The following is a 62,816-nucleotide window of genomic DNA, read 5'->3' as shown; positions in this document are numbered from 1 at the left end:
TTCTACCTACACCGCCACATCCACTGCCTCCTCAACCTCCTACTCCATATGGACCTCGTCCTCCTAGATCAAGAGTATTATTTTTTATTTTTACGTATTTTATGTTATTTAAAGTCATTTCCCTATCCACATTTGTTTGCAGAGCACTTGCCATGCTCTTAACCACATTTTGCTGCCATTTGCAGCCCTCTAGCCCTTCCCATGACATTTTTAGACCCATTTTAGCGCTCAAAAGTTCGGGTCCCCATTGACTTCAATTGGGTTCGGGTTCAGGGCCCGAACTCTAACTTTTTTGTGAAGTTCGGCCGAACCCGTCGAACCCGAACATCCGGGTTTCCGCTCAACTCTAATCAAGGTGTCAAACAGCCACTGCTGCTGACACATAAAAACCGGCTCTTACTCCACCGAAGCCAGGAACCTCGGTGACACGTACCCATCATCCACAATGATTATTTGTACCTTTTTACATACCTCCCCTCTTTGTTCAACCCTGAGGGGGTGAACACATGCCATACAGTATATTCGGTACAGAACATCCGCATTTCCCTGCAACCTGCCTGCCCTGTGTTCTACAGAGAACTTAAAGTTTTGTAAGGACAGGAACCACCTGGTGACTCGGGCATTTCTCTCTTTGGCCTGGCTCATCCACTTGAGCGGGGAGTGGTCAGTCACTAGGTGGATAGTTCTCCCCAACAAATAATAGCAGAGAGACTCGAGTGCCCACTTGATAGCCAGGCACTCTCTCTCCACTATACTGTACCTGGTCTCGGCTGGGGTGAGCTTGCGGCTTAGGAAGACAACGGGTTGCTCTTCCCCATTGACTTCCTGAGGCGGTACAGCACTGAGCCCTACTTCGGAGCCGTCTGTCTGTACTATGAATTCCCACTTGAAGTCGGCGTCACCAAAACCGGGTACCCACACAGGGCCGACTTCAAAGCGGAGAAAGCCTCTTCTGCCCGGTCATTCCAGTGAACCATCACTGACTTGCGTCCCTTCAATAACCCTGTCAATGGCGCGGCTACAGTAGCAAAGTGGGAAAAAAAAATCTCATGTAATAGCCTATCATTCCTAGGAATGAGTTTACTTGCTCAGCGGTGACAGGTCGGGGCCAATTTCTTATCGCCTCAATTTTGTTTACTTGGGGTTTGATCAGTCCGCGCCCAATGACATACCCCAGGTATTTTGTCTCCTCTAACCCTATCGTGCATTTTTTGGGGTTATCGGTTAGTCCAGCTTTTCGAAGGGAGTTTACTACAGCCTGCACTTTGGCCAGGTGACTTTCCCAGTCAAAACGCTGAAGCGTACCGACGATGTCGTCGCAGCACAATGTCCATTAGCCTTTGGAAAGTGGCGGGGGTGCCATGCAGACCAAAGGGTAACACCTTATACTGGTATAGCCCCTCCGGTGTAATGAAGGCCGTTTTCTCTTTGGCAGCATCCATTAAGGGTACCTGCCAGTACCCTTTAGTGAGGTCCAAAATACCGGGCTTGTCCTAACCTCTCAATCAGCTCGTCTACCCGGGGCATGGGATACGCATTGAACTTGGAGATTTTGTTTAGTTTCCGGAAATCGTTACAGAATTGTAACGACCCGTCCGGCTTTGGTATTAAGACAATCGGACTGGCCCACTCACTTTTGGACTCCTCAATGACGTCTAGTTGCAGCATTAGCTGCACTTCCTCCGAGATGGCTTGTCGCAGAGCCTCATGTACCAGGTATGGTTTCAACCAGATTTTGGCCTGAGGCTCAGTGACCATATCATGCTGGATTATGGAAGTGCATCCAGGGAGGTCTGAGAACACGTTCGTGTTCCTGCTGACGAACTCCCTGGCCTCCTGAGTCTGCTTAGAGGAGAGGCTGCCAGCAATCTTCACTGTGGCAACCGCTTCTCTTACATCAGACTCAGGGGCCGGAACCTCTCCTCCTAGAAAACTCGGCCGCGGGCTATCGTCAGTACTGGTTTCCCTATCTTTCCAAGGTTTGAGCAAATTCACATGGTACACCTGCTCCGGCTTCCGGCGCCCTGGCTGGTGTACCTTGTAGTTTACTTCTCCAACCTTTTCGAGTACCTCGTAGGGTCCCTGACACCTAGCCGGTAACCTACTGTCCATTGTCGGTACCAGAACCAAAACCCGATCTCCTGGATTAAAGATCCGGACCCGAGCCTGCCGATTATACACCCGACTTTGAGCTCGCTGAGCTACCTCCATATGTTCTTTTACCAGCGGCAACACTTTCCATACGTTCCTGCATCTGGGTAACATATTCAAAAACGCTTTTATATGGTGTGGGTTGTTGCTCCCACGCCTCTTTGGCTATATCCAACAGACCACTTGGATGTCTGCCATATAGAAGTTTGAAGGGCGAGAACCCGGTAGAGGCCTGGGGCACTTCTCACACTGCAAACATAACATAGGGCAGAAGGAGGTCCCAGTCCTTCTCATCTTTAGAGACTACCTTTTTCAACATATTTTTTATGTTTGGTTAAACTGTTCTACCAGACCGTCCGTTTGCGGATGGTAAACGGACGTCCGTAGTTGTTTTATGTGCAGCAACTTACAGAGTTCCCACATGACCTTGGACATAAAAGGGGTTCCCTGGTTAGTCAGAACCTCTTTAGGTAGCCCCATTCTGGAGAACATCTCCATTAACTCCTTTGCTATGAATTTGGCCGATGTATGTTGCAGTGGCACCGCCTCCGGGTACTGAGTGGCGTAGTCTAGGACTACCAAGATATGTTGGTGCCCTCTAGCTGACTTCGGTACTGGGCCTACAAGATCCATAGCGATTCTTTCAAATGGAGTCTTGATAATCGGGAGAGGCACTAAGGGACTGCAAAACAAATGCTGGGGGCTAGTTGTTTGGCAGGTCGGGCAAGACTTACAAAAGTCATCCACCTCTCTAAACACACTGGGCCATAAAACCGTTGTAGTATCCGGTCCTGTGTCTTCTGCAGTCCCAGATGACCCCCAAAAACATGTTGGTGGGCTAACTCTAACACGAGTTTTCAATAAGCCCGGGGCACCACCAACTGTTCAATAGGTTCACCCAGCAGCTGGTTTAACCGATATAGCATATTCTGGTTGACCACAAAATGGGGGAACATCGTCTCGGCCCCAGGTTGTTGGGGTAGCCCATCAACTATTACCACATTCTCCCAAGCCCGGGATAGGGTTGGGTCTCGGCTTTGGGCTGTACCGAAATTCTCCCCGGAGACGTTGAGGTCTGCCAACTCAGGTCCCGGTGGCAATTCCCCCATGTCTCCCACCATTACCCTATGCAGGATTGTCTCCCCCTCTTCCACCGAGGTGGCAGTCAACCTTACTACTTGCCCTTCGGCCTCAGGTTCCCAAGTTTCTGGCCGTCCTCCTGAACAAGGCCAATCTCCTGGGCTCACCCCTGACTCAGTGGTACCAGTCACTCCAACAACCGACCATAGGGCCGGGAAACCCGGAAAGTCTCTCCCTATTATGAGTTTGTAGTGCAAGTTTGCGGCGACTGACACTTCGTGGTCCACCTGCTGGCTACCGTGGTTAGTCACCAGCGCTGTTGGGTAGCCTTTTAAGTCTCCGTGAATGCACATCACCCCAGCTTTCCGGCCAGTTTACTCAGCGGACCGCACTAGGGTAGCCCTTACGAAGGGTCACCAAGCTCCCTGAGTCCAGCAGTGCCTCAGCTTGAGTGTCTCTCACTTCCACCTGGCACTAGTGGTCTAGAGCCTCCGGAGTACCTGTGTGCACACAGTTTCATAGCATACAGTGACTGACGGTAACCACAATTAGTGTCCATGGGCTCAACCCAATGGAGACACTCAGCCCTTATATGGCCGGGTTTCTGACACCGCCAGCAGATTAACTGGGTCCAGCCCATAGTGGGAACCGCACAGGTGGGTTTCACTGGCTCATACCGTTGGGCCTGGGGCGGGGAGTTCTGGGGTTTACCTGCCCCCCTCCCGAAAGAACACCCCTTAAGATTCTTAGTGGCCTCATAGCTTTCCACCAGGTCCACAATTTCCAGGGCATTTCCAGGAGACACCTGACCGATCCAGAGCTGAAGAGGGGGTGGCAGCGCCCTCCAGAACCTCCAGAATATGTCAGCCAATAGTCTATCCAGCATAGCCGTGGGACTCAGCACATCAGGCTGTAGCCACTTTTGTAAAAGGTGGAGTAAGTCATAATACTGGGGTCTCGCGGGCTCAGACAGCTTAAACCACCACTGATGTACCCGCTGGGCCCGGACCAACACATTTACCCCCAGTCTTGCCAAAATCTCACCCTTTACCTTTGGGTAGTTGGCCGCTTGATCGTCCTGGTGGCCACTTTATCGTACATCACCAGGTAGGTTTCGATGTCTTCTGCGGGTGCCATCTTAGGGATCGCTGCACGGACTGTTTTTCGGACATCGTGGACGCTTGGGGTTGCTCCTGCTGTCTGCAAAGCCATCACGTGTTGTAGCAGCAACTGGTTGGTCTCTTGATGTTGCTTATTAGCCTCCTGTTGGTGCAGGTTGGTCTCTCGCTGCTGTAGATTAGCTTCCACGAGGGCCTTCACAACAGCCTCCATTTTTTCATGGGGTACGGGTTGTAATACCGCTGGTTTGATGTACGACATACAACCGTGCCCAAAAATGCAAACCAACAAAATATATTGGCATTCACGCCAGCCTCAATGCACTTGCCCACATCCTCCACCAAATGTGGGGATTCGCTCTGGTAGTTAGGATTAGCGGGTGCCGCACAGAGGCAAAGTACAAGTTCTTGGTTCAAAACATCAGTGTTTATTCACACGTGAAAGCAAAACAAAAACGCAAGTTGGTGGTGATCATTCACACACATGAAAGGTTCATATACAAAACAGTCACCTTTTCTCCTGGGTGTTACTTCACACCCTGTTGGAAGTGCTACTTTGTCAAGTCCACAGGCAGGCATTAGGCGGCCTGTTCGCCCTCACAGGGGTCTAAGCCCTCCAGCCCGGCTCAAGCCGCGAATCCCAACACAGCCCTCAGATCACAGCACACAGACCTCCTGAGCTCCACTGTCAGACAGAAGTAATCCTCTCCACCTGGCAGTGCTAGCTGGTTTATATGCCTGGCAAAACCCTGCCTGGTACATGGGGAGTAGTCACCCACCCAGCACTTTGACTACTCCCATTAAGAGCCGTCCCGGATCAGCTATCACAGCCATACTAAGTATCAAGGTGTCAAACAGCCACTGCTGCTGACACATAAAAACCGGATCTTACTCCACCGAGGCCAGGAACCTTGGTGACACGTACCTATCATCCACGATGATTCCTTGTACCTTCTTACAGTAAGCTTTTCCCAAAGGCTGTGTATAGGGGGTGTTATGAGTCCTTTTCCTGATATACAATGCAATATTTTCAAATGGCCAAGGGGTGCAATAAATTCTGCAATGCCCAACTGCGGGGTTCAGTCCTTCAACGGATGGGCAGCTCGTTTCAGTAGTGTGTAGGGAGCCAGAAGCCACTGGCCCAATCCCTAGTGCAGTGAAGTCCACAGCCTAATGTGAGCATTACTTTCACTGTCTTGTTAGAATGGCCATCATCCTTAGGATGGCACTTAGTACAGGCACTTTTTTGGCTACTCTTGGTTCACAGGGATGGTGTTTCCCTGGCTATTGTACACACACAGGCCAACCGACTACTCACTACTAAACTCTTTTCAGAGGCTCCTAACTAAAGGACTGGAACCAGCCCACACCTGACACCTATCTCTGCAGCCAGCCAGTAGCGCAGGGGCAACACGTGAGGTGCACGGTGGACCGATGAGAGGCCAAAATATAACACACAATTCATCAGTTTACTCACGGTTAGCAGAAAGCCTCCCTGGGCTGGCAGCACAGTGTTGAGGTGGACAGCACGAAATCCTCCGGGGCACGCTCTGTGGTAGGGAAGCATCAGCCAAGATGGTGGTTGAGGTGCCCTTGATGTTAGGGGTGCTTGTTGTGGCTGAGTCCCTTGATGGTTTTTGTTGTGACGCCAGTACCGTTAATGGTGGTACAACCATTAGTAGTAATAATGAGGTAGACAGTGATAAGATGCAACTCACAACTTTTACTGTTGATGACTTTGGTTGCAGCAGTACAAAAATGCAGTCTCTTGATATTAACAGAGTAGGTCTGCAAATCCATTGTTTCTAGACTTTTCAGGAGCTGTGGGTAAGGTGTACCTTGTTCCTATTGATGTGCTGGGTCCTATTCCTTGTTCTTTCCCTACAAGCTGAACATTTGGACAGGAAAACTCATCTGTCTCTCAGAAGTATGGTGTGGCTGCCAGAAGCTATAAGTCCTCCACCATGCGCAAAGGTGTCTGTGGCCCTCAATAATGGCTCTTATCACCGATGATTCCTTAGGAGGCTTGTTTCTATTCCAGGGAGGCAAACTCTCTCCTACTGGTCAGGGATGCAAGTCTATAGTCCGGCCACAGAAGGAAAACACTCTTCTGCGCCTCACATCTTAGTACAACCTCATAGCGAAGTTGGCTCCACTCACTAATCTGTGTCATGGAGTCTTCACTCTACATTTTCTCACACTAATATAATCTGACTTCCTCAGATCTGCTCTCATCTCTGACTACATTTCTAATCAACTCTGATCTCATCTCTGGTCTGATCTCAACTGACTAACTAGGCCTGAACTAGGTACAGTACAGACCAAAAGTTTGGACACACCTTCTCATTCAAAGAGTTTTCTTTATTTTCATGACTATGAAGGCATCAAAACTATGAATTAACACATGTGGAATTATATACATAACAAACAAGTGTGAAACAACTGAAAATATGTCATATTCTAGGTTCTTCAAAGTAGCCACCTTTTGCTTTGATTACTGCTTTGCACACTCTTGGCATTCTCTTGATGAGCTTCAAGAGGTAGTCCCCTGAAATGGTCTTCCAACAGTCTTGAAGGAGTTCCCAGAGATGCTTAGCACTTGTTGGCCCTTTTGTCTTCACTCTGCGGTCCAGCTCACCCCAAACCATCTCAATTGGGTTCAGGTCCGGTGACTGTGGAGGCCAGGTCATCTGGCGCAGCACCCCATCACTCTCCTTCATGGTCAAATAGCCCTTACTTTCAAAGTTTTCCCAATTTTTCGGCTGACTGACTGACCTTTATTTCTTAAAGTAATGATAGCCACTCGTTTTTCTTTACTTAGCTGCTTTTTTCTTGCCATAATACAAATTCTAACAGTCTATTCAGTAGGACTATCAGCTGTGTATCCACCTGACTTCTCCTCAATGCAACTGATGGTCCCAACCCCATTTTTATAAGGCAAGAAATTCCACTTATTAAACCTGACAGGGCACACCTGTGAAGTGAAAACCATTTCAGGGGACTACCTCTTGAAGCTCATCAAGAGAATGGCAAGAGTGTGCAAAGCAGTAATCAAAGCAAAAGGTGGCTACTTTGAAGAACCTAGAATATGACATATTTTCAGTTGTTTCACACTTGTTTGTTATGTATATAATTCCACGTGTTAATTCATAGTTTTGATGCCTTCAGTGTCAATCTACAATTTTCATAGTCATGAAAATAAAGAAAACTCTTTGAATGAGAAGGTGTGTCCAAACTTTTGGTCTGTACTGTATATATAAGACCTGAACTTTATCCCCATCTAGTGGTGGGATGTATAAATTACACCTAATCTGCCTGGTAACAGGGATTTTGCAGATACCTTAATACAAAGTACCACAATACAACATAATGCAATTGACAAGGTAAAAAGTGCTTTTAAGCAGTGTCCACACACGCGTAGTGGGACGCTGCATCTCTAATACGCACAATTTAACTTTCCCCTCACATTGAGCCTTTCAGAATACCAAGTGCATAACAAAGCCACATTAAGCACTATTACCAATGGGAGTGCATAATCACCATACATTAACCCTTGTCTTACAGTAAACATTTTAGCAGTGAACCACCGGGTCCCTGCTTATACACGAGGAATAACATTTTCTGACCATTTTCTCAGTTATCATTGACCTAGTGGGTGGAGACGAGCTGTTATGATTGCCCCCATGAATGCACATGGAGAAAGTAGAAGAGATGCTGCTCCCTAAAGCCTGATTCACACGTCAGTGTTTCGTCCAGTGATTTCCATCAATGATTGTGAGCCAAAACCAGGTGCGGCTCTAAACACAGAACAGGAGCAGATCTTTCCCTTATACCTTATCTCTGTGGAGGCTCCAATCCTGGTTTTAGCTCAAAATCACTGGTGGAAATCACTGACCAAACACTGACGTGTGAATAAGGCTTAACTCTCTCACTCAAAAGCACCACACAGGACATAAAGAAGCAGTGAGCAGTAGTAATGTATATCAAGCACTTGTGAGATATAACACTTGCTATTTGTTGCCATAGCCTCTGTGTTTCTCACACTGCAGTTTATCCCACCCCACCCTCCCTTCTTTAGGAAGGGGGGAATAGATAAGTAGAGAAAGAGGTATTTTTATCTGATAAGATACATTACAAAATTTAATTAATCTGTCTGTACTATTGATTTATGCAAAGATGTGTGAAAAGTTAGGCTACTTTCACACTGGCGTTTCTGGGTCCGCTTGTGAGATCCGTTTCAGGGCTCTCACAAGCGGCCCAAAACAGATCAGTTTAGCCCCAATGCATTCTGAATAAATAAGGATCCGCTCAGAATGCATCAGTTTGCCTCCGTTCAGCTTCCATTCTGCTCTGGAGGCGGACACCAAAACGCTGCTTGCAGTGTTCTGATGTCCGCCTGACTATGCGGAGCCAAACGGATTCGTCCTGACTTACAATGTAAGTCAATGCGGGCGGATCCGTTTTCACTGACACTATATGGTGCAATTGAAAACGGATCCGCCTCCCATTGACTTTCAGGGTAAGTGAAAACGGATCCGTTTGCATTATCATGAACAAAAAATAAATAAATGCAAACGGATCCGTTCTGAACGGATACCAGCGTTTGCATTATAGGTGCGGATCCGTCTGTGCAGATACAAGACGGATCCGCACCAAACGCAGGTGTGAAAGTAGCCTTAGTAATCATTTAAATGTGAGCTGAGCGGCAACATCTGATACGGCCTATGGGCAAGCATGGCTCTGTCTCTGGAACAAAGCAGCCATGTTTATATAATCTCCATATAATCCTATTAATTTTGACCTGCTGATCAGAGAAGGCTTTTTCTGTGGGTGTTGCAAGCGTGCAAAGAGGTTCCTTCAAGACATGCCAACAATGGAAAGGTGATAACGGAGCAAATGGAATCCATTGATGGTGGCAAATTACTGTTACACTTCTACGTAAAAAGGATAAAGCATGTAAGCATTGCGCTGACATTGTCTATAAATGAATGCTTTCATATGCATATTAGTTACATATACTATAGTTTCTATGAGAAAACCAGAACCAGCCAAGAGCTGTTTTGATGATATTAGGGTGTTTTAAGCCTTTGCATTTTAAGCATTTGCACTTTTCTAAAAACTTTTTAAAACTATTGAGGTGCAAAAAATGTCTAAAACACATAATAAATCTGGTGTAAGTATGCTAGTTTTTTGGAAGAGCAGAGCATGTTCCCATTGATACAAAAGTGAGAATTCCCTCCCTGCATGTCACAGGGCCTGATCTGGTTCCTGAGACTCCCAGCAAATTGTGCCAGAATTCTGGCTGGTTCATTTGGTTTATAGTAAATCTACCTCTCTACATTTTGCCTGAAGTTTTCTTTAGAGAAAATGTGTCACCAAATTTTTTTTCTGCCAATTAACCCCTTCAGCCACCATGACATACCTGTACATCATGGATCAGGCTGTCTAATACAGCAAGCACCCAGACTCAATGACCAGGATCAGCAATGATGCCAAACCCAATTATTTAACTCTTCAGATGCCGCGTTCAATAGTGAGTTAGGCAGAGAGAGGGGGCTCCCTCTGCCTTTCTGATCGGAGCCCCCGCAGTGAAATTGCGGGGCTACAATCAGTTATCATGACAGCCTGGGGCCTGCTGAAGGTTCCCAGGCCTGTCAGGGTAAAACTGCCTGCAAAGCTGTGCATGAGGCAAGCAAGCAGAGCATCAAACTTCCATAGACCTTAATAGGTCTCTGTTATGGTCTATGGGACAAGTGATCAAAAGATCCTAAGTTCTAGCCCCTAAGGGGGCTTAAAGTTATTATGTAAAAAGTAAAAAAATATAAATAAATATATACATTTAAAATTCTAATCACCCCCCTAACCCAATTTTACATATATATATATATATATATATATATATATATATATAGATAGATATAGGTATCACCAGGTCCAAAAATGTCCAGACTATTAAAATATAAAAATATAAAAAAAACATTTGTGCAGTGTACGCAGTAATGGATTTTTTAAAAACATGCAATTTGCCAGTTTTTTATTACCTTGTTCCCCCCCCAAAAAAAAAAAAAAAAAAAGTATTCAAAAAGTCATATATACTCCAAAAATGGTATCAATAAAACTACAGTTCGCCCCGCAAAAAACAAGCCACCAAACAACTCTGTACAGAAATATGAAAAAGTTATGATGCAATGCAAAGAAAAAAAAATTCAAAAGTTTTTATTTTTTAAAAAGTAGTAAAACAAAAAAACTGCAAATTTGGTATTGTCATAATCTTATTGAATATGGACATCAGGTCATTTATAGCACACAGTGAATGCCGTAATATCAAAACCCAAAAAACCTTGTCGGAATTATATATTCTTTTCAATTTCACTTTCTTTCTTTTTTTGTTGCTCCCTTTGTGCCTATGCCTAAGACTTTTTCACTGCAGCTCACTTCTTCTCTTTATCCACATAGTCTAATATGGTTAGCTGCAATCTAAGCAGACAGTCAGGTTCAGCAGAGAATTCAGTGGGAAAATTGAAAGTTTGAAGGGTCAGCAATAGGGGTGAACAGCCCATGCCCAGAATTCTCCCTAAAAATTAAGGGGGGTCACTTATTATTCCGAAATACGCCTAAATTAGGCGTAGTTCAGGCACTATGGTTGGCTGAAATCTAGGTTCGGCCAACATACATCTAATGTGTATGGGTAGCTTTACAGCACACTGATGAATGGATAGTTAATTGCTTGCAGAATATTGTATTGTCAACCTTTTAGGCACAGAACATTATCTCTATCACCACCATCAACACCAGCTGTATCATTTGAATCAGCATGTAGTCTAAAAGATTATTTTTCCATAGATACAAGGCATTATACATTATATTACATAGACTTGTCTTGAGTGTAGGTGATCCGAAAGTGAAGTTCAAACACCAAAAGTGAACAATCACCTAATGCCTCTCCAGAACATCACAATATTTAATATCCTGCAATAAAATTAATTTGCTTCAATTTGATAAGAACTGGATAATTTCCAGCCACCCAAACCCAGCCTGAAAGCGATTCAATCAAGAAAAGAATAGAAGATAATGTTACGGGGCCTTTCTCAGGTCAATGAGAATTGGCCCTTTTTTTTTTACTGTTCTTTAATATAAGCTCCCATAAAGATTATTAACCAGCTCCTTAATGGGGGACGTTGGAAAGCTGGCTCCTGGTACATGAGAACTGAGATCATCCCAATACTGGAAATTGTTAGAATACTGAAACAATTTAGAAATTAACATGAATTATATGATTGCATTTATTGTAGCATCATCGCACTTTCTATAGATGTACAGACACCGCATGCTCGAGATCCGTTTGCTACATTATATTGACTTTATGGCTAAATGTTATTAACATAAAAATATAGAGTTAAAACACAAAGAATATTTTCTGTATTGGCAATGGAAGAAGTTTAGTTCAGAATGTAGGTATCCTAACAGAGATGACAGTTATGTGTCTGCCATTGAGAAAGGCCACATCACTACTATGGGCCTATGGATGAGGAAGGCACTGAGCCACCTACATCCCTCTCACTTACCTGTCAACCATTTCAACAACCAGTTTGCATAGCCTAGTATAGTTAGGCTTTGGTGCCTTAGTAATTCTCTTGTTACAAAGGTGGGTAAAAGATGCTAAGGAGCTTTGTTACCCATGGTTGGGTCATCCTACTGCACAGTATTCAACTGTATTGCTGTCCTAAGGGCATAGATACAGTTGGATTCAGGAGGACACATGCGGCTGCTGGCCCGGGGCGTGGGAGAGAATCAGATCATTATGTAGCCGGCTGGCGAGGAGGGCTTAGGTGACCCTCCTAGGCTTCGGCCCACCAGGAAATTTCCCTGTTGGGTCTATGGACAATCCGCCCCTGATGGTTATCCTTTCACTTTAGAGGAAATACTAACCAACCACTAATGCTTCAGTTTTATAACAGAATAATACTGCCTAAAAACATTGCAGTAATTGATGGTCTTAGTTGTACATGAAAACTAGCTGATCACAATGATTTTGAAAGTAACTGGTGGTATATACGATGTTAGGGCCATAATGTGCCAGTAACAAAGCACTAGTTATCCAGTGGCATGTACTCCATGGTGAGCACAGTGACCAATTATTTACATCTTTTTAGTGCACAAAATGGCTGTTTTGTGTTTACTGACATGTAGAGCAGTCCCCAATCCATAGAGCTTCAGCCCAGTCCATAGAGCCGCCATCCACAATCCACAAAGCTTGAGTCCAGACCACAGAGCCTCCATCCACAGAGCCTCCAGCCCCCATCCAGTTAAGTACACAAAGCTTCAGCCAAGCACATACAGATTCAGTCCATTCCATAGAGCCTCAGCCAAGTCCACAGTCCATATAATCTCAGTCGAGTACACAGAGCCTCAGTCCAGTCCCTAGAGGCTCAGTCCAGTCCATAGAGCCTCATTCCACAATCAAGAGTCTCATTTCAGTCCACAGAACCTAAGTCAAGTATATAGAGCTTCAGTTCATACAGCCCATAGAGCCTCAGTCAAGTATGTAGAGCTTCAGACCATAGAGCCTCAGTCAAGTACATAGAGCTTCAGTTGTCTATAGAGCCTCAGTCCATTCCACAGACCCTTAGTCAAGTACATAGAGCATTAGTCCAGTCCACAGTCAATAGAGTCTCAGTCCAGTCCAAAGAGCCACAGTCAAGCACACAGAGCTTCAGTCCACTCCATAGAGTCTTAGTTCATTCTACAGAGCCTATACAAAGAGGGGTATATACAATGTACTTACACTGGGAGGTATACAGGTTCTATCATAACATTTCCTATTAAAGTATGTTTTATATCTAGGTAAATCTATACTGCAATCTTCTCTACACCTCATAAAGCATACAGTGTAATAACATTTAAGAGCTGTTTTAATATATGGGACGGGGATATATTGATATGGATTTAGCTTTATTACTCAGCTTACTTAGTTAATGCAATAAGTAAACAAGTTGATGTCAGCAGGAAACAGAAAAACCAATATTCCACTTCTAATATAGTTATATGATAATAAAGAGATCCCCTACATTAAATAAATAAAAAAATCAGACTGCCTGAAGCCACCACTAGAGGGTGCTTTGGAACTTACTTACACACAAAGGGTGCATTCACACGACTGTTGTAAGACTTTTGTGGTCCATGGCTCCCTTTAGTGTAGACTGCAAGCAGTCGTCATTTTTCTATATCTATACTGAGCTTTTTTGCTGAGTATTAGAAAAACTCTGCTCCAACTACTATACAGATATTGCTGCTAACAACTGGCATAATGATTAAAAGAGAACATTCACTTTAAATAAACCTTTTATATTTGATCAATACAATGAAAACCGGGACATTCCCAGAGGAAAGCGTTGGGAGGGACCAAGCATTGTTTGGGTTAATGGCAGAAGCTTTCACATATGCTATTAATTCCTCCTACCTATCCTTTAATCTCTGGATTATACTTGTAAAACTGACCATACACATTGGATTAAAGGTCAGCCAAACCCACTGCTCTTGCCGGGACCAGCTGTCCATGTATACCGTAGTAGCCAGGCACAGCCACGACATAGTGGACGGAGCTGTGTACTTTTGGTGCCTGGTTCTGGCACTAGAGCTCGTGAGAACAACTGATCGCCGGGGGGTGCCAAAAGTCGGACCACCACCAAGCTGATATTGAAGACCTATCCGAAGGAGTTGTCTTCAATAAGTTAGCCCTTTAAATGGATCTCTCTGATGGAACGCCATACATTGGCAGCCATCGCCTATAGAATTCCACTGTAAAAAAATAAAAATAAAAGATATATATGTTAAACTGGGACTATGCAATTCCAGACACCTGCAATACCTGCCAGACAGAAGCCACAAGGGCACTCTTTTGGCCTCTGTTGGGCTAATAGCGTATATATGACGAGCTTTCCTCGTCATATACTCTAGCCGTACAGCCTAGATTGTTTTTTCAGAGTATTTAAAGAGGTTTTCAAAGATTAGGATAAAGTAGTTTGCTTTTTTTTATCCACTCGTGTCCATGGGTCATGGGCGGTATTGCATTTAATCCCCGGTGAAGTAAATGTGGCTAAGTTGCAATACCGGACACAACCCAAGGACAAGGGTGGCGCTGTTTCAGACCCTGATTTTCTCATCACAAACAACCACAGACCAGCTTGGTGCCATGAGAGCTGCTCCCGTGTACCCAACCCAAAGTTATATATGGAGTCAGATGGCTGCTAGTTACAGGCTATTATTGATCACGGTGATATTTCATGATCTTCAGAAACCACAGAGGAAACTGCTGGCATAAAAATCACGGATGTACTCCAGGGAACCATTCTGCTGAATAGATGAGCTCTAATGACAGAGATACACATACTGCTCCCCCTCCCTCCTCTGCACTTCTCAATCACTCTTACAAAGAGATGTATTATGGAGCTGGTCACTTCTTGATAGAATTAATATTGATTTCCTTATACCTGGTCTTGATAGGAGGTGAAAGATATAAATCATAAAAAAAAGATGAAAGAAGAGAAAAAACGGTAAAATTAATAGAAAGGCACAATAGGCTGGGAAATTTAAATTTCATTATTTCTCAAGGTTACGGTGAAAAGTAATTTTTATGTGTTATTTTTTTAGAACTAGAAATGCATTATCCACAGAGCTGTAGAATGCAAGGAAAGCGCAAGCCGTAGACGCAGGGTGGCATCATGTGCTGTCACTTAATGTCACTCGCGTGAACACAATTTATTTTCCTTAATGGAATACGCTGATTCCGAATTTTTATTTCTTCGTATTTGTCACCACAATATGACCAAGTACTAATGATAAAGGGATTATAAGTGACATAACTATGGCGATTTACAGTAGTCAGCAAATGTCCCATTGTGTATCTTCGTAATGCATTGTGAGGGGCTTTTCCCATGTTTAGGGTCTCAGTACTTTGCTTCCCCCCAGGACTTGTAGCACTCACAGTTCATAGTGGCAGTCCTCCTTCTGGGGCTGCGCAGGCAATGGATGGCACACCTGCTCTTCCCTTGGTGCACTTTCCTATTATTAGGGCTCCTGCCTTGGGGATGTGTCCCTGCAAAGACTGACACTATCCAATTAGTGCTGCCAGTGCCATACTGTGGAGGGGCACACCCAACTGGTAACACCTTCAATGTAAACTGATAATAATTCATTTATAACTTCTAGCAGGAATAATAAAGGAACTGCACACCAGAGAGTAATAAGAATAGATGCTCCGGAATTTTTATTACATGGGGGACAGACATGTCATGAGAGGTGATAGGCAGTGATGGCCAGTTCGCAGTGTTCGCCAACGAACACATGCGGGCTGCCATCTTGACTAGTGTTGAGCGAACTTCTGTTTTAAGTTCGGCGTCTAAAGTTCGGCTTCCGGTTAGCGGAGAATCCCGATATGGATTCCGAATTCCGTTGTGGTTCGTGGTAGCGGAATCAATAATCGGCCATTATTGATTCCGCTACCACGGACCACAACGGAATTCGGAATCCATATCGGGATTCTCCGCTAACCGGAAGCCGAACTTTAGACGCTGAACTTAAAACAGAAGTTCGCTCAACACTAATCTTGACTCACAAGTCCGGCGATGCAGAGGTAAGTCCTTACCTGTGCCTGTGCCGCGACCCGGTCTGAAACAAATGCGGTGACCGGGAGCAGGCAGTTCCGAGAACAGCCCGATGAAGGCCCCGTTCTTGTAACTGCCTGCTCCCGGTCACCGCATTTGTTTCAGACCGGGTCGCGGCACAGGTAAGGACTTACCTGTGCATCGCCGGACTTGTGAGTCAAGATGGCAGCCCGCATGTGTTCGTTGGAGAACACTGCGAACTGACCATCACTGGTGATAGGTTCTCTTTAACTATAATGGGGTGGGGTACGTTAGATTTCCATCTTTGTGTCCGTCAGAACATCATGCTGAGCTATTTTTTCTAACTTTTTAACCGAGTTGTTTTTTAAAATTTTAAGTTTTATGTTTAGTTTTAATGCATGAAGCAGTGAAAAAAATTCTCCTATAGCTACCTGCAGGCTGTTGACTGATCTTATCATAGGCTTATTCAAATTCTAATTATGGCATCCAAAGGCTTCCAAAGTAATGATATATGACAGGTTAGCAACAAGCAGAGGTCCAGCTAGTATTGATGTTGAAAACAGGATGTTTAAGGTTACGGTCACCTAGAAAAGTTGAATGGGAGGTTTGCATTTTTTCCAATTCAACAGCAATGGAGAATAGCCAGCACTGACATGTCATAAAACACTAATCTGAGAAAGCCATTTAATATAGGAATACCTGGAACTTGCTTTGTGCTGAATATGTTACTGAGAAGGAGTGCAGAAGTACTCAGTCTGTCAGACCCATAGACCATTCACACCGTTCATTACAGATCTCATAAGAATAGCAGATCCATCAACAGCAAATTCTTCATGGCTGCCATGTGGCAACACATCATTATTTTTCTGCATTGCGAAACAAACTATTCCAGACCTTCTATTTGCTGACTATATAACGAACGTTATATATTTCATATTACTATTTTATCACCACATGGGATCTATCAGATCAAGCAAACTTTACATGGTGGGAGACTGGTTGACTGCTATCGGGCCTGGCTCTGAACTGCTTCCTGTCATTCCTGCACCTACCACTAGAGGGACCTTCCTGCTTACATATTTATAAAGCTGTATGCACTTAGCGTCCCCAAAGGGTGCATGCAGTCAGGATTTAATTAATTGACTTTGTGACTGTTCAAAAAGGAAGTAGGAAATCTGCAGCTTTAGAAAAGCGGCTTGGATCCCTATACCGATGGACATTAACGTTAAAGGGTTTTTCCAGAATTTTAATACTGTAAACATGACCTATCCTTAGGATATGCCATCAGTATTAGATTGGTGGTCTGACTCTTGGCACCCCAGCGATTAGCTGTTTGAATGGGCCATGGTGCTCTGGTGAGTGCTGCAGACTCATCATTCATTACAGGGCTCCATACACTCAGAAATATAGAAGTGGCTATTGCTGCTTTGTCCCATTCAAGTGACTTACTTCATTCAGTGTACCTGTTCAATAGGTGGTTTCCAGTTAGGATAGAATTACAGCTGATTCCTACCCAGGGACGTGCACAGATATCATAGGGCCCCATAGAAAAACTTGGGACCCCTGCACCTAGTTTCCCAGTGCATGTGCATCAATCACTCCCAGAACAATGCAGAACATGGGCAACGCCCCAGATTTCTGATGAATTTATGTATATATTTTATCAAGTGGAAGACCCGGAGGGACTAGAACAGTTCAGAAGGAAAGGTGTAGGGTAAAGAATATACATAAACCTCTCAAATGTATGTATACTAATGCCAGAAGCCTGACTAATAAAACTGGTGAACTGGAATTAGTGATGTGTGAGGACTATGACATAGTGGGAATAACTGAGACATGGCTGGATGATAGCCAGGGCCGTTTCTAGGGGCGGGCGGGACGGGCGGCCGCCCGGGGCGCTGTCAGAAGGGGGGCGCCGGCAGGGGCGCCCTGTGTGGTGTAAAAAAATAAAAATTGGTTATATATAATTGCCGGCCGGCGGCGCCCGTCATGCTGCGCCTCCTGAGCGGCTAAGCGCTTGCCGCTCCTCTAAAGAATCTCCTGCCTGCTGTCTCTGCTCTGTGCTCATGTTAATGTAGCGTGGCCGAGCTCTGGTCGGTCCGCGGTACTGGAGCTTCTGTTTCCTGTACCCGGCCGGACTGACAGGAAGTGCTCACTTAGTGTGCACTTCCTTTCAGTCCGGCCGGGTACAGGAAACAAATGCTCCTGTACCGCGGACCGAACAGAGCTCGGCCACGCTACACTAGGTGACAATAGAATGGAAATGAGTGACAGGGGGGGGAGAATGGAAATTAGTTACAGGGGGGGGAGAATGGAAATTAGTTACAGGGGGGGGGGAGAATGGAAATTAGTGACGGGGGGGTGGAGAATGGAAATTAGTGACGGGGGGGGGGTGGAGAATGGAAATTAGTGACGGGGGGGGGAATGGAAATGAGTGACGGGGGGGGAATGGAAATGAGTGACGGGGGGGGAATGGAAATGAGTGACAAGGGGGGGATGGAAATGAGTGACAAGGGGGGGGGGGGTGGAAATGAATGACAAGGGGGGGGGAATGGAAATGAGTGACAGGGGGGGGGAATGGAAATGAGTGACAGGGGGGGGGGGGGAATGGAAATGAGTGACGGGGGGGGGAATGGAAATGAGTGACAAGGGGGGGGATGGAAATGAGTGACAAGGGGGGCGAATGGAAATGAATGACAAGGGGGGGGATGGAAATGAGTGACAAGGGGGGGGATGGAAATGAGTGACAAGGGGGGGGATGGAAATGAGTGACAAGGGGGGGGAATGGAAATGAATGACAAGGGGGGGAATGGAAATGAGTGACAAGGGGGGGGAATGGAAATGAGTGACAAGGGGGGGAAAATGTTAATGAGTGACAAGGGGGGGGGGGGGGGGGTAGAAGAGAGTGACAAGGGAGTCCCCAGAGCCAGACTGCAGCCAGAGACCAGATCATCTTATTGTCCTGGTGGTAAGTAGACAATGCAATATGTTTATTATGTAATTGTTTAGTTATTAATACTACATTGGAAACTAATTTACCTCACATTTAGGGTCCATTCACACGTCCGTATGTGTTTTGCGGATCCACAAAACACGGACAGCGGCAATGTGCGTTCCGCATTTTGCGGACCGCACATTGCCGGCACTAAGAGAATATGCCTATTCTTGTCCGCTATTGTGGACAAGAATAGGACATGTTCTATTTTTTTCGGGATCGGAATTGCGGCCCCATAGAAATGTATGAGTCCGCAATTCCATTCCGCAAAAAGACAGCTACAAGAAGCTGGATTAACCGTAAGGGAAGCATAGCAGTTATTTAAATTTAAAAGCTGAGAAAGAGGTGGAACATATGTGATGTCTGATAAGGGGGGGGGGGGCGGCAATTTTTATCTTGCCTAGGGCGGCAAAAATCCTCGCACCGGCCCTGCGTCCCTCTGACATCTCGCCTGACCTGCGCCCGAGTGCCGGCCCGAGTCCTCTCACTCTTCAGACAGTGCGGGCGGCACTTACTGACGTCACGCGCCTGCTCCTCCCACTAGGCGGCGCAGGCGCGTGACGTACAGTGAGTGAGTGAGCGCCGCACTGCCTGCCTGTTACCGCCCGCCCTGAGCAGTGCTGATGCTGAAAAGAAGCCTGCTGTGAGGCGAGTGATGGTCTGGGGGGGCATTAATTACAATGGGGGGGGGGGCATTAATTGCAATGGGGGGGCATTAATTACAATGGGGGGGACATTAATTACAATGGGGGGGGAGCACTGTGGGAGACATGAAAATGGGGGCCACTGTCACTGTGGGAGACATGAAAATGGGGGCCACTGTCACTGTGGGGGACATTAAGTTTAATAAGGATCACTATGGACATTATTTAGAATGGAGGCTGCTGTTGGTGTCATTACTCATTATAACTGTATAATGTCAGGCCTAGTCCTGAGCTGAGTTATATCACCCTGCCCATGCCCTGTATAATAATGTACCCATCCCTGATACCCCTTAGTTATATTACCCGGCTGGGGTAATATAACTAAGGGGTATCAGGGTACATTATTATACAGGGCAGGGTAATATAACTCAGGACTAGGCCTATCAGACATTATACAGTTATAATGACACCCACAGCAGCCTCCATTCTAAATAATGTCCATAGTGATCCTTATTAAAAATAATGTCCCCCCACAGGCAGGCAGTGCGGGCGGCGGCGCTCACTCACTGTACGTCACGCGCCGCGTGACGTACAGTAGTGAGGTGAGCACCGCCGCCCGCACTGCCTGCCTGTTACCGCCCGCCCGGAGCAGTGCTGAGAAAGAAGCCTGCTGTGAGTGAGAGCCTGAGTCTATGGGACAGTGGGTCACTGGGTGCGTCACTGTGACCGTCCGTGCAATGTGGTTCCACATTTTTTACAATGGGGAGAAACTTATTTCATCGAGCAGTTTTGAGGGGGGGGGGGGGGGGGTGGGGGGAGTTTTTTTGACACTCGCCCTGAGAGAAATTTTACCTAGAAACTGCACTGATGATAGCTATGACTGGGCAGTTAATGTACAAGGTTACAGTCTGTTTAGAAAGGATCGTCAAAACCGGAGAGGGGGAGGGGTCTGCCTTTATATAAAGTCCTGTCTAAAGCCCACAGTCCGAGAAAATATAAGTGAGGGACATGAACATGTGGAGTCACTGTGGGTAGAGATACATGGAGGCAAAAACAATAATAAAATACTAATAGGAGTTTACTATAAACCACCGAATATACCAGAGTCCACAGAAAATCTACTACTAAACGAGATAGACGAGGCGGCAAATCATAATGAGGTGGTTATTATGGGGGACTTCAACTACCCAGATATAGACTGGAAAACTGAAACTTGTATATCTCATAAGGGAAACAGGTTCGTGGCAATAACCAAAGACAATTACCTCTCCCAACTGGTTCAGGACCCGACTAGAGGGACGGCCATACTGGACTTAGTATTAACTAATAGACCTGACAGAACAACAGACGTGCAGGTTGGGGGACACCTGGGAAATAGTGACCATAAAGTAATAACCTTCCAATTATCATTCAAAAGAGCGTTTCTACAGGGAGGAACAAAAATACCAAACTTCAAAAAAGCTAAATTTAGCCAACTAAGAGAGGCCATAGGCCAAACTAACTGGGACAAAGTCCTCACAAATACAGACACAAAATGGGATATCTTTAAAAACATCCTAAAAACTCATTGTGAGAGGTACATACCGTATGGTAATAAAAGGTTAAGGAACAAAAAGAAACCAATGTGGATAAATAGAACTGTAAAGAAAGCAATAAATGACAAAAAGAAAGCATATAAAACACTAAAACAGGAGGGTAGCACGGAAGCACTGAAAAACTATAAGGAAAAAAATAGAACATGTAAAAAACAAATAAAAGCGGCCAAACTAGAGACCGAGAGATTAATTGCCAAAGAGAGTAAAACTAACCCTAAAATGTTCTTCAATTATATAAATGTTAAAAAGTATAAATCTGAAGGTGTTGGCCCTTTAAAGAGTAATGAGGGGGGAGTCGCAGAGAGCGACGAGGAGAAAGCAAAGCTGTTAAATATTTTTTTCTCCAATGTATTCACTGAGAAAAATAAACTGTCAGATGACATGCAGAATGTAAAAATAAATTCCCCATTAAAAGTGTCCTGTCTGACCCAGGAAGAAGTACATCAGCGACTTAAAAAGATTAAAATAGACAAATCGCCAGGACCGGATGACATACACCCCCGTATCCTAAAGGAATTAAGTAATGTCATAGCCAGACCCTTATTTCTGATATTTGCAGACTCTATACTGACAGGGAATGTCCCACAGGATTGGCGCGTGGCATATGTGGTGCCAATATTCAAAAAGGGTCCAAAAACAGAGCCTGGAAACTATAGGCCGGTAAGTTTAACATCTGTTGTGGGTAAACTGTTTGAAGGTTTTCTGAGAGATGCTATATTAGAGCATCTCAACGGAAATAAGCAAATAACGCCATATCAGCATGGCTTCGTGAGGGATCGGTCATGTCAGACTAATTTAATCAGTTTCTATGAGGAGGTAAGTTCTAGACTTGACAGCGGCGAATCAATGGATGTCGTATATCTGGACTTCTCCAAAGCATTTGACACTGTACCACATAAAAGGTTAGTATATAAAATGAGAATGCTCGGACTGGGAGAAAACATCTGTATGTGGGTAAGTAACTGGCTGAGTGATAGAAAACAGAGGGTGGTTATTAACGGTACACACTCAGATTGGGTCACTGTCACTAGTGGAGTACCTCAGGGGTCAGTATTGGGCCCTATTCTCTTCAATATATTTATTAATGATCTTGTAGAAGGCTTGCATAGTAAAATATCAATTTTCGCAGATGACACTAAACTGTGTAAAGTAATTTACACTGAAGAGGACAGTATACTACTACAGAGGGATCTGGATAGATTGGAGGCTTGGGCAGATAAGTGGCAGATGAGGTTTAACACTGATAAATGTAAAGTTATGCACATGGGAAGGAAAAATGCAAGTCACCCGTACATACTAAATGGTAAAACACTCGGTAACACTGACATGGAAAAGGATCTAGGAACTTTAATAAACAGCAAACTAAGCAGCAAAAACCAGTGTCAGGCAGCTGCTGCCAAGGCCAACAAGATAATGGGTTGCATCAAAAGGGGCATAGATACCCGTGATAGGAACATAGTCCTACCACTTTAGTCAGACCACACATGGAGTACTGTGTACAGTTCTGGGCTCCTGTAAACAAGGCAGACATAGCAGAGCTGGAGAGGGTTCAGAGGAGGGCAACTAAAGTAATAACTGGAATGGGGCAACTACAGTACCCTGAAAGATTATCAAAATTAGGGTTATTCACGTTAGAAAAAAGACGACTGAGGGGAGATCTAATAACTATGTATAAATATATCAGGGGTCAGTACAGAGATCTATCCCATCATCTATTTATCCCCAGGACTGTGACTGTGACGAGGGGACATCCTCTGCGTCTGGAGGAAAGAAGGTTTGTACACAAACATAGAAGAGGATTCTTTACGGTAAGAGCAGTGAGACTATGGAACTCTCTGCCTGAGGAGGTGGTGATGGTGAGTACAATAAAGGAATTCAAGAGGGGCCTGGATGTATTTCTGTATGTAATAATATTACAGGCTATAGCTACTAGAGAGGGGTCGTTGATCCAGGGAGTTATTCTGATTGCCTGATTGGAGTCGGGAAGGAATTTTTTATTCCCCTAAAGTGGAGAAAATTGGCTTCTACCTCACAGGGTTTTTGGCCTTCCTCTGGATCAACTTGCAGGATAACAGGCCGAACTGGATGGACAAATGTCTTTTTTCGGCCTTATGTACTATGTTACTACTATGTTACTATGTTAAATTAAAATTGTAATTAAAAAAATGTCTTTGGTCTCACCCATTTTATCTAATTTTTATGTTGGAAAAAGTGGAACAAGTGCTTCAAAAACATAGCGCTCATCCTGAACACCATATTTCTCAATGTATTTGCACCAGAAAACTGGCATAAATACATTGATAAATCTCTTGCTTCCTATTCTATTACCTACAGTCACCACTAGGAGGAGCTCAGTGCAGGAGTTAATACAACTACCACGAAAGCTGTAATAATCTCTTTTCATTGAGCTCCCCCTAGTGGCGGCTGTATGAAAATAACAGTTGCGGGTCTGCCTCTGTTATAGGTACGCCGTAAAGCCACTATATCCTACTGGAGATCATATTGTAGGCCGAGGCTTAACAGAGAGCAGTAAGTCTCCAATTGTACAGGTGCACTGCATAGTAAAGGGACCCATCTGATGAGGTTGCCTTGTCCTAGATCACACAGTCTGATCAGCCTGTGCGGTAAAACCCTCACATTTTGAAAATGTACTAGGAATGCAATTTAAGGTAAAAAAATATTACCTTTGACCAGTTATTTCAGTATGTTAATGAGTGCTAATTCTGCCTTTTGCACTTGTATTATAAAGGGCACATAAATAATATGTTATATTGCACTGAAAATAGCATTATTATTCCAGAAAAACCTTTGTTTAGCAGTAAGGTGCTTTGGATGAAGATATAATCTGATTCCATGTTAAATGATCAGCAATTCAGTCAATGAAATTACGTCTCACGTTACAATGACTCTGCTAAGCGTCTACTCTATACCATAATATAGATTACTGTCTCCCTCTAGTGGTGCTTGAGCAGCATGACTTCATACCTTTATACCACAGTCGTAATAATACAGTATGAAGTTCTGATCTGGAGTCAGTATCAGACTGGGGTACCTTGGGCCCACCAGAGGAAGTTTTCATGGGAACCCAACCCCTATATCTTCAATAATGTCTAATAGGTTTTGAATAAAAGAAATAGACCCTAGTGGCAAGTAATTGGCTCCAAATGCAGTGGAGCCCATTATGATATCACAGCTTAGGCCCACTGGTGGATTCTCAGGTACTCTGGTGGGCAAGTACTCTGACCCTGTCTGGAGTCATGTGTACTCTAAGATAAATAACTTACACTATACATTATAGTAAATTATCAGGCCGGACTGGGGAGACAGATTGTGTTTCTAATATATGTAGTTCACAAAGGATTATCTGGATATAGTTGTAGCAAACTATCAGCTGTGAAAAGTATTAGCTATGTATATTGTCTTTAGATATGAACTGAATGGAGACAAGTGTGCTGACTCCTACTGGTTAAACTGTAAAGCGATACCAAACTCGAAGACCAAGCCCCCTTTCCACCAGACTGTCCGTAGGCACAGGCCTCTTGTGCCTAGTGAAATATCTGGCCCTGGTTGTATCTACATGGAAGAAAAGTAACTAGAAATGTAACAGCATTGGGATATACTGTAGATATAGACTTCAGGTTCCCATCTAGGTCACAAATTACTAATGCAGTACCTAAGAGGGTTAATGTACTTTCCATGCTTTGAATGTGATGTATATAGATATATATATATATATATATTTATTATATATACAGTACAGACCAAAAGTTTGGACACACCTTCTCATTCAAAGAGTTTTCTTTATTTTCATGACTATGAAAATTGTAGATTCACACTGAAGACATCAAAACTATGAATTAACACATGTGGAATTATATACATAACAAACAAGTGTGAAACAACTGAAAATATGTCATGTTCTAGGTTCTTCAAAGTAGCCACCTTTTGCTTTGATTACTGCTTTGCACACTCTTGGCATTCTCTTGATGAGCTTGAAGAGGTAGTCCCCTGAAATGGTTTTCACTTCACAGGTGTGCCCTGTCAGGTTTAATAAGTGGGATTTCTTGCCTTATAAATGGGGTTGGGACCATCAGTTGCGTTGAGGAGAAGTCAGGTGGATACACAGCTGATAGTCCTACTGAATAGACTGTTAGAATTTGTATTATGGCAAGAAAAAAGCAGCTAATTAAAGAAAAACGAGTGGCCATCATTACTTTAAGAAATGAAGGTCAGTCAGTCAGCCGAAAAATTGGGAAAACTTTGAAAGTAAGGGCTATTTGACCATGAAGGAGAGTGATGGGGTGCTGCGCCAGATGACCTGGCCTCCACAGTCACCGGACCTGAACCCAATCGAGATGGTTTGGGGTGAGCTAGACCGCAGAGTGAGGGCAAAAGGGCCAACAAGTGCTAAGCATCTCTGGGAACTCCTTCAAGACTGTTGGAAGACCATTTCAGGGGACTACCTCTTGAAGCTCATCAAGAGAATGCCAAGAGTGTGCAAAGCAGTAATCAAAGCAAAAGGTGGCTACTTTGAAGAACCTAGAATATGACATATTTTCAGTTGTTTCACACTTCTTTGTTATGTATATAATTCCACATGTGTTAATTCATAGTTTTGATGCCTTCAGTGTGAATCTACAATTTTCATAGTCATGAAAATAAAGAAAACTCTTTAAATGAGAAGGTGTGTCCAAACTTTTGGTCTGTACTGTATATAGGTAGCACAGATTAGTTATCGTACCCTACTCAGCAGGACCTACCCCCTCCAAGGGAGGAGCTATGTAGTCTGATTGCATCAGCCGAGTGTAATGCAAGGCACCAACAAACAGACCAGTGATGAAAGCAAAAAGGTGTTTATTCACCAGAAACATAAACGTCCAGGACACTTGCTGGTAACAAGGAATAATAACAAAAACCAGGCAAGGAGATTCCAGGAATAGTCCCAACCAGTGCTGAATGATGCTGTGCACTTGGCAGTCGAGTCACTCCAGATCTTGGGTCCTCTGCAAAGGACAAAGTTCCTGGCAGTCTTCAGTCACTAGCAGGACGAGGGAAAATAACAGTGGGCACTGATCACCCTGAGAGACCTCCTTTTAAATGCCTGCTGACCAATCCCAGGGTGCCAAGTGTCCACTACCATAGGTGAACAAATTGCCCTGCACCTGAGTACATGGCCTAAGGCAATCACAAGTTGATTAACCCATGGCTGGCTCCCTAATCCACTTTGCTCTTGTGAGTCAGTATATTATGCGCCACTGGTCGACGAAGCGCATAAGAAGCGCGTACTCGCGACCGTGTATCCCTTTGCGAACCTGCCCTCGTGCGTACGCACGGACGCATGATTGACTCAGCGCGAGTATGCGAGCGCGTGGACCCAGATGCGGAAACGGAAGTCGCAGGAGACACCGGAGACAACCCTGGCCGCGGCGTCTTGTCACTCGCCTGGCCACTCTGTCCCCGGGACTCCGACAGTCCTCCCCTCCGATGTCCACGCGAACGCATCCCCGCACTGGCTCGCAAAGGGGTCAGCGCTGGTGCATCGGAGACACGCATAACCTGTCCCGCAACTCCACGAGGACCCCTCTTGGTTCCCCTGGAGTGCAAAGCAGGTGAGGATCTTACACCGAGGGTCTGGCTTAGGCAGCCAAAGTGTGAGGAGCTCCATAAGTCTGTGCAGTGTGAGGCCTACTACTGGGGTTCTCTATCCCTACATGCTGAGGACAAGTACCAAACACCTGGGAGATAGAGAACAGATATTCACAGACTGTTAGGACCATACGGCCGTGCATGATAGCAAATGTAATACACGTTTATGGTTTTGGGCTTTGCTGCTTCAGGAAAGGGCAAAACGCGGTCCACAATGCACAGGCAATGGCCCTGTGTACTCTATTTGTGGATGCAGACCCATTGACTTGAATGGGTCTCTGATCCACAAGATACAGCCAAAGATAGAACATGTTCTATCTTTTTGCGGTGCAAAAGCACAGACCAGAAAGCCCACGGAAGTACTTCGTAGTGCTTCTGTGGGCTTTCAATCCGTGCCTCTGCTCCGCAAAAGATAGGTGAAGTCCTATTTTCAGTCGTATCTGGCGGATCGCGGACCCAATCTAGTCAATGGGTCCAAATCCATACCACGGAATGTACACGGCCAGTGCCCGTATATTGCGGACCGGCCGTTTACGGTCCGCAGCACGGGTACTGAGCCATTACGCTCATGCGCAAGAGCCCTAACTCAGTGGCTATATTAAATGTTTAAATGCAAGCAATTACAGAAGTATTCAGATCCAGGTGCTGATTTGAAAAATATTAATTATTTTTTGTGGGACAACCCCTACAATTATATAGAAGTAACAGACATTGTATAGCACTGTTATTAGATTCATTTATATATGGAGCTATTATTTGCTTGCTATGCGTAGGTGTTATTTGAGCACTGGATGGTGATACTATGGGCACTGTGTGCCACTTTTGGCATTGTATGGATAGTTACTTGGACCAATATTTATGACAGTACCATATGGTGGAGTGCCAAGTCACCAATGGAAGGTACCGCACAGAGTACTGTTCAACCTGGGCACGCAATAAGTAGTCAACAAAAACCTAGCCCTGTCCTCAGTGACAACAAGCGTGGAGATATGAAGTGGTACAAACAATTCAAGGTGTCGCACAAGGTGGAAAGGTTGTGAATCACAGATGCAGTCAATGACTGTGCATGATGAGACATGAAAGTGAGAACAGGCTTCACCACTAATTTCTCCTGTATTGGTACGGAAAGTATGCCGTCTCCCTGTCTCCTCCTGTGTGGCACAGCAATTTTCTGATGAATAAAAACGAACAAAGGAAATCCATAAGTATTTGGGTGGTGTGCGCCATTATCTCATTCTGTCATCACTCAGTCTCTTCTAAACATATTGCTTGACATGATTCTATATTCGGGACCGTACTTGTCCTTTACAGCAGATCTGAAGTCACAGTAAGGTAACAGTATATGTTAGAACATTATTTCCTGCAGGCTATAAAAAATATATATAATTTTCTAAAACTTGTAATATTCCTATACACATGGCAGTGTCTTCATATGAAACTCTCCATAGATACTTCTAGGTCTACTGGCAATATAATGTCTATAGGGGATGGCGCACCCGTTGTTATAGTAAGGAGGAAACACCAGGCGCGTTTTGTTCCTGTTTGATTCCAGTGGTGCCCAGAGATAAGTGGTGCCCAAAAATCGGATGTCTGCTCATCTCTTCTGCTTTATTGCCTGGTGATCACTGAGCAATACAGGAAAATGAATGGGCAGAGCAGGAGTAGCTATTTGCTGCAGCTTTCTATGACCTAAAAGATGCAATGGAAATGCTATGGTAGGACCTTAAAATGTTTTTCTGGGTTATGGATATTGATGACCTATCCTCAGGATAAACCATCAATATCAGATTGGTGGGGGTTCAACACCCAGCAGCAACCCCGCTGATCAGCCATTCTCAGCAGCCGCCAGCGCTAGAAAAAATGGCTGAAAGCAAAAAACGTATTCCGCTGTGTAGTGGACATGCCGAGTTATTGCAACTCAGCTCCCATTCACTTGATTCCTACCTTGATGTTATTACATGGTGCCACATCATCCACGTTGTGCCTGAAAACAGAAGCGGGGGTGAAAATGTCTCCAACACTGGCATTCAGCACCACTCCATGTCCTTGTTCTACAACATCCCTGCATAATATATATACAGTCCTCAATCATTCAGAAGTCGTCTTAGAAGTAGGATAATTGGCGTGCTGCATTAGCCGATTACCCTTCAATTTCAGCTTTTGGTCAGATGATTGGAGATTTTCTCTAAAGAAGTTATCTCATGAGATTGGCGCTGTGGTGACGATCAGTTGATCACCTTTGGTTTGACCAAATATTTCCCCTGTGGTGGCTAGTATTACATGGCAGCAGGGGTGTAACTACCTTAGCGGCAGACTATGCCACTGCTATGGGGCCCATACTGGAGGTGACTCTACCTCTAAAGGAACAACTTTTAGCAAAAATGGCCCAAGGGTATTTGGAAAGGGTTTAAGCAGAAACCCTTCTGTCCTGTGCGGGTGAGGGGGGGCTGGTTTGATCCTTGCAATGGGGCCCTTACTTCTCTATGTATGCCACTGCATGGCAGCTATGCAAATACTGGATATGTTGCAGTTAAGGGACTTTACTTACAATTCTCAAAATATAAAAGGCTACACCTTTATGTACCACCCTTTGTTATGGTGGTCAAAATTCTAAATATTCATGATGTATAAATAAGAAATTAACCATGGCAACTTTAATACCACACCAACGTTCTGCATGAAATAATAGTGTGTTTCATTGGTGGGTCTTCAGTTGCTGGTGGAGCAGTTTTTGTTGCCCCTAAACCACCTATGCAAACATTAACCTAGGTGCATTGGTCTGTATGTTGGTTGGCTGAACAGTATGGATTTTGACAAGTGGTTAAAGCTACATTGCTTGTAACACTTCTTAGTGCAGACAGGTCTTCCCTTACACACCGGGATTATTCCATGGTCAATGGGTGGTCTAACCATCTTAACCAACACTTAATGAGCTGTGAAGTCGGTAACACTCTCTTAAGTCATCAGTGCTCTCCACACTGTTGATGTGGTGGGACAACTTCTGTTCCCCACGTTCTTATGGCTGACTTCATTAGACCTAATTTAAAGACTTTAGAAATAGGCAAACTCCATAAATTCAACATTTCCTAATGGTCCAGTTATCTTGGAAAACCTACTCACTATTGTCCCATTAACTGGTTTCAGAGTAGATCAGGGAAGCTGGCAAGTTTTCCAAAGCGGCTGTGAAATCTTAGACCACACTGTATCCCTGACTTATTTCCTTATTTAGGATTCCCCGGAGCCTGTCCCAGGCAGTGCTGAATTCTTCTCATCTGGGCTCAATGCCAGGATCTTATTTGCCAAAATAAGCTATCCGCCAATCTTCCCTTGCATCCAAGCCAACCTGAATAGGACTGCATTCATACAAAAAGTATACATTGTAAATGGAGATACAGATGGAGCCTTGATATGAGCAACATCATAAAGATCTTTGTTATAATTAGTTGTATGGACATGGAATGAATAATCTGCAAGGTACTCACTTATTAAGGTAGACCCCACTTAGATTATTGGGCACTTCATGAGTGATATATTACAGTATAATTCAGATAACTTAAAGGGGTCTCCTGGTTATATCACCTTATACCCTATCCTATTATGAGGATGAGTTAAAGATTATCCGCACACTGACTGTAGAATTTATTTTAATCAACTTTCACAAAAGACAATCACAACATTATCAAATACATACATAATCTCTCTGCTTTTCAATATACTTTGTCCATCTGTCAACAAGCTTTTGAATTCCCTCATTAAAAGATATTTGGCTTAGCTGTGAGCCAGAAATGCATCTCTGTCTTCAGCTCTTCATCAGACATGAATCTGTGTCCTCCTTGGGCCACATAATCCACTGTCACTCATCTATTCAACAGCATCAGTTTACATGCATGCTCAATGTTATCATTCATTGACGTGCGTCCAGCTCCTTCTTTATGGCTGATACTTGTGTCACGCGGCTCTTCTTACCTGCAGACCACGAGTGGGGCAGCCATCGTTTCTCGCACCGCAGTCACAAATGAACTGATGTAACACGTTCAAACCTGCACAGCAGTGACTGAGGGAGATTATGTTAAAAAAGGATTCTTAATTAAAATAAATTCTATAGCCAGATAACTTTGAGGATCATTTTTGACTCACTGTTGTAGATAAGTGGAGGTCTGGCCACAGGACCTTCAGGACAGTGGCGTACATAGAGAAGTAAGGGGCCCATAGCCAGGGCCGGCGCCACCCATAAGCAAAGTACGCCACCGCGTAGAGCGCACTCTTGCTGGGGGTGCCGGCGCCGCTCTTGCCAGGCTTAGCATTAGGACCTTTTTATCCGGCCCCCAGCGCCGCCTCCTAGCTAATTTATTCACTTCACTTGCCGCTGAGGTAAATGTAGAGAAGCACCGTAATCTCGTACAGGCACACTGGATACAGTAGTCTGCGCCCGGGCCGTGCGGACTACTGGCAGAGGCATCGTCGACCGAAGGGCGCATGCGCCGTCTTCCAACACACCTCGCTCCACGATGCCTCTGCCAGTAGTCAGCGCGGGCGCAGACTACTGTATCCAGGGCGTCTGTGCGAGATCACGGCGCTTCTCTGCATTTACCTCAGCTGCAAGTGAAGTGAATAAATTAGCTAGGAGGCAGCACTGGGCGGGGGGGGGATCTGTGGGTGACACTTGTGGGGATCTGTGGGTGACACTTGTGGGGATCTGTGGGTGACACTTGTGGGGATCTGTGGATGTGACACTTGTGGGGATCTGTGGGTGACACTTAGTGGGATCTGTGGATGACATTTATAGGGGATCTGTGGATGTGACACTTGTGGGGATCTGTGGGTGACATCGTATGTAGCTGGAGGGAGAAAACGTGGCCTTACCACAATGAAGGGTACAGTCTGTATAAATAGGTGGGCAACAAAAAAAGGGGCGGGTCAAAGGGCGTGGTCAATAGACGGAGTCAAGGGGGGCCTCAAAATTAGCTTTTGCCTAGGGTGTCAAAAATCCTTGTTCCAGTCCTGCCCATAGCAAAGATCAAACCAGGCCCCCCTCACAGGACAGAAGAGTTTCTGCCTAAACCCTTTTCAATGACACTTGGGCCATTTTTTCCACTGCCTCATTTGCTAAAAGTTGTTCCTTTAGAGGGTAGAGTCCTGACCAAGTTTTCACTCCCAGTAGAAGAGGGGATGATCCCAACTGGGCCCCCTCTTGCCCTGGGTCCAATAGCAGTTGCATGGTACTGCTGGAGATAGCCAAGTACAGTACACTGATCATTTGCCATGATTTGCTGCGAAAATTCCTATAAAACCTAAATTTGCATTAAGCATTTGAGCTGTGTGGGTGGGTATGGGCCCTAACCACCCATATTATAATCCATCATTGCTTATATTCCAAATTAACATATAGAGGAACTTCTAGACTGGAGCGGACTGGAAACGTAAAGTGGTCCTCTCACCAACTTACCTGTCCGGGCTCCAGTGATGTGCTCTAGGGCTGTGGCCCGGCCGCGATAGATCAGATGCACTGCCGGGCTGCGCCCCCGTGACGCGTGGCTTGGCCACTTCCCCTGGTGACACTAGCACATCCATAGTAACAAAGCGCTCACATCGGAGGAATGCTGGGGAAGATTATCTGTGATTTAGGTGCGTCTGGATATAATGCAGGCTGAGTGACAGCTCAGGCTGCTTATTCTGGGCAGTTTGTGTTCTGGTCCAATGGGGCGCTGGGTCCCTGGACCTATCAGATTCTGATCCAGGGACTCTGCGCTCTATTTAAATCCCCTGCTGGCAATACACCCTTGCCAGTTATAGATTTTTACTCCTTAGCTGTGCTCCCAGTTCCGTTCTGTTCACGTTTGGATTGCTTGTTATAGTGACCTCAGCTGGCCTTTGACCGCTCCCTGTCTCGTGATTTGATACTGTGATTCCTGTCTGGTTCTAACTTCAACTTGGCTATTCTGACTACCCTCTGTCTTCTGATTTGGTACTGTATTGTCCGCCTGTTTCCGACCCATTCCCATACGACCATGTTTTCTGTGTTGTTTCGTCTCTGTCTGTCTCACATTTAGCAGAGTAGGGAACATCGTCCAGTTGTAAACTTGACACCTAGGGCTTGCACTGCAAGTAGGCAGGGAAAGTGGGCTGGGTTCCGGTTAGGGCTCACTGTCTGTCTATGGTGCTGATAGGCCATGTTGTAGGAGGGTCCAGCAATACCATAGTGAAAAATAACATCCCACCAATAGAAAACTTGTGAGGTGACATAAAAAAATGCAGTTTCTGAGGCAAAACCAAGAAATAGAGAGGAACTGTGGAATGTAGTCCAATCATCCTGGGCTGGAATACCTGTTCACAGGTGCCAGATGTTGGTTGACTCCATGCAACACAGATGTCCAGCAGTTCTCAGAAACAGTGGTTATACAACTAAATATTAGTTCAGTGATTCAAGGAAAGCAAAATCTTCAAACATTTTTCAGTTTATATAGTGAATGTTTGAGTTTGTAAAGAAGAATACAAACACTGCTATTTTTTTGAACAGTCTAATATTCACTTTTCTTCAATTATTTTAGAGGAACAACACACATTTTATATATTTTTCTTCATGTTTTGATTGAAAATAGAATGTGTAGTGTTCCCAATGCATTTGTGTGTATGGAAATAAAAGCTATTAGAAGGATTTTGAGCTTTATTCACTTTTTTAAAACACACTGCTATTATTTTGAACACAACTGTATATGTAAACATGTTTCATGATGCTGCGTGTCCGCCGTTGGGTAGGGAACCTGTTGTTAAAAATTTGAATCCTACCCCTGGGTATAATAATAAAGTTAGGCTAGTTTCACACTAGCGGCAAGGAACTCCGGTAGGCTGTTCCGGTGGGTTAACAGCCTGTCGGATCCGTGCTGCCGCTAGTGCACGCGTGCCCCCGGACTACCGCTCCGGCCCCATTGACTATAATAGGGGCGGGCCGGAGTTCCGGCGGAAGCACAGCAAACATGCCGAGAGGCGGGCGGAAAAAAAAACTGCGACATCCATGGATTAAATTTTTGCTACTATCGTGTCGCAGTCGCAGCATGTCTCATGTCGCAGTGCGACAACATAGACTATCATTATAAAAATTTCGCACGACGATGGTGCGACAAAATGTCGTCGTGTAGCCCTAACCTAAAAGGTTGGAAAAGCTCTATATGTATGTTCTGGAAATGCAGAGAATGCAAGTCTAAATGGGAATATAGGAAACTTAAAAAGTGGAGCTGCTATGTTCAGTGCTCACAATGAAAAGGTTGTCTGTAGGGATGAGTGAACCCAGACCGTACTGTTCGGGTTCGTACCGAACATTACGGTGTCCGGGCACCCGAACATTGGCGCGAAAGTCTGTGGTCGTTGTTTGGATTTTAAATAAAGCTTGTTAAAAAGGCTGCAGTGCAGCCAATCAACAAGCATTTAAGCTGTGGGCACTTGGAAGCCATCACAGTCATGCCGAGTATTAGCATGGCTGTGATTAGCCGGCGCAGCACGAGATCCTGCATGCATAAATGCCGGATCATGTGCTGTGCCGCCATTCTCAGACCTCCCAAGTATCTCTCTTGGAGAGTTAATCAGTCTGTTAATTGTGTCGGTGACATAAAGCCTTTTTTTGGGGGGGAGATACACCTCATCTGCATCTGTGACTCGGAAATACAATAGTTAAAGGGAACCTGTCACCTCCCAAAACCATCCCAAGCCGCCAGCAGTACCTGCGTGTAGCCAGCAGCGTGTTTCTGATGATGCCTTTCTTCCTGAAGGCAGATGCAGCAAAAGTACTGAAAATGTTGTTTTATCCCCTGCCCAGCACGCTTCTCTAGTCAGGCTTGAAGTCACAGAGGCAGCGCCTCCTTGCTTCAAGTCACGGTAACCACGCCCCCTTCCCTGCCCCTTCGCCGTGACTGAAAGCCACCCGAAATCTCTTGCATAAGCGATGTCAGTCACAGGGAAGGGGCAGGGAAGGGGCGTGGTTACCGTGACATGAAGCAAGGAGGCCGCTGCCTCCTTGACTTCAAGCATGTGTGGAGAAGCGCGCCGGGCAGAAGATAAAACGTTTTCAGTACTTTTGCTGCATCTGCCTTCAGGAAGCAAGGCATCATCAGAAACGCTGCTGGCTAGACGCAGGTACTGCTGGCGGCTTGGGATGGTTTTGGGAGGTGACAGGTTCCCTTTAATTATTCTGTTAATTGTGTCCGTGACATAAAGGCTTTTTCTGGAGGTGAAATACACCTCATCTGCATCCGTGACTTGGAAATACAATAGTTAATCATTCTGTTAATTGTGTCGGTGACATAAAGCATTTTTTGTGCTTCATATCTTACTGTAATAGGAGAGTTAATCAGTCTGTTAATTCTGTCTGCGACATAAACCTATTTTTTGTGGGGGAGATACCCCTCATTTGCATCCTTGACACGGAAATACAAAAGCTAACCTGTCTGTTATTTCTGTCGGTGATATAAACCCATTTTTGGGGGGAGATACCCCTCATTTGCACCCGTGACACAGAAATACAATCGTTCGTCTGTCAGCTAATTTTTTGGTTGAATGTAAAAAAATGAGGAGAGCATCAAATAGGGGATGTGGCCGTGGTGCTGCTGGTGTTGGTGGAGCTCCTGCTGCAGGGAGATGATGTTGTTGATCTGTGCCAGCTACGCACCCAAATGAAACACCTTCCTCTGGTGCACACAGGGGACAGGACATTTTACGTCATTTTGTAGACCCGAATACCGGTGTACAAATGGTGAGGCCGGAACAAGTAGAGGCGATAGCAGATTGGATGGCTGACAGTGCCTCCAGTTCCTTCACATTTTCTCCCACCCGGTCACCCGCTGAAAGCGCAGAGTTGGCACTGGCGGCCCACGGGCATCTGTCTTCTACCTCGACCCCTTGCACATCAGGCAAGCATTCTGAGCCCCAAGTAATGCAACAGTCACTTATGCTTTTTGATGACTCTGCTGGCGGGGTTTCTATAGGCCATCCACCTAGCCCTGCCCCAGAAGTGGAAGAGAATAGTGATTGAGTGCACTGATGCCCAACCATTTATCGCTGAGGATGAGGACGGGGGAGGACCACCGCAGCACGTCTCTGATGATGATGACGAAACACAGGTGTCAACTGCTGCAGCTTTCTGCACCGTGCAGACCGGCAAGGATGGCATCCAGGTCATCCCAGTGACGTGTGCAGTTCGGAGGAAGAGGTGGGGGACATGCAGCGCCAGCCGCACAGCAAGAGAGGAAGCAGGGTCCTAAAAAGCAGAGTGGCCGGCCCATTGCCAGTATGCTGAGGGACAGAGCACACCAAAGCCAGCTCAAAGGAGTTCACTAGCGCAGCAATTCTTCAGGAAATGTGTTGACGACAAGACACTGATGGTTTGCACACTGTGCAGTCAGAGCCTGAAGCGAGGCATAAATGTTCTAAACCTGAGCACCACCTGCATGACCAGATATCTAACTGCAAAGCACGAGCTGCAGTGGAGTAGACATCTGAAAAACCATGAAAGATCTCAGGCTCCTCCTGCTCCCTCTTCTGCTGCAGTCTTTGCCTCTTCCCCTCTGGAGTGACAGGGCCACCTAGCACCCATCAATGACAGGATGTGGCAGCAACAACAACACCACCACCAGCAGTGTCACGGAGCATCTCCATACTGTCCCATGTAAGCATTCAGCTGTCCATCCCCCAAACACTGGAGAGAAAGAGAAAGTATCACCCTACCCACCCACGTTCCCTGGCCCTGAATGCCAGCATTTCAAAATTCCTGGCCTTTGAAATGCTGCCATTCCGTCTGCTGGAGACGGAACATTTTAAAAACGCAATGACAGCGCTGTCCCACAGTACGTGGTTCCCAGCCGCCACTACTTTTACAGGTGGGCCGCCATCAGTGGCAAAGTCCACATAACCACCAATACGTGGACCAGTAAGCATGGGCAGGGATCTCCCTAACTGCGCACTGGGAAAATGTAGTGGCGGCTGGACCTGAGGCAGAAAGCGGTTTGGTCCATGTCCTACCGCCACCGAGGACATTGCTCAGTGCCTCCTCCTCCTACTCTGCTTCCTCCTCCTTTCCTCCTCTATCGCCTCCTCATCATGTCAGCGCAACACCTGCACCACCAACTTCAGCACAGCCAGGGGAATACGACAGCAGGTTGTTCTGAAACTCATATGTTTGGGGGAAAAACCCTACATCGCGCAGGAGCTGTGGACGAAGAACAGACCGATGAGTTGTTGGTGCCTCAAGTCTCAAGCCCGGGCGAAATCTCGTAGCAGCACTGGGCCTAGCCAGTTTGAAATCCACATCTCTTGCCTGGTGCATGTGCTAAATTTGGTGGTTCAGAGGTTCCTGAAGAATTACCCCGAGATGTCAAAGCTGCTATAAAGACAAGTCTCTGGATGCTACATGTGTGGTGGCTGTTTAACCTGTAGGTTCATGATGACAGGTAAAAAAAAATATCGGTCAGGGTATAGGGAGGAAGTATAAAATTCTAGATTTTATAAACTGCTAATCTAAAGGAGTAGTACATAAAATCATATGCAGTTGTATTAAGAAAAACCCTACGTGAGCTACGACAGAGAGTTAGTGAACATCTGGGGGACATTAGAGACAAGAGAGACAAGACAATGGCTAAACACATTCTCCTTGAGCATAATAGGAACCCTGATTGTTTAAAGTTCATGAGAATAGAATTGAATCAACCGTTCCTACATTGTGGCAATTTTGATGAGATGTTGCAACATGAGACCCAATGGATATTTAAACTAAGAACATTGGCCCCCAATGGTCTCAACGAGCAACTTAATTTCAGTTGATCATTTAAAAACCCACAATATAGGGCCCTACAGTCTTGTCCAGTCAAGGCACAGTTTTGAAAGATGAGGAGGAACCCTGTTCACAACAGGGTGGCATCCAAATCAGCTCATGCACACTAATAGAGTGTGGCTGAGGGGATACAGAGGACACAGACAATACACCTCCCACGAGGACAGCTTGTCATTGCCTCTGGGCAGCCTGGCATACATGAGCAACTACATGCTGAGCAACAACCGCCGAGTTGCCCTCATTGTTACCAGTGCTGATTACTGGGTGGCCACCCTGCTGGATCCCCTACCAGGACAATGTGCCGTCCTTACTTCCATCCCTGGAGCGTGATCAGAAGATGCGTGAGTGCAAGCGCACAATGGTAGACGCACTACTGATGGCGTTTCCACCTGACAGTGGGGGCTCAGTGGAAGCACAGGGCAGAGGAGGAAGTCGCCAATGCAGCTGGGGCACTGCCAGCACATCAGAAGGGAGGGTTAGCATGGCCGAAATGTGGAAAAGCTTTGTCAGCATGCCACCATCTGATATGAACCGTCTTAGCAGGAGGCAGTGTTTCAGCAACATGGTGGAAGAGTATGTGTGCACACGTCTGCACGTACTGACTGATGGGTCTGCTCCATTTAACTTCTGGGTCTCCAAATTGGGCATATGGCCTGAGCTTGCCCTTTATGCCTTGGAGGTGCTGGCCTGCCCTGCAGCAAGTGTATTGTCTGAATGTGTGTTTAGCATGGCAGGGGGTGATCACGGACAGGCGTATCCGCCTGTCTACAGCAAACGTGGACAAGCTCATGTTCATTAAAATGAACGAGGCATGGATCCCACAGGACTTGTCTGTACCTTTGGCAGAGTAGAGAGGTATACCGGCCACACCCAGCCATTGTTATACTCCAGCACACTTTTTGCATTCTATTTACAAAGAAAAAAAATATAAAGAAAATAAAAAAATGTTTTGTCTACCTCCTCTGCCTCTTCTGCCTACACCACCATGCCCACCTCCTCCTCCACTCGGACCTGCACCTCCTGGCTAAAGATTATTATGTCTTGTATTGGCAGAGTAGAGAAGTATACCGGCCGCACCCCAAAAAATGGCTAAAGGTCCCACACAGAATTAACGGACAAGTCCAAAAAAACAAAACAAAAACAGTGTTGGCTTCCTCCTCCGCCTCTTCCACTTACACCACCACGTCTACAGTCTTGTCAACTTCCTACTCCACTTGCCTCCTGGTTCAAGATTATATTTTATTTTTATGTATTTTATGTTATTTTAAGTCATTTCCCTATCCACATTTGTTTGCAGGGCAATTGTACTGCTCTTACCCCCCATTTTGTATCCTTTTGCAGCCCTATAGCCCTTTCTATGACTTTTTTTACAGCCATTTTTTAGCCTCAAAGTTCGGGTCCCCATTTGAAGCAAATTTCATCCAAACCCTAATATCCACGGGTCCGCTCAACCCTAGTTGTCTGGAAATAAATAACTTTTCACAAGAGCCCGCAGCCTGACTCCACTATGGAAAGATTCGTACTTGCCTGCTATCCACTGCTCCATTTCTGCACACTGGCTCTGGCCTGTCTACTGCGGTTTGTTTGCTTAATCTCCACCATGGGCATGGTCATCTGCTCCTCTGCAGCCAATGACTGGTGTCCACAAGAGACACATCACCGCTTAAGCCCGTTGTCTGCAGATCATCATGCCCATGCCAGGGACAAACAAGCCACGTACTGGAAGATGGTCACACAAGAGCTAGCACACAGGACCAGAGCAGTGGGTAGCAGCTAAGTATGAATCTTTCCTTAGCAGAGGCGGAACTGATTTTCTATCACCACTAGAACACCCAGCTTATCACTGTTTTTGATAAATAGGAGCCTTATGTCAGATTTACACCGCACTATTCTGGGGCCATTTATCGATAACAAACGTTACTGCAAGCACTCGTTCCCAATAATAGGCCCGTAAATGTGCTGCTGATGAACTGATGAATGAGATGAGCAAAATGCTTGTTCATCAGGGAGTTCATCAGTTATGCAGTACATTATATCATTGTTTCTGGGCAACACATTGTGCTGTGTGAACAGCGATCTGCTTCCCAGAAACAATGAATCTCTATGAGGAAGAGCGATGGCAGTAGCCATTACTCATCCCCATACAGTGGGAGGAGATCGCTGCATGTAAATGCAGCTCTTCACCTCCACTGATGAGCAGTGGATTGCCAGGAATGAACAGTCCCTTCCTAATAATTGTCTGCTCCATCTACACATGTAAACATGCCTTTATATTGATAGAACATAAAATGTATACTTTGATTAACATTTCTAAACTTTTCTAAATTCTTATGAAAGTTAAGAAATTAATTACACAATATTAATAACAATATATATATATATTAAGCTGGCGTTAGAGTCTGTACTTTTCCGCCCAAAACTAGTTTTGAGTTCGACTCCACAGCCCTGGTTTTTACATGATTTGTTTGAAACAAATAAAAAAAACTTCTGATTCGTCTGGCAGACGATTTTTTGTGAAATTCATAATAAATTCATAATGAATCTGATTAGTTTAGGATCGATTTGCTCGTCTGTAACATAAATCCTTCAAAAATATCAATTCTCACAATCTGCCTTATGACAAGAGCATTCACTTAATCGCTAATGCAAGGAATTATTACAGCGCACTGAAAACTTCTGGACCAGCCATGTAATGAACAGATGAATTGGATCCTCCAAAAGGAGACCTAGTCTTTGCAAAGCTCTCTGCCTGGCTGATAGAGAGTGCCTCCATATAACTCGCTGGTCTTAATAAAGGTACCCTAGATTGTCTAAAGTAGACCACTCTTTTAAAACAGTCGTCCAACCCTTTACAAATAATGGCCTATCTGGAGCCTGCGATGTATCAGAGGGGTGGGAGGAGGGGACGGAGGCTGGCAACACTCACGGCGGTGCCCGATGCAGTCACTGTACTGTAATACATCGGGCCCCGCTCACAGCAATTTTCATATGTAAAGTCTATAATCTTCAAGCAGTGTCTCTGCTTTAAACTAGGGCAATTCTCTGTAGTAGTACAACTCACTATGAAAGCGGCAGGCAGGGCGGCAGCGTAACCTCGCGATTCTTACTCATTGACGCTCCTCCCACTTCATTCATGAAGGAGGAGCAGGAGCGTGAATGAGTGAGCATTGCGAGGTTACGCTGCCGCCCTGCCTGCCGCTTTCATAGTGAGTTGTACTACTACAGAGGATTGCCCTAGTTTAAAGCAGAGACACTGCTTGAAGATTATAGACTTTACATATGAAAACGGCTTCATTACACTCTGCTTTCTTCTATACCAGTACTCACTATGAAAGCAGCGGTCCAGCCGGCGCGTGACGTCACTCACTTGGTCATGCTCCTCCCACTTCATTAATGAAGCTGGCAGGAGCGTGACTGACTGAGTGAGTGACGTCACGTGCTGGCTGGACTGCTGCTTTTATAGTGAGTACTGTTATAGAAGAAAGCAGAGCCATTAAAAGATTTTACATATAAAGTCTACTGTGTGCCCTGTGGTGTAATGGGGGTCACTATTCGCACAGGGACAATATACTGTGACACATATGATACTGTGACTAGCATAAGATGATCTTATGGTGGTCACAGTATCATATGTGTCACAGTATATTGTCCCTGTGTGAATAGTGACCCCCATTACATAAGATGCTATATGTGTGTCATCCACACATCCCCCGTAGTAGTGTATCATCCACACATCCCCCTCATAACAGTGTGTCATCCACAGATCCCCCATAAAAGTGCGTCATCCACAGATCCCCCATAACAGTGCATCATCCACAGGTCCCCCATAACAGTGCGTCATCCACAGGTCCCCCCGAAACAGTGCGTCATCCACAGGTCCCCCATAACAGTGCGTCATCCACAGACCACCATTAGTTCAAAACCCACCAAAAGCACACCTTTTGGTTCATCATTTTTTTTCTTATTTTCCTCCTCAAAAATCTAGGTGCGTCTTATCATCAGGTGCGTCTTATAAAGCGAAAAATACGGTAGCTCTGTACCATTGTGCAGTGAACAGAGCTGGTTAATGCAGCACTGCTCCCATTGAAATGAATGGAAGTAGCGCTGCAGTAATGAGCTCTGTCTAGTACACAACAGAGCTATGTAGTGCCGGTACCAGAACTACTGCAGAACAGCTGGTCAGTGGGCATGTGGGGTGTCGAACCCCTTCCAATCAGATATTCATGGCCTATTCTGAGGGTAGGCCATTACTTGTAAAGGATTGGGCAACCCCTTTAAACTTTTAGAACTTGCTAGCCGGGGTTAACCTCTACTTTACAAAAATCTGGTGGGTAAGCGTCTTTATTGAATCCAGTAATAATGGATATGGAAAGGATTGGTCTTCATGACACAACAGCTTTAAATATGACTCCTAAAACACAACTGAATAGCCTGCATAACATTGTACTATACAAGAAAGGGAACTGAATAAATGTGATTTGGTTCATAGAATAACAATGTCGTCTGTGTTCTTTTCATGTTTACAGACTTTGGCTGCCATATTTTTGACAATAGGTCACCACCACAATCACATTTTCTCCAGGGAGCAGTCATATCAGTTTAGGTACTGACAGAATAACAATAACCTCTTATGCTCCATTGTGGAATATAGACATAACATGCCGAGGCTTGTTTGCTATGCACTTGAAGCAGTTAGTGATGAGGGACAAGAACTACAGTATTTCCAGATGTACTGAAAATAAAGGCTCTGCAAATACTGTCCATGAAAAGAGGGGACAGCTGTGGATGGCTTCACCCAGTGAATTCATAAACAGGGGCGTACACAGATCTCTTGAATCCCCATAGGAAAACTTAATATGGGCCCCCTGCACCACCAATTCCCAATTTGCATACGTCATACACTCCCAGGCAACGTTGTGCATGGACTTTTAATCACTTCCCTCAGATGTCATGGTCACTTGTGACCATCTCATCTAAGCAGTCTATTCCCAGGAGCATTTTGCTCTCAAGGACCGAACTGCTCCCCTGCGCCGAGATTGCAGGAGCCTTTTGGTTAGTATAGTAACCTGGGGGCTTCTTAAAGGCTCTAATGCCTGTCATAGCAATTTTCTTACCACTATGTTACTATAGGAACATAATGAATTGCCCATAGGCTGCAAAAGTAAATCATTGCAGTCTATGGGAGAACAGATCAGATGATAGCATGTTGAAGGGTTTGTGCAGATGACCTACCCTCAGGACAGGCCATTAATATCTGATCGGCAGGGTCCAACACTATATATAGGGTTTTGTATGGGAAGGCAGGAATTTTCCTCCCAACATGTGCAGCTGGGCTGGTTTCCAGCCAGGTGAGCTCAAATACCGGACCAGAGTTTAGGGTTTTGGCAGCACCTGGTTGTTCTTTAATAGGCAGCTGGGCTCAGAGTCAGGGCTGTGTCTGTGTATGAGGCATGTGGCTAGATGCATGCCTGCGACCTGTCTGGGAGGACAAGGGAACGACATCCAGGACTGGGACTCTTTAAGCGGTACCCCAGCATGGTGTGAAGTGAACACCAGGACTTGACCTTCTAATGCGGTACCTGCAGCAAGGTGTGAATGGAACACCAGGATTTAAACTAAGGTGACTTTGCTTATATTTTGTTAACCTGCCAAGTGTGAATAAACACTGAATTGTTTAAGTTAAATACTTTGCCTCTATACTGCGTCTGCTAACCTGCCTACTAGAGCTAATCCTCAGAATTGGTGGCTTGGAGCGGGCACACGCAGTGAGGCTGGCCTGAAGGCCGAAAAGTTTTAGTTTTTCCGGGCGCGGTGTATGTCTTATATCAAGCCGGCAAGGTTATGACCCATGTCCCCTGACAAAATGGAGGCAGTAGTAAAAGCCCTTGTGGAGGCTAACAAGCAGCAGCAGGAAACCAACCAGCTGCTATTACAGCATGTGATGGTGTTACAAGCGGCGATCCCTAAGATGACCCCCTCAGATGACATTGAGACCTATCTGGCGGTATTCGAAAAGGTGCCCGTAAGGGAGAAGTTACCCCGAGATCAATGGTCTGAGGTCGTCGCTCCGTTCCTGGTGTCTGGACCCCAGCAGGTGTTTTTTGACCTACCAGATGATCAAGCGGCGGACTACCCGACCGTAAAGGGTGAGATTCTGGCAAGACTGAGGGTGAATATATTGGTCCGGGCCCAGCGGGTGCATCAGTGGAAATTTAACCCGGCTGAACCCACCAGACCGCAGTATTATGATCTGCTACACCGGTTGAAAAAATGGCTGCAGCCAGACATACTGGGTCCCACTGCTATGCTGGACCGTCTGTTAGCTGATGTGTTCTGGAGGGCTTTGCCGTACCCTCTCCAGCACTGGATCGGCCAGGTGTCCCCTGATAATGCCCTAGAGATGGTCGACCTGGTAGAGCGCTGTGAGGCCACCAGAAATCTATGGGGGGGTACTTTTGGGAGGGGGTCAGTTAAACCATGAAAATCTCCACCCTCGACCAGACGGCCAGTGCCAGCAAAACCCGCTCGGGATATTCTCCCTACAGACCCAGCAACTGTATTCATCGGGGAGAACCCATGGACACTAACTATGGCTACTGCCACTCAATGTATGCCAGGAGGTTGTGTGCAACCAGTACCCCCGAGACAATAGTCACCCTGTGCCAGGTGTAAGTGGGAGATACCCGAGCGGTGGCGCTGCTGGACTCAGGGAGCCTGGTGTCCCTGGTAAGAGCTGCCCTGGTGCAGCCCGCCGAGTATACTGGCCAAAAAGTCGGCGTCGTGTGCATCCATGGAGACTTAAAGGACTATCCCTGGTGTCTCTATCTACGGTGGCTGGCCGGTGAACTCATGAGGTGGCTGTCACCACAAAGTTACATTATGAACTAATAATTGGGAGAGACTTCCCCGATTTCCCGTCATTGTGGCCTGAGGCGAGAGTCACCAATACCCATGAGACAGGGATAACCCTAGCAGAGTGGCCCGGCTCAGGGCGGAGACCAGAACCCTGGGAACCTGAGACCGAAGGGCCAGCGGGAGGGGTGACCGCCACTTTGGTGGAAGAGGGGGAGACAACCCTGTTAAGTGTGATGGTGGGAGACGTGGAGGATTTGCTGCCGGGTCCAGAGTTTGCAGACCTCAACGTCTCCGGAGACAATTTTGGTACAGCACAGCACCAGGACCTGACTCTATCTCGAGCCTGGGAAAATGTGGTAAAAGTTGAGGGTGAGCCGCAACAACCGGGGGCCGAGTTTATGTTTCCCCGTTTTGTGGTTCAACAAGAGATGCTGTACCGGGTAAATCAACTACGGGGTGAGCATATTGAACAGTTGGTGGTGCCCAAGGCGTTTTGCAAGCTCGTGTTGGAGTTAATCAGAAAAACGAAAAAGACCCCAGGGGTTTGGAGAGTGAAGAAGGGGGAACAGTGCCCACCCAATATATCCACAAATAACACCCCTGAGAAATAACTCGGCACAAGCTCCCGAGTACAATGACAGAATAACAGAAGAAAATGGAGCCAAGAATGCCAGATAGGTAGTATAAATGTAGACTTTTATTATGTAACAAAACACAAGTAAAAATGCAATTACATGCATATGATGCCGGGGGACAAGGGACAAAAAGGAACAGGGAAGGAAAAAACGGCGCCACCCTGGGAGGGACACACTGGTCAAAAAATACATAAATATAGAGGATCAAATAGGGATGTGTATGGTATGATAACCTACCCTAAGATCACATATATATACACATGATAAATGGTGAGTCACTGGTCAACTGCAAAAAAACAGAGATAATAAAAATAATGATAATGAAAATAAGTATAAACAAGCAGCTATGGTGGATAGCCGCACTGAATGCAGACCTGGAAGTCAGTAAACATCCAGGAAAGAAAAAATCAAAAAGGTAAACATGCAGGAGGGACTCACCAAAAGTAGACCAGAAGTGTAACAGCCAGGATGGCGCTACCCCAACGCGCGTTTCGGCGTGCCTTCATCACGGGGTCGTGTTGGAGTTAGCCCACCGACATGTTCTTGGGTGACACCTGGGTCAGCAGAAAACGGAGGACCGGATTCTACAGCGGTTTTACTGGCCCAGTGTGTTCAGAGAGGTGAAAGAGTATTGCAAGTCTTGCCCAACCTGCCAGATAACCAGCCCCCAGCCACATTTCCGTAGTCCCCTGGTCCCTCTTCTGATTATTGAGGCTCCATTCGAGCGGATCGCTATGGATCTCATAGGCCCAGTACCGAAGTCCGCTAGAGGGCACCAACACATCTTGGTAGTCCTGAACTATGCCACTCGTATGCGACATACATCGGCCAAACTCATAGCCAATAAGTTAGTGGAGATGTTTTCCCGAGTAGGCCTACCGAGAGAGATTCTGACCGACCAGGGGACCCCTTTTATGTCAAAAGTCATGATGGAACTCAGTAAACTACTACAGATCAAACTGCCCTATCTCATGTTTGCAGTGCGCGAGGTGCCCCAGGCCTCTACTGGGTTCTCGCCCTTTGAACTGCTGTATGGCCGACATCCGCGTGGTTTGTTGGACATAGTCAAAGAGGCATGGAAACAACAACCCACACCACATAAAAGTGTGATTGAGTATGTCACTCGGATGCAAGAACAGATGGAGACGGTGTTGCCGCTTGTTAAGGAACATATAGAGGCAGCCCAGAGAGCCCAGAGTAGGGTCTATAATCGCCAGGCTCGGGTTCGGAATTGTAACCTGGGAGATCAGGTTTTGGTTCTGGTGCCGACGGTGGACAGTAAGTTCCTGGCTAGGTGGCAGGGTCGCTATGAAGTGCTCGAAAAAGTTGGGGAGGTATCCTACAGGGTACACCAGCCAGGGCGGAGAAAGCCGGAGCAGGTGTACCATGTAAACTTACTGAAACCACAGAAAGACAGGGAGACCAGTACGGACAACAGCCCCAGGCCGAGTTTTCTGGGGGTAGAGTTTCCAGTCCCACAGTCTGATACGAGGGAAGCAGTTGCCACAGTAAAGATTGCTGACAACCTTTCCTCTAAACAGACTCAGGAGGCCAGGGAGTTCGTCAGCAGAAACACGGATGTGTTTTTCGGACCTCCCTGGATGCACTTCTATCATCCGATATGACATTGTCACTGAGCCTCAGGCCAGAATCCAGTTAAAACCATACCAGGTACCTGAGTCGTGGCGACAAGCCATCTCGCAAGAAGTGCAGCTGATGTTACAGCTAGGTGTCATCGAGGAGTCAAAAAGTGAATGGGCCAGTCCAATAGTCTTAATACCCAAGGCGGACGGGACGTTACGATTCTGTAACGACTTCTGCAAACTGAATGAGGTTTCCAAGTTTGACGCATATTCCATGCCCCGAGTGGATGAGCTTATTAAGAAGTTAGGCCAAGCCCGGTATTTTTCTATTTTGGACCTCACCAAAGGGTACTGGCAGGTACCCTTGATGGAGGCTGCCAAGGAAAAAACTGCTTTCATAACACCAGAGGGGCTGTATCAGTACAAGGTATTACCCTTTGGTCTACATGGCGCTCCCGCCACTTTTCAAAGGCTAATGGACATTGTACTCCGTCCACATCATCGGTACGCTTCGGCGTACCTGGACGATATCGTTATCCACAGCACCGACTGGGAAAGTCACCTAAAGTACAGGCTGTAGTGGACTCCCTTAGGATGGCTGGCTTGACCGCTAACCAAAAAAGTGCGCGATAGGGTTAGAAGAGACCAAGTACCTGGGGTATGTGATTGGGCGCAGAATTATCAAACCTCATGTGAACAAAATTGAGGCAATTCGGAATTGGCCTCGACCTGTCACTACTCTGCAAGTAAAGTCGTTCCTGGGAATGGTGGGATACTATATGAGATTTGTCCCCCACTTTTCTACAGTGGCCGCACCATTGACAGGCCTTTTGAAGGGACTCAAGTCAGTGACGGTCCATTGGAATGAGCAGGCGGAAAAGGCTTTCTCCGCTTTGAAGTCGGCCCTGTGTGGGTCCCCGGTTTTGGTGACGCCCGACTTCAAAAGGGAGTTTATAGTGCAGACCGATGCCTCCGAGGTAGGTCTCGGTGCTGTACTGTCTCAGGAGGTCAATGGGGAGAAGCATCCCGTTTTCTTCCTCAGCCGAAAGCTTAACCCAGCCGAGACCAGGTATAGTATAGTGGAGAGAGAGTGCCTGGCCATCAAATGGGCATTCGAGTCTCTCCGCTATTATCAGTTGGGAAGAAAGTTCCATCTGGTGATGGACCACTCCCCTCTCAAGTGGATGAGCCAGGCCAAAGTGAGGAATGCTCGGGTCACCAGATGGTTCTTGTCCTTACAAAACTTTAAGTTTTCAGTGGAACATAGAGCAGGCAGGTTACAGGGAAACGCGGATGCCCTGTCCCGGGTACACTGTCTGGCATGTGTTCACCCCCTCAAGGTTGAACAAAGGGGGCAGGGTGTGACACAGCGAGGGGTTTTGTATGGGAAGGCAGGTATTTTCCTCCCAACATGTGCAGCTGGGCTGGTTTCCAGCCAGGTGATCTCAAATACCGGACTGGAGTTTTGGTTCCGGTCTGGGTTTTGGCAGCACCTGGTTGTTCTCTAATAGGCAGCTGGGCTCAGAGTCAGGGCTGTGTCTGTGTATGAGGCTTGTGGCTTGATGCATGCTTGCGACCTGTCTGGGAGGACAAGGGAACGACATCCAGGACTGGCATGGTGTGAAGTGAACACCAGGACTTGACCTTCTAATGCGGTACCTGCAGCAAGGTGTGAATGGAACACCAGGATTTAAACTAAGGTGACTTTGTTTATATTTTGTTAACCTGCCAAGTGAGAATAAACACTGAACTGTTTAAGTTAAAGACTTTGTTGTTGCCTCTATTCTGCATCCGCTAACCTGCCTACCAGAGCGAATGCCCACTATATATATATATATATATATATATATATATATGAACTGGGCACTCTCAGGATACAGGGATCAAACAGATATTTATTAATATATAAGGCAATAAAAACGACAATAAAAGAGAGAATATGGCCCTCCTGTAGGAAAGCTGTGTATAAAACAGCACTTGCTCACTGTGAGCAAGTGCTGTTTTATACACAGCTTTCCTACAGGAGGGCCATATTCTCTCTTTTATTGTCGTTTTTATTGCCTTATAGATTAATAAATATCTGTTTGATCCCTGTATCCTGAGAGTGCCCAGTTCATTTATCACAAGTTGCACGTTATTTTTAGTGGACTGGGTGAGTCCACTTTACTGAGTGCACCTCTGCTTGGTCCTTGTGTGTTCCTGTGCGCCTCATTTACCTTTTTTATATATATATATATATATATATATAATTTTTAAACCCTGAAAGGCACTTTAACCTGTTTTTAATGGCAATTAGATGGGTGCACTCCTGTCATGTTATTAGACCCATAGACTTTGATCAGTTTTTTTTAAATTGTGTGAATGTAGCCTAAGGAGTAGTATTCTTGTTTGATGGGGGGAGATATTAGGTGCTTGAGGAAAAGGATGTTGCTGAAATAAATATTTGTCATTCTGGTCCAATTGCCATTTTATGGGCCTACTTTATGAGAGATATTGCACTCATTAGTTTGCTTCTGTAGGTTTCAGGCTTTGAATCCATGTCAACTTATGGAAACCTTCAAGTGAAAGCACAGTGGTTTCCATACGCACCATGCCAATAGTGAATTTCTTCATTAGTGATGGTCAGCACCAGCACTGGACCATCCTATTGCCTTGGGTATGCAGTTTATTGAGGTAGGAACCGTTTCTTCTATACATGTGTTGCAGTAATCGGTTGCTTACGAACATCAAGGCCTCATGGGAATCAGCAGCAACGTGCTGTGTCTGCAAACATTCAGGATCATGTTTTGAAAGGAGAGTGGATTTTTGTCCCGGGCAGTGAGGAAGGGATAAATCATTGTATTTTTGGTACGTGTGTTTTCCTTTTGGAGCTTACTAAACTTCTACTTTGGGAACGTACATGACAAGTGATGAAATTTTCCAGAGCCTCGTCCAGGTGGCTTTTCAAGAAGTTCCATAACAAGATTTGAAGTAAAAACCGGATAAAACATTTACATCTGTGATGCCACTAGGATGACTTTATACATGAATGGTCTGCTTTAAAAGCCAAAAGGCAACATTATCCAGTGTTACAGCGGCAACAGACCGGCCAGAATAGCTGCAAGATGCAGAAAGCAGATTTGTCACTCACAAAGACCTGGGACTGTTTACTAACAGGGGATTAGACCTGTATAGAGTATTATTAGCTTCACTGCTATTCCATATGGAACAAGCGGCCAGTTGGTTACTGGTTTTATCCCTCTCCGCTTCAACCTTTGCTATAATTACTGACAGAAGGTTTAGGCTACCAAAGAACCCCACTTATCTATCCAACAGTGTTTGGCTTGACTGAATGATCATGTTACGGTGGCCATACACATAAGACAGAAGTAAGTTGATGGGTGAACAACCGTATCTATACACGTTATAGTCCGTACTGGCCGTTCCAGTCATTCAATTTGACTCTACATATTCAAGGGGTGAAGGCAGGGGCAGATTGGGAACTTAAAGTGGCCCTGTAAAAAGTAGGCGGGGACAACCTTAGTAGACGGGGCCTGAAATACTGTAGTGCAGTGCAGAATACCGCCCCAGCAGAATCAAATACCACAGGACATCAAAAAATACTGCTGCCCCAACCTCCGTATTCAATTGTATCACCATCTTGAGGACAGTAATACAGTTGAGTTCAGGAGGGCACCTGCGGCCGTTGAGCATCAGATCATTGTGTACCTGGCTTGTGGCCATCAATAGGGCTTGAGAGGCCTCCTGGGCTTCGGCCCATCTGGAAATGTCCCTGTAGGGTCTATAGCCAATCCACCCCTCGGTGAAGGACAAATAATTTTTGAGGAACACTCTTTCCAGACAGTCATGATGTGTCATCAGTTAGCTAAAATTTTGTTAAGTCATTCATTTTCATAAAATTTAGACTAACGTGCACCCGTTCTCTCACCTGGATGTAACTGTACATACAAAGAGTTCATGAGCTGAGTGTAATACAGATGACACCTAGTCGTAATGATTGTGATAGAAGATAACTCAGATCCCGTTCAATTAACCCCTCAGATGACACAGTCAATAGTGACTGCAGCATCTGAGAGGTTGGTCTGAGTGAGGAGGCTCCGATCAGCAACCCTGCAGTAAAATCACAGGGTGCAGAGTGGTCTTTTGAAGGCTCCTAGGCCTGCTATAGCAAACTGCCTTTTAATAGGAATTAGGGCTCGTTCACACGAACATTTTTTGCGTTCCGTATACGGGCCGTTTATTGCCTTCCGTATACGGTTCGTATGCGGAACCATTCATTTCAATGGGTCCACAAAAAAAAACGGAATCTACGCCGTGAGCATTCCGTTTCCGTATGTCAGCAATTCCGTTCCGCTAGATTTTGAGTCTTGTCCTATTCTTGTCCGCAAATCACGGTCCATGGCTCCATTCAAGTCAATGGGTCCGCAAAAAAAAGGAACACATACAGAAATGCATCCGTATGTCTTCCGTATCCGTTCAGTTTTTTTGCGGAAACATCTATGTTATGCCCAGCCCAATTTTTTCTATGGAATTACGGTATACTGTATAGACCATACGGACAAACGGAACGGAAAAACGGAACCGAAAAGGAAACACAACGGAAACAAAAAACGGAACAACGGATCTGGAAAAAACGGCCCGCAAAACACTGAAAAAGCCATACTGTCGTGTGAAAGAGGCCTTACAGAGAATCCCCATAGACCGTAACAGTAAGCTATTGCAGTCTATGGTATAAACAAGTACAAATAGCATTAAAAAAAAATAATAAAACAATATATATTTGGCATTGCCGCATCCGAATATGTCTAAACTATTTAAATATAAAACTATTTATTCTGCACGGTGTAACGGGGAAAAAAACATGGATGAATCGACTTTTTTGGTTACATGACCCCAGGAAAAATATTGCATTAATAAAAAATGAAAAAGTCATAAGTACCCCTCAATGGTACCAATTTTAACTGCAGTTGGTCCTGCACAAAACAAGCCCTAACACGGCTCTGTAGACAGAAATAAAAAAAAAAGTTATGGGAGACAGAATAAGGTGATGCAAAAAATATATACCGGTATATATTTTTTAAGTTGTTTCTAGTAGCAAGTAGTAAAACTGTATGTATTTGGTATTGCTGTAATCACATTGAACCACAGAATACAGTCACCATGTCATTTGTAGTGCACAGTGAACACTGTCAATTTCTTTTAATATATATATATGCTCAAGTTGCATGTTTTTTTATTTCAATCTCACTCCACAAAGAATTTTTTCCTTCATTTTTCAAGACAAGAAATGTCAATTTAAATAATTAAATAGTGCCATTATAAAAAATACTTGTCCAGCAGAATTTTTTTTTATAAAAAGCCCTTTTATAGCTCAAGCATTGTTATTTCATGAGAAACTCAAGTATTGACTAAAATAGACATGTCAGGAGAGTGGTCAGATCCTCCTTAAAGAAACATTTCCACATTATTTTTTATTCTTTCCAAAATATAAAGTTGTTCCCTACCGGATCTTCACTTTCTGTAATGGTAAATTAAATTGTGATTTGGGATACACAGTATACTATATCGGGGTCAAGGGTCCTGCTGGAGAACCTGGTAACTTGTGACCCGTCAGGGGTTAACATTTGACAGGCAGTCGTAGCTCCGGGCGCAGAAAGTGACATACGCTAATCATTTTGAGACTATTTGTAATAACTCGCCTTTTTGACACAGGAAGCAAGGCCCTATACCCAAAGAGACTATTGAATGGTGTATTAAAAATGAACATGCTTGATGTCACCTGACATTTTACGAGCGGGGGATAATATGCGTTACGTGCTGTGGAGCCCAGCACATCTGTAAGCGTTTAGCTTCTCTGGCTCTTCTCTTTGCGGTGTGAATGTGGTTAATTACTGAAGGATATTTTTCTGTTTTCTGCCAGCGGATTTCAATGAGTGAACTATAGAGGATTTCGCTAAAATTGTACCCCGAGTTGAACCGCTTCCAAAGACAATATGAGTGTTAAGTAATGGAGTGATCGCTTCCGTTTGCACAAAAGCTGCACAAGGCTCGGCCTCTTTCCTAACAGCTGTGAAATGTCGGCCGTTTCAATGAAACGTTATTTGATAGACGGAGGTGCTTTATGCTGGACTGCGACTGTGAATTCTGTCAGGTTTAATCCCCCCTGACACAACACAGATGATCTTGTTATAAACTAATAGAGAAAAATCCAATTGATTACACTCATAAAAATGACCAATAAATATGAAAGCATTTTACATCCCAGATTGAAGTCTTTGGGCTCCTGATGTCCAGATTTTATGGCTGCAGCATCATGAATAATTCCACAGGTTCAAAAGCTTCTTGCCATACTAACAGTATTCACAAGCAAGATCACCATCTACTGGAGACAAATGGTACTGCCAGCTGGACAGAGCCAGATCATAGATATTCATTCGTTACAAGTTATACCCTATCCACAGGAGACCCCCACCGATCACAACAACAGGGAGCCCATACACCTCGCAGCCCCCCAAAATGAATGGAGCAGCAGGTCAACATGCTCCCTGCCCCTCATTCATCTCTATGGGCAGGGGCGGATTGGCCATAGACCCTACAAGAAAATTTCCCGGTGGGCCGATGCCCAGGGGGCTACCAAAGTCCTCCTCTCTGTCGCTGATCGAGCTCTCAACAGTAATTAACGCTATGAGAATCAGAAACTCATGTACCCCTCCAGCGACCGCACATGCTCTCCAGAATCCACTGCTGTGGCCCACATCTAACCTCCTAAGCCCCCTGCTCCATGGACAACTGGAGAAGGAGGCAGCTATTAATGGCCACCACAGAGGGCCAGCTTTTGGGGCAGTATATTGTGCTACACTGTGTTATTTTGCACCATGCTATTGTTGACCCCGCCTACTTGTGTTGCCCCGCCTTCTGTTAATTTGGACCTGCCTACAAAATGGGGCCACTTTTATTTTTGTTTCCAGGGCCTTTTTTAGTTCCCAGTCCAACCCTTTCTATGGGAGTTCCGGAGACAGTTGAGTACAGCGGTATGACCCCACCAATCTAATAGTTATCCACAGAATACCCAACCAGAATACCCCTGTAATGCTATTGCTACAATACTGTGTACAATAACCCTTATCTATGACTTTGTGGCGTTTGTTACCTATGTATTATGACATCACTGTTTGTTTTTCCTGTTTATAACATCACATTGTGCATTATCCTAGTATGGTGACTATGATGATCACTGTGTCCATTATCCTTACATTATGACATCACTGTGGCTATTATTCTTGTGCTGTTCCCCCAATTTGGTCATTATTCGTATGAAGTGACATCACTGTCTTTATTATCCATGTGCTGTGACACCACCATGGTTATTAATCCTTTACTGGGACATTACTGTGTGGATTTTCAGATAAATATGTACAGTACAGACCAAAAGTTTGGACACACCTTCTCATTCAAAGAGTTTTCTTTATTTTCATGACTATGAAAATTGTAGATTCACACTGAAGGCATCAAAACTATGAATTAACACATGTTGAATTATATACATAACAAACAAGTGTGAAACAACTGAAAATATGTCATATTCTAGGTTTAAGTAGCCACCTTTTGCTTTGATTACTGCTTTGCATACTCTTGGCATTTTCTTGATGAGCTTCAAGAGGTAGTCCCCTGAAATGGTCTTCCAACAGTCTTGAAGGAGTTCCCAGAGATGCTTAGCACTTGTTGGCCCTTTTGCCTTCACTCTGTGGTCCAGCTCACCCCAAACCATCTCGATTGGGTTCAGGTCCGGTGACTGTGGAGGCCAGGTCATCTGGCGCAGCACCCCATCACTCTCCTTCATGGTCAAATAGCCCTTACTTTCAAAGTTTTCCCAATTTTTCGGCTGACTGACTGACCTTCATTTCTTAAAGTAATGATGGCCACTCGTTTTTCTTTAATTAGCTGCTTTTTTCTTGCCATAATACAAATTCTAACAGTCTATTCAGTAGGACTATCAGCTGTGTATTCACCTGACTTCTCCTCAACGCAACTGATGGTCCCAACCCCATTTATAAGGCAAGAAATCCCACTTATTAAACCTGACAGGGCACACCTGTGAAGTGAAAACCATTTCAGGGGACTACCTCTTGAAGCTCATCAAGAGAATACCAAGAGTGTGCAAAGCAGTAATCAAAGCAAAAGGTGGCTACTTTGAAGAACCTAGAATATGACATATTTTCAGTTCTTTCACACTTGTTTGTTATGAATATAATTCCACATGTGTTAATTCATAGTTTTGATGCCTTCATAGTCATGAAAATAAAGAAAACTCTTTGAATGAGAAGGTGTGTCCAAACTTTTGGTTTGTACTGTATATGAGGTGCAGAGATTGCAATTGCACCAAGGAACTCTTTCCGTCGTCTGAGGTGGTGTAAAATTAGGATACCAATATGATCAATAGTATAAAAAGTATGTAAAGTTGGGGACCCTATTAATTTTGGGTTTTGGCTCAGGGCCTAGGAACTCAAAGGGAACCTCTTCATAGAATACTGACAGGTTCTGACTATGTAGGAGATTTATCATGCCCAGCGTGTGGTACACCAGTCTCTCTACTTTAGTGCACTTTAAAGGGAACCTGTCACCTCAAAATCGCACATAAAACCGCCAGCATTACCTTATAGTAGCCCCCAGTCTGTTATAAATCATGTGTTTGATCCGGTAATCTGATGCGCCATACATGACAAAAACAATGTTTTAATCGCCTTCAGCCGGTCAGTCTGAAGTCAAGGGGGCAGCGGCCTCCTTGCTTCAAGTCAAGATAAGCACGCCCCCTAACCGTCCCCTCTTCTGTGTGATTGACATCCTGCAGTGCGGCCTGGGATCGCGTTAGTCTCGCGCATGCGCGGTGTGCTGATGAAACCTGGCTAACTGCGGGAGCCGGGATCGTGCAGTAACAAGGAGGGCACCGCGCATGAGTGAGACTAACGCGATCCCAGGCCGCACTGCAGGATGTCAATCACACAGAAGAGGGGATGGTTAGGCGTTGTGCTTATCTTGACTTGAAGCAAGGAGGCCGCTGCCCCCTTGACTTCAGACTGGCCGGCTGATGGCGAATAAAACATCGTTTTTGTCATGTATGGAGCATCAAATTACCAGACCAAACACATAATTAATAACAGACTGGGTGCTACTATAAGGTAATGCTGGCGGTTTTATATGTGTTTTTGAGGTGACAGGTTCCCTTTAAAGGTTAACTTACACTGTGATTTATGCAGTTGTTTGCACTTATACAGTCCTGATCAAAAGTTTAAGACCACTTGAAAAATGGCAAAAAATCATATTTAGCATGGCTGGATCTTAACAAGGTTCCAAGTAGAGCTTCAACATGCAGCAAGAAGAAATGGGAGTGAGACAAAACATTTTTTGAGCATTCAATTTAATAAAAACAACTTATAAACTGAAACAGGCTGTTTTTCAGCTAATCAAAAGTTTAGGACCACACCTCCAAAAAAAAACTAAACCCCCCCAAAACAGAAATCCGAACTTCCAAACATGAACTCAGTAATGAGTAGCTCCGCCGTTATTGTTTATCACTTCAAAAATTAGTTTCGGCATGCTTGATGCAGGCGTTTCCATGAGGTGAGTGGGAACATTTCTCCAAGTGGTGAAGATGGCCGCACGAAGGCCATCTACTGTCTGGAACTGTTGTCCATTTTTGTAAACTTCCCTTGCCATCCATCCCCAAAGGTTCTCAATTGGATTTAGATCAGGGGAACACGCAGGATGGGCCAAAAGAGTGATGTTATTCTCCTGGAAGAAGTCCCTTGTCCTGCGGGCATTGTGTACTGTAGCGTTGTCCTGTTGAAAAACCCAGTCGTTACCACACAGACGAGGGCCCTCAGTCATGAGGAATGCTCTCTGCAACATCTGGACATAGCCAGCGGCCGTTTGACGCCCCTGCACTTCCTGAAGATCCATTGTTCCACTGAAGGAAAAAGCACCCCAGACCATTATGGCGCCCCCTCCACTGTGGCGCGTAGAAAACATCTCAGGTGGGATCTGCTTGTCATGCCAGTAACGTTGGAAACCATCAGGACCATCAAGGTTACATTTTTTCTCATCAGAGAATAAAACTTTCTTCCACCTTTGAATTTCCCATGTTTGGTGCTCTCTTGCAAAGTCCAAAAGAGCAGTTCTGTAGCGTTTAAGGAGACAAGGACTTTAAAGACGTTTTTTGTTTTTGAAGCCCTTCAGTCTCAGATGCCGTCTGATGGTTATGGGGCTGCAGTCAGCACCAGTAAGGGCCTTAATTTGGGGCGAGGATCGTCTAGTGTCTTGACGGACAGCCAATTGGATCCTCCGGCTCAGTGCTGATGAAATTTTTTGGGGTCTTCCACTTGACTTTTTTGTTCCATAACCCTCAGGATCATTTAAGAAATTCCAAATGACTGTCTTACTGCGTCTCACCTCAGCAGCGATGGCGCGCTGTGAGAGACCCTGCTTATGCAGTTCAACAACCCGACCACGTTCAAAAAGGGAGAGTTTTCTGCCTTTGCCATCACAACGTGTGACTACCTGAATCCACATCTTTGCACAGATTTGGCCTTTTAAAAGGCATGTGGTCCTAAACTTTTGATCAGCTGAAAAACAGCCTGTTTCAGTTTATTTGTTGTTTTCATTAAATTGAATGCTCAAAAAATGTTTTGTCTCACTTTTATTTCTTCTTGTTGCATGTTGAAGCTCTACTTGGAACCTTGTTAAGATCCAGCCATGCTAAATATGATTTTTTTGCCATTTTTTAAGTCGTCTTAAACTTTTGATCAGGACTGTACTGTTGAATTGCATGTAATAAATCCTGTACATTTGCACTGAATTGTGGGAAGGGTTAATGCACAGACAGTTTATACTAAGAGATTTTGGGAATTCCCAGCCAGTGCACTGAGAAGCTAGTAATTTTCCACTGCTGTCATAAGAGACTGTACAGAGAGTTTTGAAGGTTAAAGCCACAGTGAACGTGCTTGAAAGCTCTGTAAGGCCTCATGCACACGACCGTATTTTGTTTTTGTGTCCGATCCGTTTTTTTTGCGGATAGGATGCAGACCCATTCATTTCAATGGGTCCGCAAAAAACGCGGACAGCACACCGTGTGCTGTCTGCATCAGTATGTCCATTCCGTTGCTCCGCAAAAAATTAGTGCATGTCCTATTTTTTTCTAGTTTTTCGGACAAGGATAGGCAATGGATCCGCAAAAAAAACGGATCCGCAAAAAAAACAGATGTCATACGGAACGTCATCAGTTTTTTTTGCGGATCCACAATTTGCGGACCGCAAAAAACACATACGGTCGTGTGCATGTAGCCTAAAGACTGTTGGTGAGAAATGAAAACTGCTTGGTTATTCCCACTGACTGTAAATCTATGGCAGTCTTGAACCGCAACATTGTTTTTGTTAGGCTATGCTTCTCCAGCTTCATCCCTTCCAACTAGACGTTTGTAAATGAGTTAGGCCTCTTTCACACTTGCGTCTTCAAAATGCGTTCAGTGTTACTATGGCACCCAGGACGCTATTAAAGTCCTGGCTGCCATAGTAGTAGTGCGGGGGAGCGTAGTAGGAGCGGGGGAGCAGTATACTTACAGTCCGTGCGGCTCCCAGGGCGCTCCAGAATGACGTCAGAGCGCCCCATGCGCATGGATGACGTGATCCATGCGATCACGTCATCCATGCACGTGGGGCGCCCTGACGTCACTCTGAAGCGCCCCGGGAGCCGCACGGACGGTAAGTATACTGCTCCCCACTACACTTTACCATGGCAAACAGGACTTTAGCGTCCTGGAAGCCATGGTAACCATTCAGAAAAAGCTAAACGTCGGATCCGGTAATGCGCCGAAACGACGTTTAGCTTAAGGCCGGATCCGGATTAATGCCTTTCAATGGGCATTAATTCTGGATCCGGCTTTGCGGCAAGTGTTCAGGATTTTTGTCCGGAGCAAAAAGCGCAGCATGCTGCGGTATTTTCTCCGGCCAAAAAACGTTCCGTTCCGGAACTGAAGGCATCCTGATGCATCCTGAACGGATTTCTCTCCATTTAGAATGCATGGGGATAATCCTGATCAGGATTCTTCCGGCATAGAGCCCCGACGACGGAACTCTATGCCGGAACCCAACAACGCAAGTGTGAAAGAGCCCTTACAAGCTGTATAAAAGTAGAACAGTCAGTGCCCCTAGCAGTCTGCAGATAGGGACCAGTGTTTATTAGGAGAGACTCTTCCAGACTTCATGAGCGACCAGAAGAAGATGCTGAGACATGATTCCTCTGCCAAAGACCCTCGGTCATTGGCCCTTTGACCATGGAGCCAGCAGGATGACTCAGCTGTAGACCCTGGGCCACCAGCCCTTTGGCCAGGGTATCAGCTTTCTGAGAGAGAGAGAGCGAGAGAGAGATAGCTCAGGCCTTTCCTCAGCATGGAATCTTCTGCTAGCAGAAGGAAGACTGGAGAAGCCAGCTCAGTAAATTGCCTGTATTGTTTTGAACTTGAGTGTCTCCAGTAAAGAAGCACTCTGATTGTTCTGTCTTCATACACGTTCCCACAGTGTGCAGTCTGACATTCAGCATAAGGCCTCTTTCACACGGGCGAGATTTCCGCGCGGGTGCAATGCGTGAGATGAACGCATTGCACCCGCACTGAATCCGTACCCATTCATTTCTATGGAGCTGTGCACATGAGCGGTGATTTTCACGCATCACTTGTGCGTTGCGTGAAAATCGCAGCATGCTCTATTTTGTGCGTTTTTCACGCAACGCAGGCCCCATAGAAGTGAATGGTACTATTTTCGGGCACATATGACTTTTTGATTGCTTGGTATAACACTTTTTGTGTTGTAAGGTGATAAAAAAATAGATTTTTTGGCACGGTTTTTATATTATTATTTTCTACTGTGTTTTTTACAGCGTTCACATGAGGCCTAAGGCCTCATGCACTTGAACGTATTCTCATTCCGTGTTCATTCTGTTTTTTTTGCGGACCATATACAGAACCATTCATTTTAATGTGTCAGCAAAAAAATGGAAGGTACTCCGTGTGTTCCGTTTCCGTATGCGAATTTCATATTTTGAAATTAGTTTTCGGTTTGGGTTGTGGTATAATGTGAATTGCGTTATGGATTCCGTTACCACGGACCATAACGTAATTCCATGACGGAATGCATAACGGAATGCCTTTAGAGCAGGCATGCTCAACCTGCGGCCCTCCAGCTGTTGCAAAACTACAACTCCCAGCATGCCCAAACAGCCTACAGCTATCAGCCTTCAGCAGGGCATTGTGGGAGTTGTAGTTTTACAACAGCTGGAGGGCCGCAGGTTGAGCATACCTGCTTTAGAGGCATTCCGTTATTCATTCCATCATAATAGAAGTCTATGGCCTGCATTATGGATCCGTCTGGTTTACGTTATGCAGGAGAGGACTCCAGCATAACGGAAACCGGACGGATCCGTTATTAAGGGAGGGTTAAAGCCACAGTTTTAGGCCTCCTGCACACGACCGTTGTGTGCACCCGTGGCCGTTGTGCCGTTTTCCGTTTTTTTTCGCGGACCCATTGACTTTCCTATTTTTTTCACGGACCCATTCAAGTCAATGGGTCCTCCCTCCCTTGTGGTTAACTCATTGGTGGCCAGTGGGCCCCCCCCCCCTGTAGTTAACACATTGGTGGCCAGTGCGGCCGCCCCCCCTCCCTCCCCTGTAGTTAACTCGTTGGTGGCCAGTGAGCCCCCCTCCCTCCCCTGTAGTTAACTCGTTGGTGGCCAGTGCGGCCGGCCCCCCTCCCTCCCCTGTAGTTAACTCGTTGGTGGCCAGTGGGCCCTCTCCCCTCCCCCTCCTAATTAAAATCTCCCCCCCTATCATTGGTGGCAGCGGAGAGTACCGATTGGAGTCCCAGTTTAATCGCTGGGGCTCCGATAGGTAACCATGGCAACCAGGACGCTACTGCTGTCCCGGTTGCCATGGTTACTTAGCAATTTGTAGAACCATTATACTTACATGTGAGCTGCGATCTCTGCGTCCAGCCGGGAGCTCCTCCTACTGGTAAGTGACAGGTCTGTGCGGCGCATTGCTTAATGACCTGTCACTTACCAGTAGGAGGAGCTCCCGGCCGGATGCAGAGATCGCAGCTCGCAGGTAAGTATAATGGTTCTACAAATTGCTAAGTATCCATGGCGACCGGGACAGCAGTATCGTCCTGGTTGCCATGGTTACCGATCGGAGCCCCAGCGATTAAACTGGGACTCCGATCGGTATTCTCCGCTGCCACCAATGATAGGGGGGGAGATTTTAATTAGGAGGGGGAGGGAGGGGAGAGGGCCCACTGGCCACCAACGAGTTAACTACAGGGGAGGGAGGGGGGGCCCACTGGCCACCAACGAGTTAACTACAGGGGAGGGAGGGGGGCCCACTGGCCACCAACGAGTTAACTACAGGGGAGGGGGGGGCCGGCCGCACTGGCCATCAATGTGTTAACTACAGGGGGGGGGGCTTCCCCCTGCTGCCTGGCAGCACCTGCCAGGCAGCAGGGGGCAGTCATGTACACAGTTATTTTAGTATATTCTAACCTGAAGCGTCCCCATCACCATGGGAACGCCTTTGTGTTAGAATATACTGTCGGATTTGAGTTTCACGATGTAACTCAAATCCGACGGTATATTCTAACATAGAGGCGTTCCCATGGTGATGGGGACGCTTCAAGTTAAAATATACCATCGGATTGGAGAAAACTCCGATCCTATGGTATATTAACTCCTGAATTTACATTGAAAGTCAATGGGGGACGGATCTGTTTGAAATTGCACCATATTGTGTCAACGTCAAACGGATCCATCCCCATTGACTTGCATTGTAATTCAGGACGGATCCGTTTGGCTCCGCACGGCCAGGCGGACACCAAAACGACTTTTTTTTCATGTCCGTGGATCCTCCAAAAATCAAGGAAGACCCACGGACGAAAAAACGGTCACGGAAAAACGGAACCCGTTTTTGCGGACCGCAAAAAAATACGGTCGTGTGCAGGAGGCCTTAAGCAGACTGTCAGCTGTATGTTACAGCTGACAGTCTGCACTGCTCTGCCATCCTGGGGGGGGGGGGGGGGGAGGGAGAGACTGCGCGCTTCTGTGTGCACACAGAAGGAGTTACAGAAAATCCGTCAGATGATGGATTCTCTGTAAATTCACTGAGAGCAGCCTGCTGTGCATAGGAAGCACAGCAGGCTGTAGAACAAAAACGAAAAAAGAAAGATAAATACAAACAATTGGAGAAATTATTTTCTCCACAAAATAAATTAATTAGTGTAAAACTTTTTTTTTTTACAAAGGTGTCCATATCTTTTAAGCCTCATTATAACATAGTAAGTAACATAGTTTATAAGGCTGAAAAAAGACATTTGTCCATCCAGTTCAGCCTGTTATCCTGCAAGTTGATCCAGAGGAAGGCTATAGCATTCCACTTTTAACTACGTCATGAATTCTATTTTCATTTTACACCAAAGTCATCTTATTGGTAAGGAGGACTAAAAGTCTGTACTGTAAGAACCCAAAATAGTAGCAGCAGTTGTAGAAAGCGTGTCACAGGGAATTTCCTTAGTAATGTGGTGCTGCATTAGGCCTCATGCACACGACCGTTGTTTTATTCCGTGTCCGTTGTGCCGTTTTTCGTGATTTTCTGCGGACCCATTGACTTTGTCATCCGCGTCCGTGATCCGTGGTTCCAGTCCGTCAAAAAAATATAACCTGTCCTATTATTTTCGTGGAAAACGGTTCGCGGACCCATTCAAGTCAATGGGACCGCTAAAAAATACGGAGGCACACAAGATTGTCGTCCGCGTCCGTTTTTTTCCTATCATTTGCATGGCAAACCTGTCTTAGATTTTTTTTTACTTTCCTTCATGTCTGGTGATCCTCCAAAAATAAAGGAAGACACACGGAAACAGAAACGGAACACGGAACAATGGAACCCTATTTTGCGGAACGGAACACAACAACGGTCGTGTGCATGAGGCCTTATTATGTATATTACTTCACACTACAAAAGTGGTTGCTCGAATCATAAGGAT

General features: G+C 45.4%; 1 long non-coding RNA gene across 1 annotated transcript; it reads left to right on the top strand.

Annotated features, from left to right (window-relative positions):
- Nucleotides 1–5,915: 5,915 nt before the first annotated feature.
- LOC121003286 lies at nucleotides 5,916–31,189 on the top strand. Its single transcript, XR_005779454.1, has 5 exons — nucleotides 5,916–5,927; nucleotides 6,888–6,892; nucleotides 12,763–12,766; nucleotides 21,304–21,307; nucleotides 31,066–31,189. It is a non-coding gene; the product is annotated as an uncharacterized LOC121003286 (long non-coding RNA).
- Nucleotides 31,190–62,816: the final 31,627 nt, after the last annotated feature.

Source organism: Bufo bufo, chromosome 6 (assembly GCF_905171765.1).
Source record: "Bufo bufo chromosome 6, aBufBuf1.1, whole genome shotgun sequence".
Lineage (NCBI taxonomy): Eukaryota > Metazoa > Chordata > Amphibia > Anura > Bufonidae > Bufo > Bufo bufo.
The sequence above is the reverse complement of the archived record's forward strand: the minus strand, read 5'-3'. Positions and strand labels throughout refer to the sequence as shown.